Source organism: Hypanus sabinus, chromosome 12 (genome assembly GCF_030144855.1).
Source record: "Hypanus sabinus isolate sHypSab1 chromosome 12, sHypSab1.hap1, whole genome shotgun sequence".
Lineage (NCBI taxonomy): Eukaryota > Metazoa > Chordata > Chondrichthyes > Myliobatiformes > Dasyatidae > Hypanus > Hypanus sabinus.
This window is the reverse complement of record NC_082717.1, coordinates 77,039,843-77,111,931: the sequence shown is the minus strand read 5'-3', so window position 1 is coordinate 77,111,931 and position 72,089 is coordinate 77,039,843.

The window sequence follows — 72,089 nt, the reverse complement described above, 5'->3', positions numbered from 1 at the left end:
TGAACAATGACAATTAACTTCACTTCATCTCAAGATTGTTTATCCAGTGCAGAGAGACCAGGCCTGAACATATTACCCCAAGCACAGTCCCACCAGGTTTTACATGCCACCAACACCTCATCACTTCCTAGGAGTTACTGAAGAATTGCTCCCCAGATTACTGTATGGATTCCATCCACTTTATATAACTGACACAATACTCACTGTGCTACAATTCCAAGATATGTGCTGGGAGAGTTTAAGTCTTTCTCAACTTCATAGAAGTATTTTACGTAGTCAGCAAGAAAGGACTATGGAGCACACACATGAAATTTGACTGCTACAGAAATTTGTTTCCATCTTACCAAGATGGCATCCGGGGGGGTGGGGGGCAGAGAGAGAGGAATTTAAAACATTCCATGTCCATAAGACCATAAGACATAGAAGCAGAATTAGGCCATCTGGCCCATTGAGTCTGGCCCATTCAATCATAGCTGATCCTTTTTTTTTCTCTTCCTCAACTCCAGTTCCTGGCCTTCTCCCTGTAACCTTTGATGCCATGTCCAATCAAGAACCTATCAATCTCTGCCTTAAATACATCCAATGACCTGGCCTCTACAGCTGCACGAGGCAACAAATCCCACAAATTCACCACCCTTTGTCTGATGAAATTTCTCCGCACTCTGTTTTGAAAGGGCGCCCCTCTATCCTAAGGTTGTGTCTTCTTGTCCTAGACTCTCCCACCAAGGGAAACATCCTTTCCACATCTACTCTGTCTAGGCCTTTCAACATTCAAAAGGTTTCAATGATATCCCCCCCCCCCCAATCCTTCTGAATTCCAGCAAGTACATGAACTAATAGATACAGCAACTAATAGAAAAGGTCAATACACTATTGACCTTTATTCTGAAATGTATGAAGTAAAAAAGAGAGGAATCTTTGATTCAAAATTGCATGGCATTGGTGAGATAATTCCTGGAGAACTGTGCATAGTTTTGGACTCTATGTTTAATAAGTGTATACTTCCCTCAAGCAAGCTAATGGGCTATAGACCTGTGGGTCTTATTTCACTGACAGCCTGTATCTTTGTGCTTGAAGGAAGTGGCTGCAAGTATAGAGGATTTATTGGTTATAAGCTATTGAAACTCCTTACATCTGGAGAAGTCCCAGGGGATCAGAATTCAGCAAATGTAACATTGCCATTTCATGAAATGAGAAGGCAGAAAGAAAGAAAGTATGGATCAGTTATACAAATATCTACTATTGGAAATTAGCTGGAAACCATTGTTAAAGAGCAGAATGCTTAGAAAACCATTGGGCAATCTAGCAGAGTTATTCTGAATTTATGAAAGACAAATCAAATTTCTAGAGTTCTTTGAGGCATTTGACAAAGCAGATATGGCATATTTGGATTTCCAGAAGACATTTGTTAAGGTGCCACATAGAAGGCCTCAGGATAAAAGCATAATGCTTTGGTATGGATGGGGGAGTTACCAACAAGAAAATGAAGAGTTGAGATAAACTGGTGACCGATAACTAGTTGGGTGACATAGGAATCAAGTACTTATTTATTGAACAAACTGTCATACTATACCACAATAGGTGAAAGCGTGGACAAAGCAGCAGGTTTAGAGAAGTAACTCAAAACAGGGATGGGAGGTAGAGAGTTGGAGGAGTTTAGGCAAGGGTTACAAGATCTAAGGGCCTAGGCAGCTGCTATTGCTACCGATAGTGGAGAGATTCAATGCTGGGACACTGGGGTAATCAAATCTAGAGTAGATTACAAAGAGTGAGAAGAGTGAGGCAATCAGGAATATCACAAAAATGAGAATTTTTAAGTTTAGTTAATGATGTATATTGGCAAATATGTTTCAATTCCAATGCAGCTCTTTATCTTTATCTTTATCCTCAGGTAGATATCTACTTGGTAAATGGAACATAGCATTTGGCAGATGAACAGTGGTTGATTGAAAAGGTGCTATCAATTCCCTATTAAAGTTCCTTGGATATGTTGTGCAATTCAACATATTCTTACTTCTGTTGATAAACCAGTTTACTACAGTTTGCACAATATGTTAATTTACTATACTTAATGATATTAAAGCTCTCCCGATTTTTGGTCAGTGCCTGCTTCAATTAGACAGCATTGACAATTATAGAAAGAATCAGAACTCAAGAGCTGTGACTTACAGCTTCATTGCTTCGGCCCGATGTTTTAACACTCACTGTAATACAGTGAATTAATCACATTGGTGCTCAGAGGCCTAAATGAAAGGGGAATTACCCAGTAATGTCTACCATGGCAGGAAATACCATTATCAACATGTATAGCCTTTGACATAATGCTTCTCATGTCTTCTGAATGCTGCAAGATGCTTTCGAATTAATTAACCATTTCCCCAAGCATTTTTTCTGTCACATGAATAAAAAAGATTGCAATCTCAGATATATTAAGAAAAGAGTTAATGTTTCTCATATCCTGGGTACATCACAAAATACCTACAGCCAATAAATTGTGGTTTAAATTCAGGCATGAATATGATATAAACAAATCAATAGATAATTAGTACCTTTTTATTCATTCATATCTTAAAGAAATTTGCCAGTAATTTCCAAGGGGATTCTCTCCATTTTCTTGTGGAAATCTAGTGATCATCTGCCAAGGGTATGTGGGCAACCAGGGGATCCTATAAAGATTTTACCTCAGTGACCCCTGCTGAGGTACTCATTGCCTCGAGCGCTGCATCAGCAGTCTTGGATTTGGCTGAATGTTGGCTGGCTATTCATTTGCAGGAATGTACCGGAACTAAACTCAATCTTGCTACAAACAAGCCGCAAAAAATAAGTTCCCTTCCCCTTTAAACATTAATGACCTGCAGTCAAAATCACAGGTGTTGTAATTTTTAAAATGGTGGAGTGTATACAGAAAATACTTGAAATGCTCAGCAGGCCGGGCACCTGTGGAGAGAATGAGGTAAAATTTCTGTGCAATGACTTTACACCAGATCTGGGAATAACTTGAGACAAATAGGCTTTGAGACACAGAGAAAATCACAAATGAGGTGAGAACAAATGTTAAGGTTGGTGAAAGAGTGGAAGAGGAGAAAGCAGTCAGTCACAAGAGTTTATTTTAAGAGAAGAATTAAGGGGTGGACATGCAGGATAATTACGTATTTGAATTTACAAATGGGATTTGGAAGAAGTGTAGTGGATCTGGACTAATAATGATAAAAATGTCAATGCTGAAGTACAGGGTGATTGATAAGTTTGTGGCCTAAGGTAGAAGGAGTCAATTTTAGAAAACCTAACACATTTATTTTTCAACAAAGTCCCCTCCTACATGTACACACTTAGACCAGCAGTCATGGAGCATACAGATCCCTTCTTTGTAGAAGTGGTCCACAGCAGGGGTAATTGATAAGTTCGTGACCTAGGGTAGAAGGAAATGAGTTATACAGCTCTTGTTACATGCACGTGCAGCTCAACTCCTTGAGTGAAAATGCAGAAAGTTTGACGTTAATAACTCCTCTTTTTACCCTGGGCCACAAACTTATCAATCACCCCTGCTGTGGACCACTTCTGGAGGTCCAAGATGCCAAGTTCTACAAAGAAGGGACCTGTATGCTCCACAACCGATGGACCAAGTGTGTAAATGTAGGAAAAATAAATGTGCTAGGTTTTCTAAAATTGACTCTTTCTACCTTAGGCCACAAACTTATCAATCACCCCTTGTACTATTGAGTCTGGTAAGCTGTAATGTGCCCAAATGGCAGATGATGTACAGGTCCTCAAACTTACGTTGAACTTTGTAGTAACAGTGTGGGCAGTCGAGGCCATTGAGGTCAGAAGGGAGTGAGGCAAAGAATTAAAGTGACAGGTGACAGGAAACTCAGGGATTTATGGGGCAAAAGCAGTGTTTCCAAGAAGGTTTTTCTAATCTCAGTGAAAAAGGCAAGGTGCTAGCCAGTCACAAGTATTTGCAATAACAGGTACAAATGTGCTTTCACTGTTATACAATAACAGTGTGTATTAACACAGCTAATGATTTGGAAAATAGGTACAGAGCAAATGGCAGGGCTCACAGAAGTCTGTTTCTTGTACAGCTAAGTTACTTTACTCAGCAAAGTATCTAAACAAAGAGTAAAATAAACAAACTTGATGACTGAAAATATAGCAAATATAGCAAAATTTCCCTCTGCACTGTTGGGGGAGAGGGGGTGGGGTCATTTCTCCATAAAGGGACATTGAGTGGATGATCATTACATACAGTTAACCTCAGTTTCTTGGAGCAGCCCAGGCTTTTCAGCTTGATTGAAAGAGGAATTACCTAGTCATGTCCAACCCTGTCTGAAAGTACCATTATCAACATGTACACCAATTTACGTAATGCTACAAGATGCTCTCTAATGAATTAAAAATTGTCCCAAGGAGGCTTTTTGTGTTGCTGTCACATGGACGAGCAGAAACACAGATGGCACATCTCACAATTGACACAATTAAGTCACTATAGAATGATGTAAATAGCACTGGGTTGGTGAAGAATAAATTAAGATCTGGGCGCTTTAAGGGCTTCATAGATCTTCCATTGAATTATGCTCGGTGTCCCTACCTAAAAGGCAGTGCCTTCAATGGTGCAGAACTCCCTCCATGCTCAGGGCTCTTGAACTTGTGCCCTAATGAATCAACAGCAAATGTACTACCACTGAGCCAATGCTAACACTTAACAATAGTCTTTTAACACTTCTGAAGAGGCAATGAGCTGCCTAACCAACATAAATAATGAAAATTTTGTGCATCTAGCTGTGAACTACACAAAACTCTACAGAGAAGCTCAGTGGCAAATTCCTGAAGCCTGTTTCATGACCAGACCCTTTAGACTGCGTAATGGAGAAACTAGAAGATGTTTGTGGTCTGGGAGAGCAGCCCACAGGCATATTCCAGAGGCAAGCTGCACAGCAATATGTCACAGATGATGTGAATTCAAGGTCCATTACTGCGAGTTGTTGAAAGGAGGTTGGAAGAAGTTTCATGATCCGATATAAAGAGCAGCAAGGTAAGGAAAGCAGTCCACTGCAGTAGGAGTGAACAGCCACAGAGATGTACTTAAGAGAGCTAAAAAAAAAATGGAGAAAAACATTGAGAAAGGTGCAATGAGAATTTAAATCCAGCACAAGTAAAAGTAGGTTCCTTTTACCCCGGCATACAGCAAAGAAAATGAATGCAGAGCAGGGAAAAAAAAACTCCATGAGGTGAAGTTTCATAATTTATTCTCTGCAATGATTTAATTTAAAGGCAAAGCTGACAAGAAGTTAAATCTACAATCAAGAAGCTTTACACTGAATGGAGTGAGAATCAAGCATTAAAAGTAACGCTATTGTATTGAACGAATGCCCAGACCATAGCTATTTATCGTAAGAACTGATGTGATTTACACCTTGGATTATACTAACTTTTCCATATTCACTGAGTATGTACAGTATTGTGCACTTTTATATGGCGAGGGTGCCCAAGACGTTTGCCCAGTAATTTGTCAACATGGAGCAGAGAGCAAGTTTGTAAATCTGGCGAGAGCAAAGGATTTTGGGAATGGCAAGGGTGAAATGCCACAGGTGGGATGTGGTACAGATGCCAAAAAGGAGTGCCGGAGCAGGGGGTGGTACTGGTGCAGACACACCCAGCCCTGAGACACCAGACAAGGTCATTTCATCATTACAGAATGTCTCTCTACTGCTTCCCACCCCCTCTCCTTTCCCTTCCCTTTTTTCCAATCATGATTCCCCTCTCCCTGCCCCTTTCCACTCTCAGTCTACAATAGAGACCCATATCAGAATCAGGTTTATCATCACTCACATATGTCACAAAAATTTTTTTTGTGTGGCAGAAGTATAGTGCAATACATAAAATTACTACAGTATTGTGCAAATGTCTTAGGCACCCTAGCTAAATATACGTTCCTGAGACTCTTGCACTCAACAGTACACACAATGGTTTTGTGCCCTGGCAATGCAATACTCTGGTAGACAACTGTGCTTATGTATAAACAATATGCTGCCTGAATTTGGCATGTAACCTCAGAGGAAAAGCCAGGCGATTACCAGCCATTAACACACATATTTGCCTTAAGCAGCATCACAGATAGAGTCACTCAGCAACAATTAGTTCGCAATATGCTGGGGATCAAAGGAGTGCGAGTGGTGGAATTAATTGGAGGTCAGAACATGGAAGTTTGATGCACTACCACCTCCGCTGAAGCTAGCTGAGGTTCAGACTGTAGTGGGCTGACTCCCCCAACAGGAAATGTAACCACATGTGGCCCACGTTGAACAATTACTTAACTCCATATATTGTTCATGCAGTCATATATCATTTTAATATGGCAGTGATATCATTTTGGAAAAATACTTTAGCTGCTATTACTGACTACAGCTGAGCTAGAAACATTGCAAAATAATGTTTTAACTTAATCTTAATGCCAGCTTTCTCCTAACTGTCTCTAAAACTGCAAAGGATAGCTCACTGACAAACATCCTGTACAGCCTAAGCTTCAGCACAGACTGACTGTTTGGCATTTGCCATCCCTCCAGAAGATAGCTCTGTTATGATTCATTCACCGACTGGGATACATGCACGAGGGAGTTCAACTGCACGGCAGCGTAATGGTTAACACAACACTTCACAGTACAGGTGACCCAGGTTCGATTCCTGCCACTGCCTGTAAGGAGTTTATATGTTTTCCCTGTGACCATGTGGCTTTCCTCCCACAGTCGAAAGACCGACCAGTTGGTCGGTTAATTGGTCATTATAACTAGTCTGATGATTAAATCGGAGGATTGCCGGGCAGCGTGGCTTGTCGTATCCCAATAAGTAAATAAAAGGTGTATTGGAGTGAGGCCAAGTAGAATTACACTCAAGTGAAGAGAAGTTAGATCAAGGAGTGCATGAAAATGCCATAGATTTCTATTGGTTCTGGGCTCACATACATCTTTGTATCAATGTTAACCACTGAGGAAAATATTGCACTTAATAATTAAAGAAGTGACAAATCAGAGTAATCTTACCCTTCATTGTTAGTAGAAATACTAGTCTGTAAGCTCATGATACATGTAAAATCTAAAAGATTTATGTAATTCGGTGTAAAAATACATCAGTTTATTAGTCTGCAATTATGTCTAATCTCCCAAAGTGCTTTCAATAAGAGCAGACAAATGTGGGAACACATGTGAGATGACAGACACTACTAGCCTAGCAAGCGTTCCATGTGCTAATCTCTGAATCATGCTATTGTCTGGATGTTGGACAAAGAGTAAAATGCTTTCCAGATCTGTGCGGGAGGTAAAGTCTGCTTACGGGAATAACTACAGATCTTAAACCCAAGGGAGTATCTGGCAAATAATCCAAACATCTGTTCTGACCTTTAACAGACATTCACATTTAGAAATCTATTTTTTGCACCTAACTTCAAAAAAAAACGTCTCAGTCACACAAACGCATGGAATCCATTGCTAGTTTCTTGTTGGCTCTGCATTCCTGTCAAGGTAGAGCCATTCCATGTTGCAATTAACTCATCGAGAGGAAATTTTACACCCTGTGCAAATGAAAACCAAGGCACTCTGGATTGAAGGTGGCACACAGCTAGAAGAGCTCTGGCCTCACAGTAGCAGTGACTGGAGTTTAATTCCCACCTCTCCTTGTGATCCCATAAGTGGTTGATGACATGTGCAGACTTGGTGCATCAAAGGGCCTGTTTCTGTATGTTATCTCCCTACACTTATAATGTCCACATTTCACGTTCAGTCTCAAGGTGGTGAGGCTGGTGGACTGGATAACCTGTTCAATATAGAACGTCATTCCTCCAAATTGACGTAAATTGACAAAGATTAGCCTGATACTGAAACAGCTGGGTAATCTGCTCCACCAGGCAGTAAAGATGAAGATTGCACCCTCTTCTCTTCAAATGTCATTACTGTCCCATTTGCACAAACTATTTGATAACATATATATGTGCCTGCTTTGCATTTAACCACAGAATTTAGATTTTTGCATCTTGCTGGGTTTGAGGAAATTCCAATCGTATTGAGATTCAGTGCATTTCACCCAAGGATTGAAACAATTACAGCTAATTGCACACTTCAACAGACAGTGAGAGCCTCAGCTGTTAACATCCCTGGGAAACAGATCCTTGCAAAACTGAGATTGAACTCTGTGGTTAAAAAGAGTCCTGTCTGCTGGGAACTGAGTCAGCACCAGGCGAAAGGTCAATACACTGGAGGTAACTCTACAAACCGCATTGTGGTGCTGAAGACTTTGTCACTGGAAGATAAAATGATGATCTTCAGGATAAGAGCATCTACAGCACTCTACGGTCTCCAAAGTAAATCTAGCTGAGTATGTGTTGTGCTATTACACTCCATTTCTTTCAAAAGATTTTTTATATATATTTGCACCATTTGGAGACCAATGGAACCTAATGCATCAGACTTTTATGAGAACTAGTTTTCTTCAATTTGCTTAACAAGATGAAATTACATTTTTCTTATTTATCAGTATCTATTTGCTACCTTCAAAACATTTCTTGTCACCCCCAACATAGGTTGTGACCAGTTCATCCGCCTTGCATGCATGATAATACCACTTTCCTCGACCAAAGACTGTAAGTTTGAACCCAATGCTCATTCCCGAGTCCAAGAGGTTAACACTATGCTGCGTTGAGGAAATATTGCACTGTTAAAGACACACCCTCAGACAATGTGCTCAGTTGAATCTTTTTTAAGTATTTCTACTGGTTCAGGTACGTACGGAAAATTATAGAAAACTGCGATGCTCCAAAAAGCACTATATGAGGTCATTCTTAGCCTCGGCCCTTAGGCTCTATATACCAAGTGCTAGAGAAGCGATGACCTCCTCCCTTTAGACTGTTATTAAGCTCTGTTTACCACACCCTGCTGTTGCTGACACCCTGTGCAATATTCCCATCACTTCTTATCTGGAGGGTGTGAATGTGCACCCATTACTGTATAATATTACAGTAATTCTTGCACTACCATCTTATCAGTGTGACTTGTAAACCTTGTAATCTTTGACTTGTAAATCTTGTACATCTTATTTTTAAGGGAATTTTTTTAATTCTTTCTTACTTCTCTTCTAATAATTGTATATCTGTGCACTACAAATGCTATTGTGACACTGTAATTTCCTTTGGGATCAGTAAAGTTTCTATCTATCTATTTTAGGGCAAAACAATCAGGGTTTCCTTTTAGTGAGGTATGTTTTGGAACACTTCCATGGTCTATCATTAAAATTAATAATAAAGGGACAAAAATATAAAAAGATAACTGAAGAGGTGAGCATGTCTGAACTGGTTAATACTATTCTGGTAAAAAGTGGGAGTACCCCCACTGGATGGACTGCAGTGATTCAGTAAGGTTGTTTTGAGAACAAGAGTTGACAGAGGATATATTCCCAGTTCAGGATGGTGTGCAATCTGGAGGGACCCTAATATTACCTGGGACTTCATTTATTTTTCTCTGTCGTTTTCAACTTGTTCTAAAGCCTTTGTGTTTATTTTGTTGTGTAAGTTATGTACAATTTATATTCATTTATGTTAACTTTTGTTTGTGTTGTTTGTTATGCACTTTGCTGCCTGCTGCTGCAGAAGTTAATTTTTGACGGCATTTATACTCCGGGTATGTTATGCCTTTGACCACAACCTTCAACTTTGACACAGGGCAGCACCTTGGAAGTGTTCACTTGAAAGGAGGAAAACAGAAACGACAAATATCGAGGCAAATTTAGGATTTTTAACATGACTGCTGTATCTGAAAGTTCTTTTTTACATTTAAAAAAAAACCCTAATCCAATAACTGGTTTCAGTCACTATCTAATATCCAGCTCTTTTCCTTGCCAATGTGGCTTGGCCTCATTTCCAGAAACAGAGAATTAGTCTGTTCTCTTTATCCTGACAAGCTTATTATTGGGCTACGCTCACTAACAAGAATCCTGGCAACCTCTCAGAGGGGCTTCCTGGACTATGTGCTTCTCTCCTTTAGCATTAATGTGGAAATGTAAAGACACAAAATGCTGGAGGAGCTCAGCAGGTCAGGCATCATCTATGGAAATGAATAAGCAGTCAACATTTTGGACTGAGACCCTTCTTCAGGACTGGAAAGGAAGGGGGAAGATGCCAGAATAATAAGGTGGGGAGAGGGGAAGGAAGATAGCTAGAAGGTGATAGTGAAGCCAGGTGGGTGGGAAAGGTAAAGAGCTGGAGAAGAATGAATCTGATAAGAGGGGAGAGTGGATGATTGGAGAAAGGGAAGAAGGAGGGGTACCAGGGGGATCTGATAGGCAGGTGATGAGAAAAAGTAAGAGGCCAAAGTGGGGAATAGAAGAGAGGAAGGGGAGTGACATTTTTCCTGGAAGGAGAAATTGATGTTCGTGCCATCAGGTTGGAGACTATGTGGTGTTGCTCCTACACCCTGAAAGTGGTCTCATCATGGCAAAAGAGGAGGCCAAGGACCGCCGTATTAGAATGGGAATGAAGATGGGAATTAAAACGGTTGGCCACCAGGAAATTCCACTCTTGACAAATGGAACAGAGGTGCTTGACGGAGCTGAGATGCTTGACAAAGCGAGACTACAGTTTACCGTCAAATTTCAACACTCTAGAGGAGGCTGCATCAGGAGCACTGGACACAATAAATGACCCCATCAGATTTGCAGGTGGTGTGTTTCCTCACCTGAAAGGATTGTTTGGAGAACTGAATAAAATAAAGGCAGAAGTAGGGCAATTTAGCATTTTAGTCGCTTGCAGGGTATGTGACAGGAAGGAGGAATGAATGGACAAGGAATCATGAAGGGAGCAATTCTTGTGGAAAACAGCGAGTCAGGAAAGGGTAAAGATACATTTGGTGGTAAGATCCCATTGAACATGGTGGAAGTTGCAAAGAATGATGGGTTGGATGTGGAGGCTCATGGGGTAGTAAGCGAGGACAAGAGAAGCTCCATCCCTATTAATGTGGCAGGAAGCTGGGTGTCTGCTGGTGTCCAGGATATAGAGATGTGAGTGAGGGCAGCAACAATGGTGGAGGAAGGGAAATTCCATTCTTTGAAGAAAGAAGACATCTCTGAATGCCTCATCCTGAGAACATATGCGGCAGAGACGAAGGAACTGAGAAAAGAAAATAACATTTTTATTAGAGTTAGGATGGGAAGAGATACAGTCAAGTTAGCTATGGGAATTGCTAGGTTTATAAAAGATGTTTGAGATGGAGACAGAGAGATTGAGAAAGGGGAGGGAAGTGTCAGAAATGGACCAAAGCAAATGTAAGGTCAGGGTGAAAGTTGAAGGCGAAGTTGATGAAATTAATGAGCTCAGCATAGGTGCATGAGGCAGCAGAAGTGCAGTTGTCAGTGCAGAGCAGGAAGAGTTGGGGAGCATTACCATGAACAGCTCGGACCAAAATGACCAAATCTTTTTATACTCTCTCTACTGCCCTCGCAGTGTGTGAGATCAAAACTATGCGGGGAGTTAAACACCTTCTCATAAATCACCCAAGCCAGAATCTTTATTCAGGGTTTTAAATGAGGAAAAGCTTTGTGAAACGATATTAAGAACACTTAAAGACTTGTAGATTTGCTGTTTCAAGGACATATAAAGAGTGGATAGAGATGGATGTCGTTCTACTGTTCTTCAAGTAGAAATCCAAATTAATCCGCACAATGGTGTAAGAAACAGCTTACGAACAGGAAGTGATGTTTGTACGAAGCAAACTGCATACAAAATGAGCAATGCCCCTAGAGGCAGAACACTGTCTTTGAAAAATTAGTAACACAGAGGGAACTTTTCTGTCAACAACTAGATAACAACTGATGCCGTGTATGTATAAAACTTGGGATTTAAGAACCTGCAGTGAGATTACTTATGGAATTCTGAAATGTAAATATTTTAGAGAGAAAAAAGTACTTGGGCGTGCATCATCTCTGCCTTAGAAGAAAGTGGAGTTATTAATCTAATTGATTAATTGATAGCTTTTCTGCTATAGTCAAATTTCTGAAAATGTTTTGAAATAAGACCATTGTGGGCATAAAGCAAATGATAAATTTATGTCATTCAATGTCTTTTTTCCTAGAATTACTGCTGTTTAGGATGCTGTTTAGGAACGTTCTACTGTACGTTCACATCAGAAATATCGGATCAAATATAGTGAAGAATTCTCTGAATCACATTAAAGAGGAACTTGCAGAAGGGTATTTTACTGGGGCTTAAACTGGCCAATTGAATATCCCAAATTAATTTCATAGAGAGCTCCAAAGAGCAATGAGTTAGTTGTCATGTGTTTACCTTTATTTACTTCACCTGGCTCTACTACTGTCTGTGAATTGACTGCGAGCCAGTATTAGATTAGGCAACGAAGCACTGGGAAGACTGAAGCTATTCTCTTTGGTCTTTGTCACAAACTTTATCCCCCAGACACTAATTCTACAAAGGTATTTTCAAGCTGGTACATCTCTGAAAATGAACCCAGGTATTGGCATCATGAAATTCTGAACTGAAATTCAGACTATAGCAGGGCTACTTACATCTCTAAACATTGCACCATTGCATCCCTGCAAAATTTCAGCCAGGCCTTTATTAATGCGGACGCGATAACTCCAACCGCTTTTTACTCTGCCATGCTGGTTCAAAGTGCATACACTAGAGGTCACCTGATCTCTGGTACCTGTATGGCAGCTTGCACCATTTTCCTTCTTTGCCCCTACCTCTATGTTTTAGGATCTATATTAAGCCATGTCTCAATTTTTAAATTCTCTTCTTTGTTTTCATAACATTCCCAGAACTTGCCCATCACTACATTTCAAATCTCCTCTAATCTTGTAAATCAAAATATCCGCATTCCTTGAATTTTTACCTTTTGATTGTTTCCAAAATGAATTGCTTCTCAATTGGCGAACTTCAATTACCAAGATCCTAGGCTGCTGAATGCCTTTCCTGAACTTCTCTGCCTTGTCACTTCCCCTCTAGGCTCTAGAAGTTCCAAAAAAAACTTCCTTGTTGACCCAGATTTTGACATTTATCTTAAAATACACCTGGACTTCCATGTGTGAAATAGTTATTATTTTGCTTGATGTTTGAATGTCAAAAATATAATAACATGTTTTGTAGTTAAGTCAAACTTTTATCTTCAATTGCATAACTATCCATTCATTCAAAAAGGAATGTAAACTAAGGATTAAATGCAGCTCAAACGACAAACATAGGGAAAGGCTACACATGGAGATTACCCTCTATGTCAGCTTAGAGCAGCAAAGTGCTTTAACTGTAACACAAATACATAGACCCAGTGAGTAAGACTAGATTGGACCATGCAATATAAAACAGAACAATGTCAGCCAAATGCCTCCTATATGTGAGGGAAGTATCAATAACAGAAAGTCAAGTAGTGGACTCGAGCTCAATAAATCCTATTGCCTTTGCTTTACACATATTAACAATGATTGCAAAGAACTGCAGCCACATTGGGAATCATGTCTGAGATCACAAGGGTCCAGTAGTTTTTACTTGGCAGACCATTCATGTTTGTCACTGACCACAAATCCCTTTCAGCCAAGTCTTGACCCAAACCCGCAATTCTTACCATAACAGCTCCAAGAATGCTGTGGTGGAACAACCTCCTATCCTGATATAATTAAGGCAGTGGATATCGTTTCAAACAATCTCCAAGATTAACACATTAAAATGTTGACACAAATATGTGAAATGCAATCTATACCCTACAGACAGCAGAGGATGATTCTTCTATAAGAACAGCAACTGATACAGAAAAGTCAATATTAAAGCAAATAGGAAATATGCTTGAGTGGCTGCACTGATGTAACTTCATGTTTAGATGAGAATATAAATTCTTCCGATCAGAGATGTTACATTTTCTCCATAAGTCACACTACTTCAAATAAAGTCATGGGATAGTTTTTTTTCCCCCCCCCAAAGAACTGCAGAACAGAATCATGGAAGAATTCCAGTCAGAACATTGGTGCATTGTTCAGAAGTCAAAGAGACCTGTAGATTTTTCTGTAAGGCTAATGACAGGGCTCTGGAAGAGTTAGCCAGAAAATACATGGTCTCCCAAGACTGCAGATCACAGACACAGAAGGAAACATTCCAAGTGATGAAATAATCCTTGAGAACATTCTAGTGCATCCATATGGACTCTATAAGAAAAGTACAAACAATATTTTCGATGCTGGTGGCCAGGAATCTATATTGTGTTGATGTAAATCATAATGATTCATGCACAATTCATGAAGGTATTATAGAATAACAACTTACACAAAAGTGCTGGAGGAACTCAGCAGGCCAAGCAGCATCTATGGAAAAGAGTAAACAGTCAACGTTTCAAGCTGAGACCCTTCTTTAATACTTCATTTTCACCCTGGACAGCCTTCCCATTTGACAATTACTGGTCTCAAGTTATACAGATGCTTGGTTGAAGAAAGGTTAATGACCAGTGAATCAATTAACCTCATAACTTCATAAATACTGTTTCACTCTTCTTTCAAAAGAGGGAGCAATGTAATGGTTGCAATGTAATGCATTATCGTTCACAGTCTAACAATCTCAAATAAACTTGATACATTTAGAGATCTTTATGTTTCCTGCCTATGTCTCTGCATATTTCATAAGCCCAAAAGACATTGGAGCAGAATCAGGCCATTTGGCCCATCGAGTCTGCTCCACAATTTCATCATGGCTGAACCATTTTCCTCTCAACGCCAATCCCTTGCATTCCTCCCTTATCCCTTTATACCCTGACTAATCGAGAATCTATTACATCCATCTTAAACATACATAAAGACTTGGCCTCCACAGCTGCCTGTAGCAAAGAATTCCACAGATTCACCACTCGCTGGCTAAAGAAATTCCTCCTCATCTTCATTCTAAAACAACAGCCCTCTATTTTGCGGCTGTGTCCTCTAGTCATAGACACTCCCACCATAGGAATCATCCTCATTCTATCAAGGTCTTTCATCATTTGATAGTTTGCAATTAGATCACCCCTCATTCTTCTAAATTCCAGTGAACACAGGCTCAGAACCATCAGATGCTCTTCATATGACAAGCTGTTTAATCCTGGAATCATTTTCATGAACCTCCTTTGAACCGTCTCCAGTTTCAGCACATCCTTTCTAAGATAAGCTCAGAACTGCTCACAATATTCCAAGCGAGGCCTCACTAGTGCTTTATAAAATCTCAACAATACATCCTTGCTTTTATATTCCAGCACTCTTGAAGTGAACGCTAACATTGCATTTGCCTTCCTCACCATAGATTCATCCATTAGGTAGTCCTGCACAAAGACTCCCAAGTCACTTTGCACCTCTGATTTTTGTATTTTCTCTCTATTTAGAAAATAGTCAGCCCTTTCAGTTCTTTCACCAAAGTGCATGACCAGACACTTCCCAATACTCGTCGTCGTGGCTGTCCCTCGAGGTCGAGGATGATGGTCTTCATTCTGTTGATCACAGAGCAAAAACGCCTGTGCATGTATTTGTTTAATGTGATGTTGCACTTCAAGAAGCACACGATACTTCACAAATCAACCAACTGATTCCAATGGCATGGAAACCATGACAATTGGAGCTGATGGATTTGTTGCAGCCTTCATCCGCCTTCACTGCCGTTGAGTTCGAAATAACTTCATCCGCCTGTTTCACCGTTGAGGTCTTGGTTGGATTGTTCTTTGTCAGGGATCTCACCCTCGACCTTCCCGCCATAGGTGACCCTACCAGGAGCATAGCTCTGCATACTGAAGTCCCCCATGACTATTGTAACATTGCCCTTTTGGCATGCATTTTCTATCTCCTGTTGTAACGTGTTGACTGCATCTTTACAATTGTTTGCAGGTCTATATATACCTCCCATCAGGGTCTTTTTACCCTTGCAGTTCCTTAGCTCCATCTACAATGATTCAACACCTTCCAATCTTATGTCACTTTTTCAAATGGTTTAATTTTATATTTTTACCAACAGAGCCATGCCATCCCCTCTGCCTTCCTGCCTATCCTTTTGATACAATGTGTATTCTTGGATATCAAGCTCCCCGCTATAATCTTTTCTCCGCGATGCCTATAACATCGTAATTGACAATCTATAACTATGCTCCAAGTTCATCAACCTTATTCCATATACTGTGCGCATTCAATTATAGCACCTTTAGTCCAGTATTCACCTCTTTCAATTTTGTTTGCCTTTTATGTTGCAACTCATCCTGTTAACTGAAATTTTGCCCTATTATCAGCTTCTCCTTGCTAGGAGTCTCACTACACACTGCCTGTTCATAAACCAACTACCTCATCTTCGGCTCTATCACTCTAGTTCCCTTCCCCTGCTACATTAGTTTAAACCGACCTGAACATCTCTAGCCAACTTGCCCACAAGGATATTGGACCCCCTCGGGTTCAGGTGTAACCTGTCCTTTTTGTACAGGTCATACCTTCCGTAAAAGGGATCCCAATAATCCATAAATCTGAACCCTTTCTCCCCGCACCAGTTCCTTAGCTATGCATTCACCTGTGAAATCATCCTATTCTTACTCTCTTAGGCACATGACACGGGCAGCAACCCAGAGATTACCATCCTGGAGGTCCTGTTTTTCAGCTTTGTACCAACCTCCCTAATATCTCTCTTCAGAACCTCCTCACCTTGTCTACCTATGCCGTTGGTGCCAGTATGTACCAAGACTTCTGGCTGCTCACCCTCACCTTTTAAAATACTAGAACCCACACAGATAGACATTACAACACATGTATATTAAACTGGATCTTTCATCTTTCTGCTCATTCTATTAATTTGTTAATGTCTTCACAATGATTCTTATAGTTTTGCCTATTATGCTGCGCTGCTGGCAAGTACACCCTACCCCCCGCCCCCAATCTCTTACCTCAGTCACTGCAATACACTTTAAACCACTTTTTATAATGCTGCTTACACTGTAAGTACATGCTGGTCCTTTCGTACTTATGCACATTTTATTCCAAATCCACACTTCAACCACAAATTTAATTTTATATAACTCTTAATTCTTTATAATTGCTGAATGCTTTGTCACATATCCCACCAACACAGCACAGAAAATTCCAAATACATGTAGATGCATATGGTGATTAATGCTGACGCTTGATCTTTGTGCTCTTTTTGTCCAAAAAACAAGTCGTCTGTGAATACCGAAGAGAAATACAAACCCCTCAGCAGCAACTCTTCGAATACATGACACATTCAATATGCCTGTTCAGTGAAGCAGCAGTATGTAGTGAAACACTGGAATACGTACACAACGCTGGAAGAACTCAGCAGGTCAGGCAGCATCAGTGAGAAAAGTGTAGCCAACCCTTCATCAGGAGTCTTGGGCATGAGTCTGAGGTTTCCTGATGAAGGGTCTCGGCCCGAAACGTTGGCTACTCTTTTCTCACAGATGCTGCCTGACCTGCTGAGTTCTTCCAGCGTTGTGTATGTATTCTTTGATCCACAGCATCTGCAGTTGTATTTTTGCGTAGTGAAATACTGCAGGTTTGGCCTTTTCCTTTCTGCATTTACTGGGGTGTGACAGCAGGTGCACCTTAATAACATGAACTTCTTTCCTTTCGATCCTGAGTTATTAATAGGAGCTGTTAATGGCTATGTTGGGGCCCTTACAATTGGTGCATTTGGTGTAAATGTACTCCAAATTCCATTTTCCACTTCCAAAGGGAAATGGGTATAAAATACCTCTCCATCCCTTCCTGGATGCACCTATAGAATAAAATCCAATTCATTGCTAAGATTCAGTCATGTATTGTGGTGACATTAGCCCCAATATTCAAGGCAGTTCCTATACTTGATCCTGTTGGCAAGTGAAGTTTCTTTTTTTGTATTTTTTTTTATTGAAGTTCATCATCAAACAAACATTTCCATAAGATGTATTTCAGACATTGTACGTATATATCATATAATCATATATATCACAAATCTCCACAAAATATTTACCTGAGGTATACACTTATAGAAAAGAGTGGAAAGAAAAAACAAGCAAAAGGAAAGAACTATGTACAAGTAGGGAGTGATTTTTTTTTTCATTGATTTGTGAGAATAAAATCAGGCCTATGAGGCATCATGTAGTTAAACCATTTTTTCCAGTATTAATCAAATTGTTCCAGTTTATGATTAATGGATGCTGTTATCTTCTCCATTTTGTAAATGTCCATTGTAATTTCCATCCATGTATTTAAAGTTGGGCTCTCCTGTGATAACCATTTCCTAGTAAGAGTCTTTACCAGCCACCAACAGTATATTCATTAAATATTTATCTCTTTTCAACCATTCTTGAGGTATATATCCAAAATATATGGTCTTTCTCTCCAAGGGTATTTCACATTTAAAGATGTCTTGTAGGGCATTGTGTATCCCACTCCAATAGTTTTTGATAACAGGGCAGTCCCAAAAAATATGATAATGATTTGCATTTTGATTTCCACAATTTCTCCAGCAAACAGGGAGGTTACTATCATAATGGGATTTCTGAGAGGGTGTAATAAAATATCTTATCAAGTTTTTCCATCTAAACTCCCTCCATTTCTGTGAATTGGTACACTTCCATTGATATCTCCATATTGTTGTCCATTCTTCCTCAGATATAATTATCCCTCCTTCCTTCTCCCATTTTGTTTTAATGTATGAAGTGGAAAACATAAGTCATTCACATGGTCATGATCAGGGCAGGAAATCACCTGCCCAGTGTGAAAATAGCTTAATAATCATCATTCTTAAAACTGGAATTGTCACCCCGTGCTGGGATTATGTATTGAATTTTGATCTGTGTTTTGCTGGGGATAGAAATGCATCTAAAGTAATCTTTAACTGAATCATGTTTTCCCTCAGAACAAAACAGATGATGGAAATTGTGCTGAAAGTTTGAATACCTTGCTGGGATGCAATTGTACACATGCCATCATCCCTTCAGTCAGTCTCAGGGGTATTAAACTGAAAGTAGCCCACCAGTCCCAGCTGCAGTAAGTAGATGATGCCTGCATACATGCACATTTGGAAGCTAAGTTCCAAGTCATTATCAGTTCATTTGTTGAAGTGAACAGAAAAATGGGCCTTGTGCACAAGACCTAACAAACAAACATCCTCTGTGTCAGCATGGTAGCATTGTGGCTAGCAAGACGCTGTTAGCACCAACAACCCAGGTTTAATTCCACTGTATGTTCTCCCTATGACCATGTGGGTTTCATTCACCTGCTTCAGTTTTCTCCCACAGACCTACGGATTAGTAAATGAAATGGGCAGTGTGGGGTCATTGGGCCAGAAGGGCTTTTTACCATGCTGTATCTTTAAATAAACACTCTGTGTATCCACCCTTCAATAATGAAGGTCCGCGGTAAGATCATACAAACTGTAATGAACTTGTGAACCTACTGTTCTACCACTCATTTACACATTAGGGAGCAGCCACAGCAGTCAATCAGCCTACCAGTGATTCTTGTCTTCCTGTACACGTCTGAGACATGGACCATCTTCAGCAGACAGCTCAGAGCACTGGAGATGTCATACCACTGTTGCCTTTGCAAAGTCCTCCAACCGAACGACCGGCCTCAGTATTCTCTCCGAGGTCAATATCCACAACACTGAGGCACTAATTACACAGAGTCAGATTTAATCGACAGATCATCTCATTCGCAGGCCTGTCTCCAGTCTCTCAAAACATATGTTCTACCTGGGCTCTGTCACATCACGAGAGCATCAGGTGAACAGAGGAAACATTTCGAGGATGCTCTCAGTACGTCTTTGAACAGGTGTAACACCCCATTGACTTACAGATTCCCTGGCCCATAACTGTTCAAAATTGAGACGAATTAAAATCAAATGGTGACAATGAGTGCCTTTCTGTGGGAATGCACGTCAGCCACCTCAGATCCCTCTGAACTTGAGTAGGTTATCCCTGCCAAAGATTAACTATGCCATCAACAACATTGCTGACAAATACCGTCACTTCCTGAGACCTATTCAATAGCATCACCCAAAATTGTGATGTCTACAAAGAGAGAAAAGAAACACCTCCAAGTTTCACACAAACTAATGCTGGAATTAGCTGCTGCTTTTAAATCACCGTTCAATGTTCCATCCAGCATTATATTCAGAGGAAGGATTGTCATGGTTCAGAAAAGTGGCTGAGGACTACCACTCAAAGGCAATCAGGAACAGACAAATAATTCTGGCCAGCAAAGCCCACAACGTATAAATGAAGTTGTGATCCACACAGACTTAATGGGAAAACAGAAAAGTTAATTTATGCATAGCCAATTCCAATAAAGTAGCTATGTCACAATGAACTGTTAAACTGCCTTTTAGTGACATTGGCCATTGGTTAATATTAGCCTGGATCCAGGGAATTGTATTTCCTAATCTTCATTTTGGTGTTTTAAGATCATTGTTTCTTCCTTTTTAGGGAGGTCATGCAACTTTGGTTTGAGGTCTCAGATAAAAGCTGGTGCCTCTAAAACTACAGTTTGTTAGTAGATTATTAGCCTGGATTATGCCAAACATCACTCTCGAGTGAGATGCAGACACACAACCACTTGACACAGTAACTAACATATTACTGACTAAGCCATATTTTCCAGTAGATGCTTTGAAAAAGTAATAACGTTAGACACTGTCCGAAGAACCGGATCCAAAAATAATTGCTTTCTTGAGAGAGGGGAGTAATAGGAGAGATCTTCCTTTAATAATTTCAGTTTAAATACAAAATTTGTTTCTCATTGCTCTGAAATGCATTACTTTCAAACTCATTCCAAATCTTTGAGTAGATTGAACTAAAACTGGAGACATGCAACTGTTACAGATTATTCCAGGAATGTGTTAAGGTGTTCAGAACAAACCTGTCCCTGTCCAGGCATTCACCAATTTGCTAAATTACCCTCTTATTACTTTCAGTTTCGGAGGCCACCCATCATCATCTGAAACATGAAAACAAAGGAAGCTTTTCTTTTTTGCTGGCCACTTCACTGATAAAATAGGATATACTCCAGGATAAGGCTCGACAATGGCCTGGAGCATTTATGTCAAAAATACCACCCAAAACTGCAGTTCAGAAAAAAATGTCAAGTTAATTTCCTTTACACAAAGGTTTAGTAGGTGATGGCTGGCCTCCTGCTTGGGCTTTTGTCTTTGTAATGTTAGAAAGACTGGACTTGGAAGAATAACCTCACTTTTTCCTTTGCTTTGGCTCTGAGTGGTAGCACAGAGGGAGTATATGTGAAACCAATATGCATTACAGTATCACTGGCATTTATTTATGACCCAGAGTTGGAATTTTGCTTTCTTCATGTTCTCTACCAAGAATGCACTATGAATAACATAATCCAACACAGGAAGCTGGGCTGGCATCACAATTAGTTCAGGACCTAAAACTGTGGTGATAGAAGAGGGAAAATACAGAGCTAAAGAGGAATTTGGTATTATAGCAACATAAGGGAACAAGAACATTACAATGCTTGAGAGTACAGCTATCGTTTTCAAGGTACAACGCTCAAATCATTTGTATACTTGCCTAATAGGTTTGATTAGAAGTCTGGAAGTTCGATCGGATGCCTGAAAGTCACGGCCCATTGGCCAAAGCCTGGAGTCGCGGGGCCCTGTTCTGGAGCTGGATGACTGTCCGTGTGCATAGGTGGGAGGGAGGAAAGGAGCTTGTTTTGCTGTTGTTACTTTGAAGTTTGTCGTGTTCTGTTTGGTTCTGCTTTGTATTGTTCTGCCAAGCATTGAGGGCATGCTACTTTGGCATCGCAACGTGTGGCTCCTCCCAGCACATTATTTTCGGTGTGATAATACAAATAATACATTATTCTGCATGTTTTGCTATACATGCAGTAAATAAATCTGAATCTGAATTTATATCTAATAGTAAAATATATACCTTGATCATGGAGTACTGATATCTCGGAGTATTGCCATTATCGTGTTCTTCAGCCTCCTTGCTTTCAACAATAAAATCAATTTCATTTCCACATACTTGCCAGGCCTGTTTTACTGCACTTCCACTTTGAGATAATTATGTTCATCCACACATACTGTTACTGATCTTATATGTTTTACAAAGCACTCATTGTGAGCAATCCATTTGCAGGGTCATTTTTAGATAAAAGGGGTTAACTTTTATCCAGAATCCTGAAACGTGAGTCCTGAAGTGTCATGTTTATGAGATTTGAGTTTGATTTAATTAATAATCTGGAATTAATAAACTGATATTAATCCTGGTTTTAAGGAATTTGAGATTTTTTTGTAAAATGCCACCTGGTTTGCTAATGTTTTCTGTGGTAAAAAGAAATCTGCTCTGGGCCTTTTAACAACTCCAAACCACAGCGATGTGGTGGGACTGCTAATTCCCCTTTAAAAAAGCCTAATAATTTGTTCAACCTAAGGGCTATCAGGAATGATCAATTAAGCCAGTGTATCAGTGATACCCACAATATGTAAAGATATAGGAGCTCATTTGGTGCACTGTGCATATGCCAGATATTTGAAACAACTGCCCAATTAGCCTCATGGCTCTTAAGGGACTCTTGTCTCATTAACCCTGTCAATATTTCCTATATGGAAATTCACTCAGTGGCCACACTATTGAGTACCGCCTGTATCTAATAAGTGGTCACTGAGAACGTACATATGGAAATCTGCTGCTGTTGCACATCCACTTCATGTTGTGCATTCAGAGATGCTCTTCTACACACTGTTGTAACATCTGGTTATTCGGGTTGCAACTGTCTTCCAGTCAGTTTGAACCACTCTGGAAATTCCCACTAACTTTTCTCATTAACAAGGCAATTTCACGCACAGAACTGCCACTCACTGTCCTGATGAAGGGTCTCAGCCCAAAACGACTGCTTATTCCTTTCCATTGATGCTGCCTGACCTGACGAGTTCCTCCAGCATTTTGTGTGTGCTGCCTTTGATTTCCAGCAACTGCAAAATTTCTCATTTTGTGCCACTCACTGGATTTTTTTTTTTGTTTATTGCACCATTCTCTGTAAACTGTAGAGACTTGTGTTTGGAAGTCCCAGGAGATTCTGTAGTTACTATGATACTCAAACTACCCCATCTGGTACCAACAATCAGTCAAAGTCACTTAGATAATGTTTCTTCCCTTTTCTGATGTTTGGTCTGAACAATAAACCACTTGACCATGTCTGCATGCTTTTATGCATTGAGTTGCTGCCACATGATTGGCTGATTAGATATTTGCATTAATGAATAGGTACACAGGTGTACCTAATAAAGTGGCCACTGAGTGTATATTAAATTACTTTTTGAAGGCATTGAACTTCCTTCTACCATCCTTTTACAAACACTTTCTGACTAAACGAAATTCTCATCGCACTCCCAAAAGAGAAAAAAAACTGCTGATGCCGGACTCCCAAGCAACACACACAAAATGCTGGAGGAGCTCAGCAGGCCAGACAGCATCTATGGGAAAGAATACAGCCACTGTTTCAGGCTGACACCCATCAGCAGGACCTTCAAGGTTTGACATGTTGTGCATTCAGAGATACTCTTCTGCACACTGCTGTAACACGCGGTTCTTTTAGCTGCTATCTCCTTCCTGTCAGTTTGAACCTGTCTGACATCTTTCCACAAAGATGTTTCATTACAAGGCATTTTCATCCACGGAACTGCTACTCACAGTTCTGACGAAGGGTCTCAGCCTGAAACGTCAACAGTATTCTTTTCCATTGATGCCGCTTGGCCTGTTGAGTTCCCCAGCATTTTGTGTGTGTTGCTCTCAGCACACTCCTGTTCTTTTGCTACTTTGCTCCTTAAAAGATATCCTTCAATGTGTATTTATTTTCATTCTTCCTGGAATGTGCTTTCTTCTTAAATTAATTTCAGGTTTCCAGTTGACAGGTTTCACACTAGATGTAAAAAGTAAAATGGCTTATTTCAATAATTCATTTGAATCCAAATCTCATTTGATTAGGTAGCTTAACTTGTTGTCTTAGTGCTGCCTGGCCTGTTGAGTTATTCCAGCATTGTACGTGTATTGGTTTGGATTTGCAGCATCTGCAGATTTTCTTGTGTTTATGATCATGCACGCTAGAGCTTGGTTTGTGTAGTTCATTGATTCCCCTCCCAGACTGATAAGTGATCAGCTACACCGAGCAGAGAAAGAAAATACCTACCTTAACTGAAATCAGAGATCAGAAGGGAGAGAGTGTCCAGCACAAGCTGACCAAGCCAAGCCATTCCGCTGAAGGCTATTTTCAACAGATTAGTCAAGGTATTCTCCTCTGCCCTCACTTTGTTCACTACAGATGGTCAAAGCGCACTGATGTACCTCAAATTCTCCACATGACTCGTCCAATCCCATGCGTTTCACTGTTCATTAAAATCACTGACAATAACCCACCCTCTTACATACTTTGCACCTTGTTGAACTACATGTTCCCTGGTCGTTAACCATGTTGCCCTATTGCACACAAGTCTTGGCTATCAAGAGGATTTTTAAACAAAAGAAAATCTGCAGATGCTGGAAATTTTAGTAACACACACAAAATGCCGAAGGGCTAAAGGAACTCAGCAGGACTGCCAAAGGGTTTTGGCCCAAAATGTCTACTGTGTATTCATGTCCGTAGATGCTACCTGGCCTGCTGAGTACTTCCAGCATTTTGTGTGTGTTACATAAGAGAATTTTCAAAGTCATTTGCTAGGTGTTGCTAACCTATTAACAATAAAATCAGATTTAAACTTTAAATACACATATAGCTGTGAACTACATCACAATGTCACATCTTTTTCTCTCTTGGTAGCTGCTTTAAGCCCATGTTTCACTCACCTGATTAACATAGCCAGAGGCAAATTAAAATTCTGACTGGACAATGCACCCAGGTTGAACCTCAGAAGAATATCCACTGTTACACTAGTGCAAAACTCCTTTCATTTCACATAGCAATCTTTTTGTGTGAAATAGCCAATTTATGATAGTTTTCATCATAGGTCCTTGACCGACAATGAAACAGATTGAGGATGTCCAGTTTTTCAGCCAAAACATTAAGACTTTCATCTGATTAATTGGCAGGGACTTGAACCTAAAACAGTGCCTAAATAACAACACCATTCAATTCCCCATAGCTAGCCATCAGATATGAATTCATATTTTTACATTACCAAACTGCCAGTGGCAGAGAGAGCAGAGGGGAGTAATAACTGAAGGAATTTTTAAAGATTTTGTATCTTATTTTTCTCAGATGGAAAATCTTCCAAACGGAATTTGCTGATGTGTTGTTAACTTAGCATGTTGGCTTAAAGCACCGAAGAATGTGAAATTTTGCAATGGCTTCATGCTGTTACCTCAACTAGCCTTTACATTTTTAAATTGCTTGAAAAATCTAGAAATTCCAGTGAGAAATACTTCAGCAGCAATCATCAGCAAAAGCAAGTATTCTCCAATTACTTAAGGTCAACATATGTATAATCACTGTGAACCAGTTACTGTGCATTTCCACTAAAGGACGAGTGACAAGCCCTGATTCAGCCAGAACATATTATGCCAATTGCTGAATGTTTGGTCTAGTTTGGTCGATGCTGTCAACAACTAACATCTGTATTCCTCATAAGCATTTCCGCTCTGTAGATATTTATTGTTTTTGCTGAGAACCTGTTCCAAAATTCTTATTTTGTGGTGATGCAGACTTACGATAAGAAGATTACTATCTCCTTGATGCGTGCTATCTGCTGTTATCGGCTGATCTTAGCAACAACTCCCTACCCCAACAGTGTGTGTTGGAAAAGGAAATGGATTAACTGTCGCGTAGATGTTTCTAGAAAATAAATTACAAGTAGATTACAAATTGCTCTCCCAATATGGATGCTATTTCCAAGATCACACAACAGAGATTCATATATGGAAATCTTGTTATAGGATCTGTGCGATTTCCTTTCCTTTCATTTGCAGAAGGAGAACCCTATGCAATGCTCCTTCGTGGATAATTAGAGAGGAATTAAGAACTCAACACTGGAATCAAGACATTTTTAAAGAATATTAAAGCAAACATGGACCAAACACTCAACTCTGATGTAAATTATCAATAGCTTAATTGAATGAAGAACTATACAGAGAGGCTGTCTGGTTCAGTTCTGTCCCTAAGCCTTGTTGAACATTCCATGTGAGATCTACATGGAATGTACACATACATGTACATATGAAAAGGGAACAGCATTTATATAGTTCTTTTGACAGCTTCAATTGTCCCAAATTATATTAAAGAGAATAGTATAATGAAGAAAGTACAGTGGATTTTTTTTTCTACTTTTCTGGTCAACTGCAACCACAGGAAGAATTGCAGAGTAAGGTGAGTATGCCTTCACTTCTATGTTCCTGTGTTGATATGTATGGCATCACTCCATGAACGTACAGCCATATTTGGCCATGAACAGGCAGTCATGTTGCTGAATGTTCATTATCCTGGCAGTAGTCATGACTTCCTCATTCACACAATGCACCATGTTACCATTATCTGACTAGACAGTTGGTGCCCGAGGGACTAAAAGTATCTCATTAACTGCATATTTAGCTAAGTAATTAAACACAGTCCCAACCACATATGGGTCTAGTGAATCACATCCCTGTACCTTAACACATTAGCCACACAAGCTCATAAATTCTACCTTCTCTTACATTCTCTCACTCATCTTGTGGTTATTCATCTCATTGATGCTTGTGGGACATGAATGACTCTGGAGCAATAGGAACTCATTAAGTATGAAGGGCTTATGGACATCTAAAGTCATAGTACACCAGCCAACCAATCAAGTTCCTCTTCCCTTCTTTCATACTTTGAAGTAGTCACATGGGATAGATTCCTACTCAGTGAGTCGTAGAGTAATACTGTATGCAAAAGGGCTTTCAGCCTAACCCACCCATGGCCACCAAGATGCCCATCTCAGCTAGTCCTATTAACCTGCATTTGACTCATATCCCTCTAAACTTTTCTGATCCATGTACCTGTTCAAGTGCCTTTTAAATATTGTTGTTGTATCTGCCTTAACCACTTCTTCAGCATTTGGATCCACCAACCTCTGCAGGAAGAAGTTGCCCCTCAGGTACCTTTTAAACCCTTTCTCCACTCACCTTACACCCATGTTTTCTAGCTTTTGGTTTCCTTTCCCTGAGAATAAGACTGTGTGCATTCATCCTATCTATGCCCTCATGACTTTATACACCCCTATAAGGTGACCTCTCAGTCTCCTGTGGTCCAAAACATAAAATCCAGGACTACAGTATTTACCACCCTTGACCCCGTGTCCAATATCATAGTGTCCACCACTTTTATTGCTACTGTTTGATTATAACAACTTGATGGATAGAATCAAAGAATGCACAGATATATAGCAAGCATTACCATTACAGCTGAATGTCTGACCATGCAGTATTAACCATATCCTTGAGAGCACCACAGCTACATGACCGTATCCTGTAGTCTTCATCTACGCATTTATTATTCTCAGGCCAAGTGTTTCAAAGCTCCCCAAGCTGACTATGCGTCTTCCATCATTTGTAACCCTTCTGCCATCAGGTAGATAATACAAGTGCCTTAGGGCTCACACCACTAAGAACAGTTAATACCCCTCAACTTTCAGGCTCTTGAACAGAAGGGGATAACTACACTCATCTATTGAGATGTTCCGACAACCAATGATTTCACTTTAAGGCTCATTATCTTATTATTTCCTGCTCTTGTTATTTATTGCTATTTATTTATATTTGTATTTGCATAATTTGTTGTCTTCTATGATCTACTTGATCTTTCATTGATCCTGTTATAATTATTATTCTAGAGGTTGACTGAGTAAGCCCAAAGGAACAAGAATCTCAGAGTTGCATGTGGTGACATATACATAATCTGAAAATAAAAGTTCCATTGATATTTAAACTTTATTGTTCTAACCTCCTCCAGAACCCCTGCCCCCTCAATTCTCCTCCAGTGCTCCTTCCACCATCTGCCTTTTCTGCATACGATATTCCCTTTTACCAATCCTGTACACCCTAACTTCACATATCCTCTCCCTGCCTGCTTCCATCACTTCATTCATCACTTCCTTGAAACATAACTCTTCAACCAAACTTTTGGTTATCAGTCATACTGACTCATGTCAAACAAGACAAGGTTCAAAATACTCAGCATTTCAGGTGGTATTTGTGGAGAGAGAAACAGCTAACATCTAAACCTGATGCATTCTCCCCAGAGCATTTTCAGTGTTTTCAATTCTTATTGAAGTGCTTTTGCTGCTTGTCTACATTTTCTTCCTTTGGCTTAATGATAATTTTGTCCTGCCTAACTTCCTGTTGTGTGCCTTGAGTTGCTTTATTATGTAAAGGAAATAATTAGTTCCTGTTTTCAGGAACTATGAATCTCAAGATAATGAACACTCAATATATTACATATTAAGGCACAACCACTGATATCAGCAGTGCCTGTGTACACGTCTGCCAATGGCAACGAGAATCTGTTTTCACAGGGACTAGGTCATCCAAGAGCTGTTCTATTCTTCACCAACGACACACACGGCTTATGGCAAGGTCTGCACACCATCGCAGACTTCAAAGCTATATGCAGTGGTGTTTCCAACATCGCCGCCTGTCTCCTGGATGAGCTAAATCTTGATTGGATGTTGCCAACACTAAGCTCCTGAGGAGATCTGCATGTTGGTCATCTGAGGCTGAAGTCCTCCAACACCCTTTAATTGTACTTGAACACATGCCTGGAAATAGCTCAACACCGTTTTCTGGCATTCAGTCAGCATTATGAGTCACCCTAACACTGTCTGGGGAAGTCCCATAAGACATTATGTGCTGTGTCATATGATGTGGGCAATCACAGTCCTGACCATGATTGTTCTTGGCAAATACTTCTACAGAAGTGGTTTGCCATTGCCACCTTCTGGGCAGTGTCTTTACAAGATGGATGACCCCAGCCATTATCAATACTCTTCAGGGATCGCCTGCCTGGCATCAGTGGTCACATGACCAGGACTTCTGACATGCACCATCTGCTCCTACAACCAGTCACACCTGTTCCCATGGATTGATGTGACCCTGATCGGTGGGGGCGGGGGGGGGGAGCTAAGCAGATGCTACACTTTGCCCAAGGTTGACCTGCAGGCTTGCGGAAGAAAGGAGTGCCTTACACCTCCTTTGGTAAAGATGCATCTCCACCCTGACGTCCAGAAAGAGCAAGAACTTGAATTGTAAGCATTGCCATTTGGTTTCTCTATCATTACACCATACTGAAACTGGTATTGTCAATGTCAGCACGGGGCTCTCTATTGTCATGTTTTCAGTGCTTATTGTTGGCTAAATCAGCCTCTGAAGAGACATGCCACTATCCAAGTAGCAGTATTCAAGCCACAGAAGATTGTTTCTACTGAATGAAGGGATGCTACAATAATGGGAGTGGGATGAATGGGGAAAATCAGATAGACATGGATGTGTTGATGAGGTATGCCTGCAAGAAGTGCAGACTATTTTGTGCACAAGGGGCCATAGAAGTACTCAAAGCCTACAGACTTTACCACGAAGGCCTTTGTAAGTACGTGGTTGTCGTCTCTGAATTCCTGCACAGTGGGCAAGCTTGCAGTTCAGACAGAAGCCCATGCCCACTCTACCTACCTAGTGGACTAAAGGAAAAGTTAATAAGTCTTCCATGAAGTATAGGGTTTGAGTAATCAGTGTAAAGTGGCATATCCCATTATATCAACGCCTGGGGTCTATTGGCTTTATGATAACAGCACCAGTAATTTTAATAGAAGCACATTCATTTGCAAGAAATAAATTCAATAGCACCACATCATCTTTAAAGTATTTCAAATTGCACTATCAACTGACAATGCAGCAGATAACCTGTAAGGAAAGATTTAGATTATGAAACACCTAATTAGTGTTTAAACTTATTCTATCTGCAATCTAGATATTGATACTAAGGTAATTAGTGCTCTGTGCTGTATTAATCAGTCAATAAAAATTCTACAGATTTTTTGTTGGAAATTCAGTTTGAGTGTGAATCATCTGGCATTGAATTTATGTTCTTGAAACCATGAATGCATAACCGCAACAAATCTAGTTATTTATAACCCTTACTAAGACAGCATTAATACAACTGGAACCCTCATTGTCGCAGTACAAATTGGCATACTAAACTCAGTTTCCCTCACCATCAGGTACAATTTCTCAGAAGCTAGTCATGCATGAAGCACTTCCAGCTACTCACAGTACATACTGAACCTTCTCAAGGCTAAAGATTCCCACCAGCCACAATCATTCATTCATATATCCTCCTCCAACACCAATCACACAAAAAAATTCATTCATATATCCCACATTTTCACATAATTGCACTCCTAGGACATTATAGGTTGGATGGCATTCATATGATCCCAGTGCTGACTTCTCATGACATTTGTCCCTTGTGAATTGGAGCTAGAATGTTGCAGCGAAGGGAGTTGATATTTCCCAACATCTCATTCTGTTACCCCTCAGTGTGGAAGAATTTTTCATGTGAATCATATCCTTGCTATAAACACCAAGATCTTTCTGATAGTGTTGAATGAAAGATATTGTACATTCCATTCACTGAGATTGTTTCCAAGAAGGGAAAGTGAAAATAATGGATTGGAGTTTAGATTAAATAAAACACAAATACTTAATACACTTTAATATCCTGCCTATCAATCATTTCCACAGACACTCAGAGGCCACTTTATTAGGTAGAGGAGTAAAATCCAGTGTGTTTTTTATTCTGGTGACCCATCCACTTCAAGGTTTGACATGCTGAACATTTAAGGATATGCTTCTGCATGCTACTGTGTAACCTGTGGTTACTTGAGTTACTGTCGCCTTCCTATCAACTTGAACCAATCTGGCCGTTCTCCTCTGACTTCTCTCATTAACAAGGCATTTTTGCCCACAGAACTGCCACACACTGAAATGTTTTTTTGTTTCTTACACCATTCTCTGGAAACTCTAGAAACTCTAGAATATCCCAGGGGATCAGCAATTTCGAGATACTCAGACCATCCCATCTGGCACCAACAATAATTCCATGCTCAAAGTCACTTAGATCACATTCCTTCCCCGTTCTGATATTTGATCTGAACAACAACTGAACTTCCTGATCATGTCTGCATGCTTTTGTGCATTGAGTTGCTGCCACATGATTAGCTAGTCAAATACTGTATTTGCAATTATGAGCAGGTGTACAGGTGCACTTAATAAAGTGGCCACTGAGTGTATATTGATAGAACTATCAAAGCATCACATGAAGAATTTGTAAACACAGCAAGTCAGGCAGCATCTGAGGAGAGGAAAAGACCGGTCATTACAAAGGGTCTCGGCCAGAATTGCCGACTGTTTATTCCCCTCAATAGATATTGACTGACTTGCTGAGTCCCTCCAGAATCTTGTGCATGTAGAATTTGATATTAGTTTAATTTTTAACCAGCAACACCAGTTTCAACTCAGTGAGAGGACTTGACTACCCTTGGGACCATGGGATGGATTAAAGATAAACCGTCTAGTCTATTTGTTTTTAGATTTAAATGTTAGAATGTTTCTGTAAAATATTGTATTGTTAAATAGAACAAGGTTCTTATATTGAAGTATAGGCAGGAAACCCATTTCTTCTCAGTGTGGGATGCACAATTTGCTTGTTTGATTTTTTACATGCCAAACTATCTGAAGCAAACTCAGCACCATAGCAGGACCAACAGCATCTGAGTAGTAGATCCAGAATATGTAACAAATAATCATAACAATAACATTAATACAACCAATGGAAAACAATTTGAAAATTCCGAGAATTAAATCTGTCTAGATTAAAGGATAAACTCACATTACCTGATTGATTCTGAGAGGTAGTGTTCCACTCACTCAGGGGAGCCCACTCAATATTTGAATCCCATTCCTTTGGGCACATCATTGCATAAAACAAGACAGGCTAAGTGGTCAGGATAGATACAATTTGGCACCTTTCTTCAGTCTTGCTAATTATTATTCTGATTCTAACTTTGGACAGGTATCCTATTTTCAGGCAACCTTTTTTTTCCCAGAAGTAGTCAACTCTGTGTGCTAAGTAATATTTCCTAGTTGCTCGACAAAATGACCCTTCATAACCCTGAACCTTTTATCCTCTTGCTTGGCATATTAAGCGGTATTGTTGAGTCATTGTTAAAAGACTCAAAATAACATAATATTCCAAAATTTAACCTCTCTCTGGTAATGGTGCTGCCTTGTAAAGGCACATCCTCCACATGAATTGTCCATTCTCCTCCCCATTCTTTATATATGAGCTTGGATAATGAATCTATTCAAACGGGTCAGGACAGATCTTCTTCTTCCACCATTCGCATGTGCCGAATGGAAATTTGGGTCTGGTACTTGAGAGAAGAGTAGCTAACACAGACAGTGCCTCCTGCTTTTGCAAGTACCTCTAGATGTAAATGACAGGATTCTCCAGCATCAAAGGCTCATGAAACACAGGGATGAATCTGCTTTTGGATTAAAACTCCTCATTCCAGCTGACGTAAACATATGGTACCTTTTAATCTTCTGGAATAGCAACAGGTACTCCAACGAAATGTACCTACAGAATAATCTCGAGTTAATCCAAAGATTTTGTGAAGTCACGTGCCTCAGTGGGAACTTCTGTTAATAATCTCCTCCTCAATACCCCAGAAATTTCCTGAGAGGATTATGGAGCTTCGCTGAAACTCCAGCTCTCTTCTAGAATAAACATTTTCTGCTTAGACAAACTCCAAAGGAAAATATCTTGGCTGAGACATCATGTTATTTTCATGGATTAAGTTGCAAACCATGTTTAGTGTGTATTTGGCTAGAAACAGTTGTAATGTTATAGTGCAGTAAGGAACACACGAGTTCTCACGGTGAGGAGAGTACAATATCAGATTTCAAAATACCGATTTAAAGCTGTGATGCCCTTCAGCAGTTGTTAGTAACAGATGGAGTTAAAATAGCCTACTCACCCAAAATTGCACTCAGAATACATTTTCAAGATATTTATTTTTCAGCTTCTTAAGCCAATAGCATGCACGCTCATATAGTTCTCCAACGTTTGGCCTCTGATTCACACCCATTATTCCTGAGGAAGTTCCATTCTTCCACCGTAACATGGAACAACACAGCACTGGAGTGGCAGTTAGTGGTGTCTGCACTGAACATAGTACCGAATTAAACCATTTCTCTTCCACCTATACTTGATTCATACCCTTCAATCCCCTGCATACTCATGCATCTATCTATCAGCATCATGAACACCACTGTCAAATCTGCTTTCCCTATTCTCCCTGGCAGCCCACTTCAGGTATCCATCACCCTCTTGTGCAAGTTACTTGCCCAGCACCATCTCCTATAAACGTTCCCCCTTTCACCTTAAATATATGTCATCTAGTACTTGACATCCCTTCCCTGGAAAAACAGTGATTGTCCAACCTAGCTATCATTCTCGTAATCTTATAAGGTGTCAGGTTTTTCCTCACTCTTTGTTACTCCATCTCTGTCCAAAATGAGACATGCTGTCCAACACGGTAAGGCTCAACGTTGAATTCTTCAACCCAAAGTTGTTTATTTGTTCTTTTTCTATCAGGACAGCACACTTGTGCATACCATTCCTTTTGATTTTTTCTGTTCCTTTCCTATTTTGTTATTTTCTGTCCTGCTCAGCATATCCTTGTCAAAATGTACCCAGTCTTCACAACATTGGAATAACTGGGCTGCTCAATTGCTGACAGCAACTTTTCACATCAACTACGTTAACCAGTACAAGGAAATGCATGTGTTTCATGAGTGATTCATACATCTCATTATATGCTTGGTGACCACTTTATTACACACATCTGCTTGAAAGTTCAAATATCTAATCAGCCAATCATGTGACAGTAACTCAATGCATATTAGCATGCTGGCCTGGTCCAGAGGTTCGTTTGTTGTTCAGGGCAAACATCATAATGGGCAGAAAATGTGATCTAAATGACTTTGACTGAGAAATGATCATTTGTGCCAGATGGGGTAATTTGAGTATCTCAGAAACTGCTGATTTCCTGGGATTTTCACACTCAGCAGTCCTAAAGCAGGGGTCCCCAACCTTTTTTTATGTCATGGGTCCCTACCATTAACCAAGAGATCCATGGACCCCAGGTTGGGAACTCCTGCTCCAGAGTTTACAGAGAATGATGTGATAAACAAGAAACATCGGGTAAGCATCAATTCTGTGGGCAAATCCCCTTGTTAATGAAAGAGGTCAGAGGAGAACAGTTGGACTGGTTTAAGCTGGCAGGAAGGCAACAGTAAGTCAAATAACCACACAAGGCATCAATGGTGTGCAGAAGAGCATCTCCAAATGCACAACACATCAAACCTTCAAGTGGATGGGCTACAGCAGCAGAAGACCACACCGGGTTCCACTCCTATACTGAATGAAGTAACCACTGAGTGTACGGTTCACTAACTAAAAAGAACATTTGAGTTGTTTTACATGTGTATTTAACACCTATTTAGATTTCCATCTTTACATAATAGAAAGTTGTAGTTCAGATATTAGCATTCTTCCTTTGATTCAGAAGCTTCTGAGATCAAGCCTCAGAGGTTCCTAGTTTATCTGGAGACATGAGAGACTGCAGATGCTGGAATCCAGAGTCACAAACAAAAACTCAGCAGACTGAGCAGTATCTGCGAGGGGAAAGGAATTACTTTCTCTGTCCTGGTGCAGTGGTTTGATGAAGTATAGTCTCTTCCTCCCTCCTCCGCAGATGTTCGACCTGCTGAGTTCCTCCAGCAGATTGCTCGTTATTACAAAAGTATCTGGAATTATCCTGCTGGCCTAGCATTGTGCAGGCGCACTTGGGAGATCATCTCATATGATCATTGAGGTCCTAGTCAACATTGACCTAGAATGCCCAGAACAGATTACCTGATCATGATCACACTGCTAGTTGTGGGTTGCTGGCTGCTTACGAATTGGCTGCCATTGTATCTCCAACTGAAACTCATTCCAAAAGTACTTTGTTGGCTGTAAAATGCTGTGGGCTATCCTGAGATCATGAGCAGTGCTATGCAAATGCACCTTGTTCTTTTGCAAGTGTCTTCTTTGTGCTATGTTTGCACTGTTCTTTTGTTCTCCTTTTCCATTTAGATAGAACCATTTAGCTCATTGGAAAACTATCGCATTACAGATGAAGTTGACTCAAAGGGAACACCCATAATTAAATTTAAATTGTGATTTGTCAGTGCTTTTTTAGTAATTTCAGAGCTTACTATTGTAATACTAAAGCATTAAAGTGTAAGTGTGTCCCTACTGACTATATAATTATTAATACTGATTGTTTAGTTCTAGCCCATGGGATAATTACCATAGATTGCTCTATATATACTTGAACAATGGTCATCAAGAAAATAAAGTAAGAAATAATATATATGGTATCAAATAAAACTCAAACCACAGAGCTAACATGAGCTGCCAAGGGCCCGAAGTTGAATTCCCGTCTTTCTACCCCTTTTGCAGCTGACTTCTTCTTAAAGCCGATGTCTCTTAGCAATCTTTTTGTCACCTGCCCTAATAAATTTTAAATCTATGTGACACATAAGGTGGCTTGACATGAAATTTTGTTCGAAATTCTTGCTTTGAAATGACTTGGCGCACATCATTACAGTGAGCATACTTTAGTTGGGGGTGAGGTTGAGGCTGCGGTTGTACTTTGTGCTTTCAGTTCCCCTGTTGCAATCACAAAACCCATCAGAATGACAATGTCTTTGTAATAACGTTAAATTGATAATCAACAATTTCCATTCAATAATTCAACATATCAATTATACTGAAGGTGCACAGATCTTTTGCATGTGCCTTCTTTTTGTCTGATGTCTTCCTCTTAAGGACATGAAAGAGGGGAAATCGGGCTGTTTAAAGAGAGCTAGAAACAATGATAATTAATTTATTTTACTGCACAAAACATCCACATAAGTTACTCCAGCATGTATTCCTTCCGCACCAGCCATGTTTAAAAGGTGGCAGTGATCTGCACACAAAAAGGTCTCCATTGCTGTTCCGGTCCCTTTTATTTTAAACTTTAATCTCAGGTTGAGTTGAATAACCTATGTCATTGTCCTGACCTGCCATGAAGTTTCTCAGCTTAATGCAACACTTGAATGACTTTCTGTCATTATACTATATTTAGGTAATGAAAGGTGTAATTAGCTTTGTTCGCCTGCAAGCTGATCCCCCCTCTTCATGCATTATAAAAGGTAATAAAATAGGGGTGCACATATAAAAACCTGAATAAGCATATTATTCCGTGTCATTTCATGAGCCAAAACTGATGAAAGAACTCAGGTAAGAGAGATTCAAATGGTTCAAAGCTCAACAACAGGACTTGTCAGTAGCCACTATGTTAAGGGTTGCATTAAAGTGCATCAAGTCTAAACAGAGTCGATATTTAATCAATCCCCTACTGTGGTGCCTTTTGAATAATTGATGGCATTTTTCGATGATTGCTTTCCTATTCCAGTATCTTATCACTCTTTGGGGATATTGCAAGGGAGAGGTTTTGTCTCAGTGTCATCAATGCTTTGTGGCTGACATTATCCAGGTTTATCTCCTTTATGAAGCTGTCATCTTCTTGTTAATTGTTCTCCCTGGCTATTGTTTCCTGTCCAAGCCATCTGCTCGATCACACCCCATCAGTTGTCTCTCAGAATGAATGCAAGTGGCAGTAAAGACAGAAAGCAGAAGATTTTAACATAGACCTACTTTACTGCAGTGTCATTATTGTTTGCTGGTGTCCAGTCCAGAGATTCAGGGAATGAATGTATCGATTGTATCATGGCTTTTTTAAAAAATATACATTCACCTCAAATTTAAGAATAATTTCCTCAGTGAGATGTTTGCATTGGGGACGTTGCTTACAGAATAAATTATCTGATTTGTTTTCGTATGTTTAATGCTTATTATTTTGTCACACGTTGTAAAGGAGGTGCAGAGTTCAGTTGTTGGTAGCAGACATCCAACACTTTGTAGAGTAGACAATAATATTATTGTTAGTCTGCCACGTTGTTAATGGCAAACTTCCTTTCTGCAGAGCTGTGGTTTCAAGGCCAGCTCCAGGACATCTGCATGTTAACAAGGCTTACAAAGCTATGCAGTACCTTGGGAGTGCAGCTATTCGAAAGACACTGTCTTGCTGAGGCACAGTACAGAGTTCGAGGCCTCCTTCACCATGCCTTATCTTCTCTACTCTCTCCATCAGTCCATCACCCACACACTCCTCCCACTGATTCCAACCACATGACTCTCCTCTGCCTACCCCACTTCTTCCCCTTTGTTCTGTGCTCCGCCTTCCTATCCTAGCAGATTCCATCATCGTTAGCCCTTCATCACTTCCAGCTTGATATAGTTCCCACTCTTCCCCCTCTCACCCCTATCTACCTATCATGCCCCCTCACTTGAACCTATCTATCTCCAGCCAGCTCTAGGTGCACCTTGTCCCCTGCACCTTTTTTATACTGGCTATCTCCCCTCTTTCAGTCCCATCGAAGAGTCTTGAGCTGAAATGTGGACTTCCCATTTCCCTCCACATATGCTGCCTAAACCACTGTTACTCCAGACTCCATCATCAGCAGTCTCTTGTTTCTCCACTGTTCAAATAAATTCAGATTCATGATAGAGACAGCAAACATTGGATGATTTCCTTACCATTTCAGCTATACTATCAGGACCACTAGATCATTCTTCCATTTGTGCAAAGCAGCAGGAGAGTTTCACATTAGATGTGCCTTTCTTTAGAAGTCAAGTGCATTTTGATATGTTAAGTTATGTAAGATATCGTACAAGTTCTTCATCACATACAATTATTTGCTTGTTAATTAAAGATTCCCCTTGCCAAATTGAAGTATGAAGAGGCCAAAATACTTAACAAAATTAAGAAGTTAATCTTTTTGTAAACTTCTATCATAACTTAAATTGTTCCAGTTCTCTAGGTGTATTTAATAAACCTCTTAATCTAGTTTACTGTGTCTCTCTTGAGCAAAGTGGAAGTTAGCTAATTTAGTTGGAAGAGCATTACACTGCTGAGAAAACGGCAATCAAGAAGTCTGCCAACCACATCCAGAGGTCAATTTAGTTCAGGTGATTTGTAATCCCCAGGGATCATTTGTTAAACTAAATGTTGTGAGTGTGTTTTCCCATGAGGTTGTTTGAGAATTAGGGGGAGAATCAGGAGTTATCCATTTAAGATGGTGATATGAAGAAATTTCTTCTCATAGAGAGTCATGAATCTTTGCAATTGTCTACCCCATAGATTTGTGGAGGTGGAATTCTTGAATATATTCCAGGCTGAGGTAGGCAGCTTTTGATTTTTATGGCAGCCAAGGGTTAGAGGGAATAGGGAGTAGGGTGGAACTGAAGCCAGAACTGGATCAGTCACCACAAATGCAAAAGATTCTGCTGGTACTGGAAATACAAAGCAACACACACAAAGTGCTGGAGGAACTCAGCAAACCAGATAGCTTCTATGGAGAGGAATAAACAGTCAACATTTCAGAGATCCTCATCAGTGTTGGGGTGGGGGGGGGGGGAGGGAGGGGGTCAAGTGGCTTGCTCAGTTCATGTATTCTTCACCTCTTTATAACTTAAGTTTCTCTGTGATGTGCACAGAGGCCAACATAACTACCTTCACATTTCACAACATCCATCTGGAATTACTGAAATGCTAATCAGAAACAATTGCATTTTGCATTACGATTATCCATTCTTTGAACCAAAACATTCCTAGTTTTTTCCTCGGAAGCAATTACCAAACGAGATTTGGCACCAAATTGTATGAAGTGACAGAACAAGTGACCAGAAAGTTTGGCCAGAGATAGAATTTCAAGGCTTGTAGCTCAGTAGCAGAAGGTGCTTAAAGAGACATTAATCAGAGAGGATGTACAAAATGCCAAAATGGAAGCTGAGTTGAGATTTCTTGGAGCCCAGAGAGGGATGGGACCTTAGCAGAATTTGAAAACTAAAGAATTTTAAAGGCGGATCGCTGATCCAGGAGGCAACATGAGGCAAATCATCAAGATCTCCATTCTCCAAAACAAGTATTCATTAACAGAGAACAAGTAATGCTGCAAGACAGCAGTGATTTTCTATTCAGTAGCAACTCCCTTCCCGAACCCCAACCCCAGATTTCAAAGTAAGTTTGACAATAGATGAACAGTCAGACTATCCTAGCTGTGCCTCCACGTATCACCAGCTACTTGGCCCAAAGAGTGCAATATGAGGTCATCCTTACCCTCAGACATTAGGCTCTATAATGAGTCAACCTATCGCTGGGGAAATGATGTCACCCCCCCCCCCCCACCACCATTAGACTATCTGAGGCAACTTATTTTTTTATTCTTTCTTACTTCCCTTCTAATATTTGTATATTTGTGTATCTGTACATTTGTAATGCCACCGTGACATTGTAATTTCCTTTGGGATCAATGAAGTGTCTATCTGTTTATTTGACTGCAGCACTGCAGCTCAAACATTACAGTGAAAACCATAGACACATGAGGTATTGCAGACGCTGGAGCAATACACACAATGGTGGAGAAGTTCAGCAGGTCAGACAGCATGGGGATAAACAGTCAATGTTTCAGGCCAAGTCCTCTCCCTAGTGGTCCTCTCTCTTCCCTTTCTTCTGTGGTCTTCTGTCCTCAGCGATCAGATTCCCCCTTCTCCAGCCTTTTTATCTCTTCCACCAATCAACTTCCCAGCTCTTTACTTCTCCACTCCCCCTCTCCAGCTTTCACCTATCACCAATCACCTTGTACTTTCTCCCCACCTTCTTACTCTTAATTCTTCCCCCGCCTTATCCAGTCTTGATGAAGGGTCTCGGCCTAAACTATTGACTGTAGATACTGCCTGACCTGCTGAGCTCCTCCAGCACATTCACTAACTGCTACCGTGACAACTGGTTATTGGAGGATAACCTAAGTCCTGGACCATCTTGGTCAAACTTGTTCATGGTGTACACTGTTAAGTTGACTTTGGATGAATATATCTACAGACAAATGTAATTGGCTGCATTGTACAAGGCTAGAAAAGCCACTAAAGGCATTGAATAGTTGAGTGCCTTGGTTATTGTTACTGCATAGGAAAGGGTTGTCATTGGGGTTAACAGTCGCCTTGATAGGAAAATGCTTCATTGTTTAGTCACTGAAGTGACTGAAATGATCCCGCACGAAAAAAAAGTTTGACTTGCAACTTTTACAGCCTCAAATTACTCCTATTGATGGTGCCATTTTCCCATGCTCAGTAATTACTGCCGCTCAACCCCATTACACATTACCACTCCACAAACAGATTGGCAACACAACACCATTCTGAGGGAATGCTGTGCTGTCAGGTGTGCCGCCTTCTGAATGAAAGGTTAAACAAAGGTCAGCCATCACAGGTGAGCATCAAAGATCCCAAGACACTAGTTCAAAGGTTGGGAGTGTTATCCTTAGTGTCTAAAGTAATACTTGGTAAATTGGTTTATTATTGACTCATGTACCAAAGTACTATGAAAGTCCTTGTCTTGCATACCATTCATAAAGATCAATTAATTACAACAGTGCATTAAGATCGTACCAGGTAAAACAATAACAGAGTGCAGAATAACATGTTACAATTACCAGAGAAAGTGCAGTGCAGTTGGACAACAAGATTCAAGGCCATAACAAAGTAGAATTTGAGATTGAGAGTCCATCTTATGCTAGAGAACCATGCAATAATCTTATAACAGCAGGATAAAAGCTCTCCTTCAGCTTGGTGGAATGTGCTTTCCAGTTTTTCCACCTTCTGCCCAGTGGGAGACGAGAGGGAGACGAGAGAATGTCGGGTGGCTGGGGAAATTGATTATGCTGGTTGCTTTACCAAGGTAGTGAGAAATGCAGAGAGTCAATGGAGAGGGGATTGGCTCTCAAAAGACATTTTCAAGTAAATGATCTGATGATTATCCCCATGTTGGATAGGTATATGGATAGGAAAGGAATGGAGGGTTATGGGCTGAGTGCAGGTCGGTGGGACGAGGTGAGAGTAAGCGTTCGGCACGGACTAGAAGGGCCAAGATGGCCTGTTTTCATGTTGTAATTGTTATATGGTTATACGTTGCTTGCAGGAGCTTTCTTTACAATTACTGGCAGCCACACTCCCTGCATTTCAGCAGAGAATGTGTTTGGTAAACTCTTCCGGCATCTTCTGCTGTTCTGAAAGGTGTTATGCAAATACAAGGCTTTGTTTCCTTTCACTTTCACAGTACTGTTCCACATTTCGCACAGTTGCGACATGCAGTTGGGACAAGGAGGGGCTGAGGTTGCAGACCTTGAGGTCCCAAGTTCTCAACAAAAAGCTTTATCGTAAAGGGCTAATAATTTCACCCGTTTCCAACGTCCAGGAGGAGCTGGGATATCAGTCAGATGGTTTCCCCAGCTGCCCTGTTTCAACATCTTCATGCTCCTGTAGCAAGCATGCTGTTTGAACTCGTAGCTGAATCTTCAGATCCAGCACAAGTCTGAGCAGCCAGTCGTGCATCTATCTCATCGGTTCAGGATTACATTGGCTGTTACTGAGTTAATGATTCATGTCAACTATCTTGGCCGATAACCATAAGGTCTCACTTTGAGTCAAAATTAAGTCCATATGAACAGATGCAGTTCAGTAATAATATCAATGTTGTAAAAATGATTTGTCATGTTTAATCAAAAATACAAAGTGGAAGAGCCAAAACACACAAAACTAGACAACAGCAAACTGAAAAAAAAATGCTTGGAAGAGAAGAAAGGCATTGAAGTCCTTGGGCTGCCAGAAATGACATAAATCAAACCATGCAAAGTTTCATTTGTAACTTTCTGAAGTAATGCAGGCTTGCAGGGCTACTTGGAGGGGCTCATCTCCTTGATCAGCCTTCATCACATCCTATGATGTAGGGTGCGAGATTTGTGTTGAGCAGAGTTTTACCAGGATTTTTCCAGGGAATACTGTCTCTTCACAAATATAAACAGCTCCATAACTTAAGATTTTCAGAAATCACTGCAATTTTTTGTACAAATTAGCTATTTAAAAATAAGATCTGCCTTCTGATTGACTCTTCCAGAAGGTTATAATTTGAAATTGTTTCTTAGCTAAGAATTTGCATATATTTTGCAACTACTTACGGATAGCTACTCTCACTGCCAGACATTGTTCCTGGCTGACATTCTTCATTCATTTATGGGAATTGGGCATTTTTGGCAAGGCCAGACATTTTTGGTTAAACGTTATTGCTTTTGTGAAGGTGATAATGGGCCACTTCCTGAACCACTGCAGTCCCTCTGGTGAAGGCATCCCAGTGGATCTGACTTGCCATTGAAGTGCTTCCCACAGTACACTATTTCCGGTCCTCCTTGTCTCAAACTCATCTACTTGAATGTGTGGACTGCAGAACGCTCTCTTCCAAGCCAACACGGGCCATCGTGTTTTAAGAGGCTTAACTTTCTTCTTCTTAAGCAGACACTATTTTGGCTGAAGTCAACAGTGGCTGTGTTTGCAGATGTGCACTCTGCAGGTATGAGGACAATGAATATACTTCCCAAAGAATGGAACTCAATCCCTGTCATTTCATATTAGGATATGATGTACTGGCAATGAGGAAAATTGTTCCTGGAGCCAGGTAGAATGGAAAGTTAAACAAAATGTTGGAGGAGCTCAGAGGGTCAGGTAGCATGGGTGAACAGAAATCAACAGCCAATGTTATGCATCAAGATCCTTCATCTCTATTGGAACCAGATGAACCAGCGCAGATGAAGAATCTTGGCCTGAAATGTCAATTGTTCATTTCCCTCCACAGATGTTGGTTTCCTCCAACATTTTGTTTGTTGCTCTTGGATCCAGCTTCTGCAGTCATTTGTGTCTCCATGGGGCTGTGAACTAAATCCCCTCCTTTATTTCCTATATACCCATGACCATGTTGCCACCAATATCTATAATCTGCTAATTAAATTTCCGGACGGTACTACATTGATTGGCTTTATCTCGAACAATAATGAGGTGGCCTACAGGGAAGAAGTCATCTCTCTAACACAGTGGTGTCAAGAAAACAACCTCTCCCTCACTGCCATAAAAACAAAGGAGCTGGTTGTGGATTACAGGATGAATGGAGATGGGCTAACCCCTATTGACATCAATGGATCTGGGGTTGAGAGGGTAAACAGCTTCAAGTTCCTCAGCATCCATATTACCAAGGACCTCACGTGGTCTGTACACTCCAGATGTGTGGTGAAAAAGGCATAACAGTGCCTCTTTCACCTCAGATGGCTGAGGAAGTTTGATATGGGCCCCCAAATCCTAAGAACTTTCTACAGCAGGGGTGTCAAACTCATTTTAGGTCACGGGCCAGATTGGGCAAAATGCAGCTTCATGTGGGCCGGATCAGTCGGGCGCATGCGAACGCAGCTTTCATTGCCTCCGTTTTTTCAGCCTGTTCTCATGTGTCTTAGTCTCTGCTATAACTACAAAGTGTTTCACTTCACAAATTCCGTTTCTTATGAAGAAGACTGCTGAGCAAGCATTATTTTTATGATTGGTATTAACTTACAATCATAGGCTTCATATCGCCGGGCCGTTAATAATTAAAATAATAGATCTATCTAAAATGATCTCGCGGGCCGGATATAATTGTACGCCGGGCCGGATATGGCCCGCGGGCCTTGAGTTTGACATCACTGTTCCACAGGGACACGATTGAGAACATCCTGACTGGCTACATCACTGCCTGGTATGGGAACTGAACTGCCTTTAACTGCAGGATTCTGCAGAGGGTGGTGCGGACAGCCCAGCGTATCCGTAGTTGTGAACTCCCCACTATTCAGAATATTTACAAAGACAGGTGTGTAAAAAGGGCCCATAGGATCATTGGGGACCCATTAAGGAGTCGCTCCAACTACAATCTATTCCAGCTGCTACCATCCAGGAAATGGTGCCGCTGCATAAAAGCCAGGATCAACAGGCTCCGGGACAGCTTCTTCCACCAGGCCATCAGACTGATTAAATCACACTAATCTGAGTGTACTCTATGTTACATTGACTGCTCTATTTGTTATAGGTGCAGCATTTAACTCTCAAAATTAGACAGAAGGAATGCTGCAAGACTGTGGCATTTTTTGCTGCAGAATACACCAGGTGTGGTGAGTTCTCTTCATTTAATGAGAAACATGCTGAGACGGTAAGAATTTAACGAAGTGGATTTGTTAAAGAATTATTTCAAACCAAAGTCAAACAAGATTGTTGTGAGGTTTAAAGTTTGATTCACAGATAAGAAGACCTAACTAAGGAGTCGTAGTTTATCACAAACTGAGGGAATTATTAAAAGCCTGTAAGTGTACGCAATGCACTCTTGCAGAAGCTAAGGGACAAGTAAGTGTGCAGAACCAATGATGACCCAACTCAGAAGTGAAGGTGAAACTGAACTCTAAGAACTCACTGAACATGGGACTGGCTATAACATCACAAAGGACTTGTGAGTGAGTGATCCATGCAACGATAGTTACACAGGACAAGCAGCAAAATTCACAACTCCAAAGCACTCTGAACAGAGTTGAACATTATTAAACAGGCCCACACCAATTTTGACTGCTATACCTATTTTAAAAAGATAATTAAGGATTGTGACTGCTGCGGAGGGAAACGTGTGAATGATGAGAGAGGGGGAAAAAGCATCACATATGTGGTTCAAAAAGCCACATAACCAGAGAGAACAAATGAAAGTAAGACATCAAAGCATGATGATCAAAATGCCTGAAGTTTCTCACCATGCAAAGGAAGCCTGTAATATTAGTGTTCGCGATGTTTAACAAATAAAGGGCTGTGTCAACAAACACAAAACTGACCTGCTATCAGGAAAGTGATTGACAGTGATAGGACATGTGAGTTTGATAGCGGCTGCAGCAATACAGCAGTAGACCTGACAGATCGTGCAACTGAGTAGCCAGAAGTTTCCACACGAGAAATTAAAAAAGCACAGCTATATCTGAACAACACACACAAAATGCTGGTGGTGTGTGTTGTTTGAATTTCCAGCATCTGCAGATTTCCTCGTGTTTGCAGCTATATCTGAAAACCTGTGCAGGGGAAAACACCGTTGCAGTTGACGTCAGAATGAAGTACCAGAGAACAGTTAAGAAATCTCACTAATAGTAGTTGCAAACTTCAGGCCATGCCAAGCCTATTGTGAAGAGGCTGAAATATTACATGTGGAACTGGGCACTTTAAAGGGCAGTCAAACCAAAATTCACATTGATCATGATACTCTCTGTGCTTCTTCAAACTAATCTGAGTGCATTATTTAATGAAATAAAAAAATGACAGGCATCTCAGAAAGGAAGTAATTACCTCATAAAATACTTTGAATGGGCAGTGCCCATTGTGCCACAGTTAAAGCATGGTCGAGCTATCAGGGCAAATGGAGATTACAAACTGACTATAAATTGAGTCTCATCCCCAGAACAATATCCTATGCCAGAAGAGACTTATTTGCAGCTTCACCTGGAGGGCAGCATTTCAATGAGCTGAATATGAGTCATCCACTATCACAGACTATGATAGTAGTTCAGCCTAAGAAGCTTTCAATTGTCAACACTCACAATGGCTTGTTCAAATATAACCAAATGTCCTTCTTCAGATTTTTATCTGCACCTGCTGTCTTTCAGAGAACCATGGAAGGGTTGCTGTAGGGCATTCCCAGGATCGTTCTGTACTTGGTTACAGTGGCCTCAAGTGATGAATACCCGAGGAATCTGGAAGAAGTGTTGAGCAGACTTGAAAAGTAGGCCTATGTTTAAAGAGAAGTAACAGTGTTTGCTTAGTGAATTACGTACAATGCTTGTAAAGCTATTTGGAAATAAAAAGACTACACCCAGTTCAAGAGAAGGTAAAACTCTTTACCAATGCTCATGCCTCAACTAATTAACTGAGATAACTGGGATTATTGAATTATTGCAATAAATTCTCAGGATTCAGACAACCAGGAGTGTTAGAGAATAGAGAAATAGGTGAAAAAACTTGATTGCTCAAAGAGCCTGCATTAAATCAATGAACCGAATGGCCTCTTATGTTGTGAAGAAGTATGAAATATGAAATTACAAGTGGTCTAAAATGGCCAAGAAAACAGAAATATACTTGCTTTGGTTCCTTACCTCCCTTTGGGTACTTACCCAAGCAGCCATGGAGTAGTATCCATGGTGATTATGTTGGTCCTTTCTAAGATAAGATGCTCCTGCTGTTAATTGATGCTTATTTGGTAGATGGACTTGCATCCAAAGTATACTTCAAGGTCAAGTGCTCTGGTTAAACACCTCAGATAAAACTTCATGGATTTCCTGCTGATATTAGTCAATGAACATTGCTTCACAAGTGAAGAATATGAGAATTTCTTAAATCTAATTTACATAAATCACTTGACATTTGTCCTGAAGTGAGATGTCAAGACATTCAAACAAGAGGCAAGGAAATAGAAAAATTGAAGCCAAAAGGTCTCTGTTCTTGTTCACTTACCATATTATATTACAGTCAAAAATTTGACGTTCTCCTGCAGAACTACTCGTGACAAGATAATTGAGATCAATTTTGGATCTCATCATTTCCAACTTGAAAATCAAAACAGAAAACAATTTTAAAAAATGAAGGACAAAATAGAAAAAAAATGGGGTTTTCTTCCTGAAGACAAAGCATTTGCTTTTAACTTCACCTCTGGACCAAAGTGGGTTCCCACTGTGTCTGGAAAGAGTAAAGGACCATTGCCATAATGGTTCTTTCTGGAAAATCAACGAGTCATCAACCAGCATGTAGACTGAACATAATCAAGGCAAGCTGATTTATGCAGACTTCAAAGGATGATAAGACCCATGAAGTGTCTTTGGATAGGTATAAACAATTGAAAATTATTCTGAGATGTTGCAAAGGTCAAGCCATCTCCTGAGATAGCTGGAGCAGAGGAAGCCTCCACAACAGATAAGGAAATTGAGAAATAACCTGTTCTACCTCAAAGGGTCTACCAGAGAGAGGAGATCTCTCTGATCTTTGAAAGATATTGCTAAATAATGCTGAATTAGATTAGGAAATGCTGCAGGCTGATGTTGTAACATGCATAATTAATGTTGTAATATATATAGAATTAAGTGTGTTTAGTTGATAGATGTTCTTCTCCAAGCTAGCAAAGGTAAACTCTTGGGGTCTTACGTCACCTCTTTGTTAATTAGCAGACTCCTTCTGGGTGGTCTCTGTAAGACACATGTTCTCGGCATGGTTGATGATAATAAATAAGTTTCCCAACAAAATGAAACTCAGCCTCCACTTTTACAAAAACTGGAAGCCTCTACAATCTTATCAACACTCTCAAGTATTCCCAGCTCATCAAAGTTCATTTCCTTATTGTACAGGCATCCATTCACCTGCTCAGCAAATACCTTTGTTTTAAAAACCTTTCTTACCAACAAATTTGAAACTGTGTAGCAGGGAGGTGGCTGAGATGGCAGACGTGAGCAGTTGGTCTGTGATCCAACAGCACATTTAGCTGTAATACATCAACGGATACCGCACCTTTCTGTTAAATCCTCTTATTAATTCTGGTTCATTTTCATCGTATTCTCATTTGACCCCATCCTTTATTCCCACCTCTGAGATGACACAGCAGGTAGAGCTGATGTCTCGTAACTCGAGTGATCAGGTTTGATCCTGACCTTGAGTACTGACTGTGCTGATTTTCCATGCTCTCTCTGCGATCGTGCATATGTTCTCAGGGTGCTCTGGATTCCATCTCCGTTCCAAACTCTGCTGGTAAATTAACTGGCTACTCTAAATGACCCCATCCTGTAGAGTGACATTAAAATTGGTCACTTGTGAGAAGCGATGCCGTGCATAGTAAATATAGAGAGTGGAAGTGGGATTGATGGGATTGTTTCTCTTGCAGTTGACACATAGAGGCAAAAGGGCTGAATGTACAACGAGATCTAGGTGTTCTTGTACATCAGTCAATGAAAGCAAGCATGGAGGTACAGCAGGCAGTGAAGAAAGCTAATGGCATGCTGGCTTTTATAACAAGAGGAATTGAGTATAGGAGTAAAGAGGTCCTTCTGTAGTTGTACAGGGCCCTGGTGAGACCCCACCTGGAATACTGTGTGCAGTTTTGATCTCCAAATTTGAGGAAGGACATTCTTGCTATTGAGGGAGTGCAGCGTAGGTTCACCAGGTTGATTCCCAGAATGGCAGGACTGTCATATGTTGAAAGATTGGAGTGACTGGGCTTGTATACACTGGAATTTAGAAGGATGAGAGGGGATCTGATTGAAACATATAAGATTATTAAGGGATTGGACATGCTGGAGGCAGGAAGCATGTTCCTTCTGATGGGTGAGTCCAGAACTAGAGGCCACAGTTTAAGAATAAGGGGTAGGCCATTTAGAAAAGAGATGCGGAAAAACTTTTTCACCCATAGAGTGGTGGATATGTGGAATGCCCTGTCCCAGAAGGCAGTGGAGGCCAAGTCTCCGGATGCATTCAAGAGAGAGTTAGATAGAGCTCTTATAGATAGTGGGGTCAAGGGATATGGGGAGAGGGCAGGAACGGGGTACTGATTGTGTATGATCAGCCATGATCACAGTGAATGATGGTGCTGGCTAGAAGGGCCAAATGGCCTACTCCTGCACCTACTGTCTATTGACTTGCTTGGGTATCTTTAAGAGATGAAGTAGTAGGTGCGTGGAGTTTGTCAGCCTCTCTCATGCAAGATTTTCAGATGCTTAACGGATTTTGCCACTTCCTTTCACACCTCCCATCTTTCAGAGTCCCTCAGATATCCTTTACCACCACAGTCCTATCTCATCTAACCTTCACAGTTCCTGTACAATTTCCTTGCTGTCTATCAAAGGTTCCATTTTCTCCACAATGCTTTCCACAATCTCCTTTGCCCCTCTTTCTGACCCACCACTTGTCTACCCAACTTTCCTAATTTAGCAACCACCAGACATTGATTCTTGTCTCAAAACACAGTTCATCCGAGAGAGAGAGAGAGAGAGAGAGAGAGAGAGAGAGAGAGGGAGAGAGAGACACACACACACCCCTTTACTAAATATTTCTGTATATTGACCCCACCAATCATCTCAAAGATCTTTCTTTTGCAGTCTAGTTCTATTCCCTCTTACTGCTGGAGGCACTCAGAAGCAGATCAAAGTCTCTGGTCTAAGTTCACAGTTGTCACATGTGTGCATGGTTTGCTGTCACTCGCCGTCTCTTTGAGTCTCAGTTCCTTTGGGACTTGTTGGTGATTCTTCCTCATGACTATAGACCACTTTCATGTGAACCCACATCAGGATTCTCTGGCAATCCCACACTTGCTTATCCTTGCATATCCTTCTGCTCCAGTCAGTATTCTGTTCCCATCCTGTTATTTCTACACTTTGTTCATGCCTGTCTGACATCAAGCCCAACATAAGTTGTTGCGACGTGAACCTTTTGTCAGCATAGTGGAGTAGCTGGTAGAGCTGTTGCTTCACAGCTCGAACAACCCCGGCTCCATCTGAATTGTTTAAATAATACTTAAAAGATATTTGAAAAGGTACGTGGATAGGAGAGATTTAGAGGGATATGGGCCGCGCAGGCAAATAGGATTTGAATAACTCAGGCAACTTAGTTGGCATGACTAGGTTAGGCCAAAGGCTCTGTTTCTGTGCTGAACAATTCTGTGATCTCTGGTGCTATGTGCATGGAGTTTGTTCTCACTTCAGGCAAATGAGGTACATCTGAGAAGAAAGAATGGAAAGAAAAAAGGAAGATAAATCCTCATTTATACATGACCTTCCTCATCCATTTTTATAAGGCAGTATCCATCATTAAAGACCCTGGGCCTCCAGGAGATGACCTCTGCATGTTGCTGATATCTGGCAGGAACTACAGGAGCCTAAAGATCTACATTCAAAACTTTAATAACAGCTTCTTCCTCTCAGCAATCAGATTTCTGAATGGTCAATGAATCCATGAACCCCATTATTTAATTTTTTGCACTATTTATTTATTTTGTAACTTAGAGTAATTTTTATCTCTTGCTCTGCAGTGCTGCCACAGAACAACACATCTCAGAACATATACTAGAACATAAACATGAGTAAAAGGCATTCCGAGTGGTTTATAGACAATGAAATGAAATTTATATTTTGATCTCTTACAGTAGCTAAGTTGCACACTGCCAGTTTTCACAACACCAGTATGATCATTTGCTGGGATAAGTATGGCCTGGATACCAGGAAGGAGAGGTTGGGTAAATACATACCAGTATTGTTCATGTTGAAATGTTGATGTATTTGTAAAGAAGGCTCGTCAGCAGCTATACTTCATTAGAAGTTTGACTCTTACATGCTTCCATGGAATTACGTGGAGGGCATTCATTCTGGTTGCATTATAGCCTGATATGGAGACTCCAATGCTCAGGGTTGTAATTGGCTGCAGAGGATTATAGGTATAGCCAGCTCCATCACAGACACAACCCACTAGACTATTAACAGCATTTTCAAGTGCTACTACCTCAAGAAGGTGACATCCATCACTAAAGACCCCCACCAACTGGGATATGCCCTCTTCTTGCTACTACTATCAGGGAAGATCTATAGGAGCCTGAAGACTCATTCTCAATCATTTAGGAGCAGCTTCTTCCCTTCCACCAACAGATTTTAGAACAGTTCATGAACACTACCTTGTCTTTTTTTTTTGCACTACTTATTTATTTTGTAATTTATAGCAATCTTTTGTCCTTGCCAGTCCTCATCAGAGGATTAGAGATAGAGCAAATCAGCAACTTTAAATTCCTTGCTGTTATCATTTCAGAGGATCTGCCCTGAGTTCAGCACCTAAGTGCCATTACAAAGAAAGCACAGTGGTGCCTGTTCTTTCTTGTAAGTTTGCGAAGATTTGGCACATCATCTAAAACTTTGGCAAACTTCTATAAATGTGCAATGGAGAGTATATTGACTGGTTGTTTCATGGCCTGGTATAAAAATTCCAATGCCCTGAATGGGAAAAACTGCAAAAAGTAATGGATACAGCAGAGTACATCATGGGCAAAGCCCCCAACATTGAGCACAGCTACATGGAGCCCTGTTGCAGGAAAGCAGCATCCATCATCGTGAGCCCCCACCATCCAGGGCATGCACTCTTCTCACTGCTGCCATCGGGTAGGAGATACAGGAGCCTCAGGATCCACACCAGCAGGTTCCAGAACACTTATTACCCCTCAACCATCAGGCTTGAGAACCAGAGGGGATAACATCACTCAACGACACTCATTCCATCACTGAACCGTTCTCACAACCTGTGGACTAACTCTTCATCTCATGTTCCCAATATTTATTGCTTATTTCTTTTTATTATTAGTATTATTTATTTTTCTCTTTCATTTAGTATTTACAGTCTGTTGTCTTTTGCCCATTGTTTGTCCATGCAGTTGGGATGCAGTATTTCATTGATCCTGCTGTGTTTCTTGTACTTACTGTGAATGCCTGCAAGAAAAAGAATCTGAGGGGTTGTATATAGTGGCATATACAGTATGTACTTTGATAATAAATTTACTTTGAACTGCATTACTGCTACAAACAATAAATTTCATGCCATAGAAGACAGTGAAAATAAACCTTATTCTGGTTCTAGTTCTGAATAATCCCCCTGCACTTCTTCAATAAATTATCATTGGATCTCTTGTGTCAAATGTGAAAACAAAACTCCAAGTGCTGAAAGACACTGAAAGAATTGAATATAGGACCTTTTCTCCAGAACATTAAAAGAAGTTTTGCCTGACCCTTTTTTCTTGAAGACAAAGGCTCTTTAATAACTTGAGTTTGCCTTAGCCACCTGTATGTACATGATTTACTTTAACCCTCAATTAAACTATTTTCCACCCAAGGCATCTTAAAAAAAAGGCTTTTCTGGATCCTTGTCAAAAATAACACAAATTCCTGGTTAGAAAGAATTATCCAGACTTAATTAATAGAACCACATCGTCTTTTCTTGTGGCTGCTAAAAGACAACAGTAATTAAATGAATAGTTGCCACTTATCCAGGGGAGAAAAAAAAGTCAAGAGAAATCAATGTTAGTTTTCTCTCTGGTTACTTAATGATGAACGGTGAAGAATGCTAACTTTAGTTTACATGCAAGTTTCATCACTCCTGGGAAATCACTGATTTACAAGTCAAATTCCCAGCTTGCATGTGAACATTGTAATTAACAATGCCCAGTTCAAAGCAGTCACAAACATCCCTGGTTAATCAAATAGTGATGTCTGAAAGTGATAACATCTGATAACATCTATGTTTTTATCCTCGCTATACTTCAGAGTCCAGGAAGACCTTCATATCCAATTGGCTACTGGTTGGGGTTGTTCAGGCCTTCTGCTTTGAAGACTTATCCAGTACAAAGAGTCAAACGTTTCTTTTTTTTTGTGTGTCCCTTTAGGAAGGATTAATTGCCAGAAAGTCATTGAGTCATTTCAAATAAACACAGCAATTATAGAAAACAAATGTGCAAGGGGAGAAACAGTTTATCTCAGGAACTGTTTGCTCTGACAAGCAAAGTGAAGGCACGTACGAAGAATATCTCAGCTGATTCCAGATTTCCTCACTTTTCTCAGTATAATTCTTATATCGAACAAGCTGGATTCCATACATTTGCTTCAAAGAACAGTTCTGATCCTGCTGTTCTAATGCAGCTTTGTTGCAACACCGTGAGCTGGCGATCCCTTCATAGTTTTGCAAGCTGAAAAGCAGAAATGGAAAACTAAAGTTTTCCTTCAAATTTCCTGTCCTGGATCCTGGATCCTGTTTATCTTCTTTGCAGGCATTAAAACGTTGATAAAACTGAACTCCCATTTTCACAGGGCTGCCACTGGCCTTCTAAGCTTTTTCCTTGGTATTCGATCTTGGCATATTAAACCATGTTTACATTGGCAGATTCATGTGCCAAAAACTTCACTCAGGACTCAGACTTGACAGCCCCATGCTCTTCCACTCTCCCCAGTCCATATATGAAAGGTGAGCCATCTAACTGCAACTTCCATATTGACACAATGTGCAGAAGAGCTCAACATTTGTTTAAAATGGACTTAAGATGGAATACACCTCACTGCATTGCCTTTGTTCTCCATTCCATTTCCTCTCAGTTCCCTTCTCATCTGAGGAGACTGACTTGGAAGAGAACAGTGGCAAGTTGATATTTCTGGGAGGAAGAGAGAGGTCCACAGGTACAAGGTGGAGAATGCATAAAGACTCATTTGAACCACTGTTCCTTAGCTTAGCAGGTTTATTCTGAACCATTCGAGGCACAAGTTTCCTCAGACATTCTGTCTCCACTGCTACTATCCAAACACTTCTACTTCCTGAGTTCATAGGCAGGTCATGATTACTTCTTAAAGTGCCAGCTAACAACATTGAGACAACACACACAGGCAGGTCCAGGATGGATAATTGTAAGTCAGTAGGTCGAGGACAGAAAGGTAGCAGTGGATCAATCCGGAGATCAGAATTTAACGAGTGGTGCATTAGGGATTTTGGATCAATTGGGAAATAAATCAGAAGGAAGAAGAAAGGAAACAAATTATATTTGTATTTCTACCACAGAGTCAAAGCCTCAGAATATTCCAAAGTTCTTTTGCAGCCAACTGTACTTTTGAAAGGCAGTGATGTGAAGAAACAGCAGAACACATGGGCAAGAATCAACTGACGGCAACGTGGAAGCACAAGAGAATGCAAATGATGAAATCTGGAAGAAAAGGACAAGTTGCTGGAGGAACTCAGCAGGTCAGGCAGCATCTGTGGAGGGAAGTGGAGAGCTGATGCTTCAGATCCTTCATTAGGACAGAGAATTGGACAAGGGATTGAGACATTTCAGCTGGATCCAGGACAGGAACATGGCTTTGTTCTGGGTTTTTCTTGTGACGCTGTTTGAGGTAAAATATGACTTCACCAAAGGAGAGCAACTCAGCCAATGCAGCATTTTCTTATCAATGCATTTAAAAGTCTGACTAGAATAGGTGCTCAGCTCACTTCAGTGGATCTTGAACCCATAATCTTCACATATTGAGGTGAAAGTATAACCATCTGAGCCACAGCTAATACCGAAAGATTAAGGAGGCTAGTGGAGAGAAAAAATGAATTAATTGGCTCTACCATGAGGAATGTAATGAAAAAGAAAGCTGGCAGTGTTTGAAGTTAAAAGTTAAAGCTGAGTTGAATAGCTAATGAAGAGATACTAAGAAAAAATATCATAAGAGTGACCATGGACAGAGGTATGAAGCAATACGGTGAAATCTGATGATAATTTCACTCAGATCATTCTCCACAGGTCACAGTGGAATATACACCATATTAACAGTGCAAATTATCCCCTTAATCATACAGATAATATAAAATAGAGTCAATGCAAAGCTTATTGTCAAACTGCAGCACTATACACTTAAAGCATGGTTAGTCAGCTAATGATAGCGTAATGTAAATTATTTATTGAGATCAGTGTCTGTGCCGTGTCATATGACATCAGTGGTCATGGTCTATGACCGTGATTATTCTTGGCAAATTTTTCTACAGAAGTGGTTTGCCACTGCCTTCTTCTGGGCAGTGTCTTTACAAGATGGGTGACCCCAGACTTTATCAATACTCTTTAGAGATTGTCTGCCTGGCATCGTGGTCACATAACCAGGACGTGTGATATGCATCAGCTGCTCATACGACTATACACCACTTGCTCCCATGACTTCAAGTGACCCTGAATGGGGGGGGGGGGGGGGGAGGGTTAAACAGGTGCTACATCTTGCCCAAGGGTGACCTGGCAGAGTGAAGGAGCATCTCATACTTCCTTTGGTAGAGATGTATCTCCACCCCATCTCCCAATATAGATATAGCACAGAATAGGCCCTTTCAGCCCTTCCAGCTGCACCACCCAGTAATCCCCTGATTTAATCACAGGACAATTTACAATGACCAATTAACCTACTGCCTCTCAATGTCCAACCCTACGTCCCCGTTGTGAGAAGTAGAAGTGGATAAGGCTGACCAGCAGGGCTCTGATGAAGCTGTATAGCCAATCCCCTGTACAATGAATGCAATGGATTGCAGAAGTGTTGATGAACACCAATCATGCCATCAACTTCAGAAGACAATGGAGATGGGAGATCATCGATGCCCTGTGGTCCAAATAGGAGCTAAGGGCCCAAGTAAGTAAGAATAACATACCAACCAGTGCATCTTTGGACTATGGGAGGAAACCAGAAAACCTGGAGGAAGCTCACGTGTTCATCAGGAGAACGTACAAACTTCTTACCGGTAGCTGGTGTTCACATACAGGCGTACCTCAACAATATGTACTTAGCTCACTGCTCCACTCTCTGTACACGCATGACTGCGTAGCTAAACACAGCTTCAATGAAGGCAACGAGGAGTCATACAGGGGTGAGGTAGATCAGTTGGTTGAGTGGTGTTGCAACAATGACCTCACATTCAACGTTAGCAAGACCAAGGAACTGATCTTGTGGTTCAGGAGGTGGAAGTTGGGAGAATATACACCAGTCATCATAGAAGAGTCAGCAGTGAAAGAGTAAGCAGTTTTAAGTTCCTGCATATCAGCATCTCAAATGACCTATCCTGGAGCCTGCAGATTAATGCATCACAAAGAAGGCATACTGGCGTGGCTCTACTTTATCAGGAATTTGATGAGATTTGGTATGTCACCAAAGACTCTTGCAAGTTTCCACAGCGATATGGTGGAGAGCATTCTGACAGGCTGCACCACAGCCCGGTATGAAGATTCCAATATGCTGGATGGCAAGAGACTGAGCCAGCTCTGTCATGGGCACAGTCCTCCCCACCAGAAAGGACATCTTCAAGCGAAAGTGCCTCAAGAAGTTTTCATCCATCACTAAAGACCCTCGCCATCCCAGACATGACCTCTTCTCAGTACTACTGTCAGGAAGGAGGTGCAAGAGCCTGAAGACTCACATTCAATAGTTAAGTGAAGCTTCTTACCTCCCCCAGCAGATCTCTGAATGGCCCATGAGTCCATCAACACTACCTCATGTTTCCATTTTTTGCACAATTTATGTATTTTGTAATTTACGGCAATTTTATGTCTTTGTACTATACTACTGTACAAAGGATAAAATATAAAGTCAAATAAGACAATGATAATAAACCTGACTCTGATTCTGAGGAGGTTACAGGAGAGTTATTATCACATGTCAAGTACACTGCAGGCTGGGATGAGGTCAGTAATGCTCACATATATACTTCCATGAAGTAAGTGAAAATAAAAGATTTGAAATTATTCTCATGCTTGTTATCCGACTACCAAATCAGAGGGAGAACAAGAACTCAGACCCATTCCTCAGAACCCACCAGCAGCACCACCAGGGCTCACAATGCTTCTCTGCTGTGACCTCATAACAGTGGTTTTGATCCTTATTGAATTACTGTTGCCAAATCAAGCTGTCGGATGTGGCTTTCCTCAACACAATACAGTTCAAAGCAGACTTAACCATGTGCGAAGCACTAAAATAATCATTAGTGGATTGTTTGCAGTGGTCAGAAAATTTGCCAGCATTTTGTTTTATATTTCCTTATGACATATTAAGAACCCATTTAGCCCTTCGAGTCTATGCCAGCTCTCAGAACAATCCCATTAATTCTATTCCGCCGTAACCTACTCAAGTCATCCACGCTCATTAACAACCACAGGAACCCTGCCCGATTCTCCCAGTTGCCACCTACACATGGGTAATTAAGTAGTCCTTCAGCTAAAAGTACACGTCTTTGTGAGGAAGGCAGAGCACCCGAAGGAAATCCACACTGCCACAGGGAGAATGTGTAAATTCCACACAGACTGCACCGGAAGTCACAATCAAACCCAGGTCTCTGGAGCTGTCAGACAACTGCACTACCCGCAGCAACATTTTATGAGTCATCCTTGTGACCCAAATATGATTTCCATGCCACAAAGCTCTGCCAGACACTGGCTGAGCACTTTAGCGCAGCCTCAAGACTTGCAGATGGAATAGCACGTCTTCCAGTGCAATAATTTGTAATGTCTGAGATTCTCAGTCTCAATTGAACCTGGAGGAGGGACACGAAATCCAGAATGTTTGTAGTCCCTCTACATCTATGACAATCTAGCAACCTTCTACAATGCATCAGGATTTGCGAGAGTATGTTTCTTAAAGCAGGAATGCTCTGTCATGCTCAATAAAACCGACAGTGATTTTGCAGTAATTAGATTTAAAACTTGACTCTTCAGAAATTCTGTTAACAAGATTGCATTGTCCTTGATACAAGCCACCAGGCTAGGTCTGTGCTTGGCCCACCTTTGGATTTGTAGAACATATTGTTCAACAAAAGCCATTTTTCAGCATGCTGCTACTTATTAATTCTTGTCTACAAATATTATCATGCAATTTCAGGAAATGGATTGAATTTAACAAAGAAGAAATAATAAAAATCAAAAGAGCTCCTTTACACCATAATGATACAGCTTGTATCTCTGTCATAAGTTTAGATTTCCAGTTCACTGGAGGAAGTCTTCCTGATGCAATAATTTTGCAACTCTACTTTTCTCAAATAAAAAAAAATACGCTTACATATACAGTATACCTTGGTCTCAATAACTCCACGTGCATTTGTATCCTCGATTTAGAGTCAGAAAGTCATAGAAAACTTCAGCCCAGGAGGCCCTTCAGCCCATCTAGTCTGTGCTGAACCATTAGAACTGCTTACTCCCATTGAACTACACCAGGACCATAAGCCCCTATACCCCTCCCATTCATGTACCTATCCAAACTTCTCTTAATGCTGAAATCAAAGTCTCATCCACCACTTGTGTTTGCAGCTCATTACACACACTCATTATTCTGAGTGAAGTTTCCCATTATGTCCCCCTTAAGCATTTCACTTTTCACCCTTAATCCATGACCTCTACTTGTAGTCCCACCCTAGCTCAGTGGAAAAAGCCTGTTTGGATTTACCCTATCTTTACCCTATCCCTCAATATTTTGTATACCTCTATCAAATCTCCGCTCAATTGTCTACGTTCCAGGGAATAAAGTTCTAAGCTATTCAATCTTTCCTTACAACTCAGGTCCTGCAGTCCCAGCAACATCTTTGTAAATTTTCTCTGTACTTTTCCAATCTTATTTACATCTTTCCTGTAGGAAGGAGACCAAAACTGCACACAATACTCCAAGTTAGGCCTCACCAACATCTTATACAACTTCAACATAACATCCCAATTGCTGAACTCAATACTTATATTTATGAAGTCCAACATGTCAAAAGCTTTCTTTATACCCCTACCCGCCTGTGATACCACTTTCAATGAATTATGGACCTGTTTTTCCAGATCCCCTTTTTTGTACCGCACTCCACAGTGCCTTACTGCTCACTGTGTAAGACCTACTCTGATTGAACCTCCTAAAATGTAGCACCTCACACTTGTCAGTATTAAATTCCACCTGTCATTTTCCAGCCCATTTTTCCAGCTGGTCCAGATCCCACTGCAAGCTTTGAGAGTTTTCCTCACTGTCCATTGCACCCTCCAATCTTGAAGTTGTTGTTGTGAGATAGACACTGGTAAATACAAAGCAGCCTCTTTATTCGACTAAACAAGAAACAGCAGGCATCATATTGAGATACTTTCAGTCGAAGGGTCTGGCTGTCCCTCGCTATCCGATATTTTAAGTGCTAAGCATCAAAGGATGACTCCATATTTACAATGCATCCATAATGCATTCTTTGAAACTACACACAAACTTTACACCTCCCAATTGGCACCCACCCCACAGACATCTAAATTAATTATGATTAGCATTGTCTGGTCCAAAATTCAAGGCTTTTAGGAATCTGTTGTCAGAGCTGCACTTTAAATTAAATCAACAATCGATATTCAGATTTGAAGATTGGTGGCTGAAGTAATTTGCTAGATGTGCTAAACCGAAAAATTGCTCTAACAGTATAATCCACAAATTTGCTGATCCAGTTCACTACATTATCATTCAGATCATTGATATAGATGATAAGCAACATCAGACCCAGAACCAGTCACTGTAACATTCCACTAGACACAGGCCTCCATAAAAGAAGCAACCACCTACTTACTACCACTCTTTGGCTTCTCCCACAAAGGAAATGTCTAATACAATTTATTTCCTCATCTTGAATGTCAAGTGTCTAAACCCTCTTGACCAACCTCCCACATGGGACCTTGTCAAATGCCTTGCTAAATTCCATGTAGACAACTTTCACTGCCTTGCCTTCATCAACTATCCTGGTAACTTTCTCGAAGAATTCTATAAGATAGGTTAGACACAACCTATACACACAAAGCCATGTTGACCATCCCTAATCAGTTCCTGTCTATCCAAATACTTATATATCCAATCCTTTAGAATACCTTCCAATTACTTTCCCATTACTGATTCACCAGCCTGTAATTTCCTGGTGTATTCTTAGTGCCTTTTTTAAACAGCAGAACAACATTAACTGTACCAATCCTCTGGGACCTCATCTAAGGATGAATTTAATATCTCTGTCTAGGACCCCAGCAATTTCTGCATTGGCCTCTCACAGGATCCAATGGAACACCGTGTTAGACCCTGGGGAATTGCTCGCCTTAATTTGCCTCAAGACAACAAAGTCGTCCTCCTCTCTAATCCATTTTGGGTCCATGACCTCGCTGCACCTTTGCCTCACTTTTATAGACTCTATCTCCGTCTCTTGAGTAAAGATCGAAGCAAAAAACTTAGCAAAGGTCCCCATAGTCTTCCTCGGCTCGACACATAGCCAAACACTCTGAGCTTCCAGAGGACCAGTTTTGTTCTTTGCTATCCTTTTGCTCTTATTATATCTGTAAGAGACCTTAGGGTTCTCCTTCATCTTGTCTGACAGAGTAAACTCATGCTTTCTTTAAGCCTCCTGATTTCCTTCTTAAGTGTTCTCTTACATTTCTTATACTCCTCAAATATCTCATTTGTTCCTATCTGCCTATACTTGCCATAATCTTTTATTTCAAGGTTTTTGAAACCTATTATCCTTGCCTTTTATTCTGAGAGGCATGTACAAGCTCCGTACTCTCTAAATTTCACTTTTGAAGGTCTCCCATTTACAAAGTACACCTTTGCCAGAAAGCAGATGGTCCTAATCCACATCTGCTTGTTTCTTTCTGATACCATTAAAACTGGCCTTTCTCCAATTTAGAATCTCAACCTGAGGACCAGCAGACCTATCCATTTCCATAATTACCTTGAAACTAATGGCATTATAATCACTCGATGCAAAGTGTTCCCCATCATAACTTCTGTCACCTGTCTCATTCCCCAATAGGAGATCAAGTATTGCACACTCTCTTGTTGGACTTCTATGTACTGATTAAGGAAACTTTCACGAACACATTTGAAATAACTTGCCCACCTAGTCCTTGTATAGTATGGGAGTTCCGGTCAATAAGTGGAAAGATAAACTCATGTACTATCACAACCTTATGTTTCTTGCAACATTCTGCATTTTAGCTCCTCTAAATTCCTCGCATTGTTGAGTGGTATACAATATAGCCCCATTAACATGATCATACCTTCTTTCTTCCTCTGTTCCACCCATAAACCCTCACTAGACGAGTTCTCCAGTCTGCCCAGACTGAGCACTGCAATGACATTTTCCCTGACTAGTAATGCCACCTCTCCTCTTTTAATCCCTCAGACTCTATCACGTCTAAAACAACAGAACCCTGGAATATTGAGCTGCCAGTCCTGTCCCTTCTGAAATCAAGTCCTAGTAATGGCTACAATATCATAATTCCATATGTCGATCCATGCTGTGAGCTCAACTGCCTTTCCTACAACTTGCATTGAAATATATGCAATGCAGAACATAAGTTCCACCATGTTCAACTTTTTGCTTCCTGATTCCGTCTGAGGTCTTAACAACATCTGTCTACACAGCCACTCTGTTCAGGCACTTTGGTTCCCATCCCCTTGCGACTCTAGATTAAACCCTCCCATGCAATACTAGCAAACCATCCTGCCAGGATATTTCTTCTCTTGTAGACCCCAGTCAGTTCAGATTGGTAACAACATTCCCTCCACAATCTCCATCAACACAAATGCACCAAAAAACTCTGTGCTTACTCCCCTGCTCTGCTCACTTTACACCTATGACTGTGCGGCTAAGCACAGCCATATTCAAGTTTGCTGATGACACCACTGGCGTTGGCCGAATCAAAGTTGGTGACAAATCAGTATACAGGAGGGAGGTTGAAAATTTAGCTGAGTGGTGTCATAGCAACAACCCCTTATTCAATGTCAGCAAGATCAAGGAGCTGATTATAGACTTCAGTAGAGGAAAACCAGAGGCTCATGAGCCAGTCCTTAATGAAGGATCAGAGTTGGAGAGGGTTAGTAACTTTAAATTCCAGGGGGGGTCACTATTTCAGAGGACCTGCCCTAAACCCAGCACATAAGTGCAATTTTGAAGAAAGCACAACTGCACCTCTACTTTCTTAGGAGCCTGTGGAAAGTTGACATGACGTCTAAAACTTTGACAAACTTCTATAGATGTGTAGTGGAGAGTGTATTGGCTGGCTGCATCACAGCCTGGTGTGGAAAGACCAATGCCTTTGAATGGAAAATCCTACAAAAGATAACGGATTTGGCTCCGTACATCATGGGTAAATCGCTCCCAAACATTGAGCACATCTACATGAAACACTGTCACATGAAAGCAACATCTGTCGTCAGAGATCCCCACCACCCAGGCTATGCTCTCTTCCCACTGCTGCCACCAGATAGAAGCTAAGGAGCCTCAGGACTCACACTACCAGGTTCAAGAACAGTAACTACTACTCAACCATCAAGCTCTTGAATAGAAGGGAGTAACTACACTCACGTGCCTCATCATTGAAATGTCTCATAGCCAATTATCTCACTTTAAGGACTCTACCTCATGTTCTCATTTATTTATATTTGCAAAGTTTGGTGTCTTGGCATTCTGGTTGAGCTTTCATTGATCCTACTATAGTAGCTATTATATAGATTGCTGAGAATGCCCACAGGAGAATCAGTTTCAGGAATGCATATGGTGCCATATATGCACTTTGATAATAAAATTTACTTAGAACTTTGAAACCTACAGATATATGGAGGAGAGTATATTGACTGGCTGCATCACAGCCTGGTATGGAAACATCAATATCCTTGAACGGAAAATCCTACAAAAAGTATTGGACATGGCCCAGTCCATCACAGATATAGCCCTCCCCACCATTGAGCAAATCTACATGGAGCAGTGTTGCAGGAAAGCAGCATCCCCCACCATCAGGGACCCCAACAACTAGGTCATGCTTTCTTCTCACTGCTGTCGTCAGGCTCCTGAACCAGAGTGTATAACTTCACTCATCTTCACATGCCCTATCACTGAACCGTTCCCACATCCTATTGACTCACTTTCAAGGACACTTCATCTCATGTTCTCAAAATTTATTGGTTATTTATTTACTATTCTTATTTCTTTTTTTTTCTTCTGTATTTGCATTGTTTGCTGTCTTTTGCACACTGGTTGTCCACCCTATTAGGAGTGGTCTTCAATTGATATTATTATGATTATTGGACTTACTGAGTAAGAAAACAAATCTCCGAGTTATGTATGGTGACATATATGTACTTTGATAGTAAACTTATTTACTAAATTTACTTTATTCATATTTTTTTGATTAGCTTAAATAACCCCTACCAAGATTACACAAATTTCTAAAAGGATTTCATTGTGTGTGATTTAAACAACACTTCAGACAGCATCTGTAGAGAGAAAAACCAAGTTAACAAACAGATGAATACCTTTAATCAAATCAGATTGTACATGATCTACTGGTCCTACCCAACCCGCTGAAGATTCCCAAATTTTCTTCTTTTTTCAGACTTCCAATCTGTTTCGCATCGTGACATCATGAGATTCTGAAAAACATTATTTATTTTGCTCCAATTTCATTTAATCTTTCTTCCTTTATTTCTTTTATTCTTCCAACTTAGGACATAGAACAATACAGTTAAGGAACAGGCCTTTGGCCCACGATGTTGTGTCGAACTAATTAAACTAGCAGTAAATGCCAAACTGAATTAACCTCTTCTACCTACACAATATCCAGCTCCCCCCATTCTGTGCATTTATAAATGCCTCTATCGGAGTATTTGGCTCCATGCCCACCCCTGGTAACACATTCCAGGCAATCATCACCCTTTGTGCAAAATATTACTCCACACATCTCCTTTTAATATTCCTCTTCTCACCCTAAACACATAATCTTATAAACTCCCATCGGGTCTCCCTTCAGCCTTTGCCAGTCCAGGGGAACATAAGAACATGAGAAATAGGAGCAGGAGTATGTCATCCGACCCATCGAGCCTGCCCTGCCATTCAATAAGATCATGGCTGATCTGTCTGTAAACTCAGCTCCATCTACCTGCCTTTTTCCCCATAACCGTTAATTCCCCGACCATGTAAGACAATCCAAGTTTGTCTATCTCCCCTCATCACACGTCCTTTAATCCAGGCATCATCCTGATAAACCTCTTCTGTGCCTTCTTCAAAACCTCCATATCCTTTCCATAATGGAGTTATGGAGCAGAATTCAATACTCTGTATACAGCTTAACTAGAGTTTTAGAAAACTACATCGCTTCCTGAATTTTGAACTCAGTGCTTCAATTAATAAGTGCAAGCATGGCATACGCCTTCTTTACCATCCTATCAGCCCGTGGAGCCACTTTCAGGGAGCTAAGGACTTGGACCCCAGGTTTAATCTGTACATCAACACTGTTAAGGATCTTGCCATTAACTTGAGGAGACCCGTTACATTTGATTTCCCGAATTTCAGCACCGCACACTTGGCCAGACAGAACTCAGTCTCTTATTTCTCCGCACATATCTTTATCTATAGATATCTATGATATATGGTCCTTGGTATCCTTTGGTAATCCTCTGCACTATCCACTATACCCTCAGTCTTTGAAATCCCAGTGAACTTGCTAACTCATTCATCCACATTTTCATTCAAGTCATTTAAATATATATATACAACACAAACAATAGAGGTCCCATAATGGATCTCTGCAGAACACCACTAGTCATGGGCCTCCAGTCAAAATAATTTCCATCCACCACTATCCTCTGACTTCTATGGACAACCCAATTCTGAATCCAAATGGCCAAGTCACCATGAAAACAAAGTATCTTAATCTTCTGGATGAGCTTACCATGAAAGACCTTGTCAAAGACTTTACTAAAATCCATGTTAACAACATACACAGCTCTACCTTCATCAACTTCTCTCATCACCTCCTCAAAAAATTCAACCTAGTTTATAAGGAGTGACTTGCCACTCGTGAAGCCATGCTGACTGTCTCTAATTGGGCTCAGGTTTTCCAAATGCTATACAATTGTCAGTGCTCCACTATCAAGAAGAAGGCCTAATCATAACCTTCCTAGAGCAGACAGCAAATGTGTCCTATCCAGAGGTGCACACAAGTTACACACCCCAAGGGAACATTTTCTCTCAGGCCAATATCATCTGACCTGAAGCCATCTTTGAAGTTAATTTTTCTCATCTGGGCAACCCATATCCATTACATGCCTGACAGCAGACTCCAAAAATACACCCTCTATTCCAAGTTATGACATGCTAAGGGATTGTCAGATGGATAGAACGTCAGAAGGACATGCCCAGAGCCTCCTTGAAAAACACTGAAACATTCCCAGTGACTCCTAGGGATCTTTTACCCATGATCATTCCATGTAGAGAAGGAGAATTGGGCTGGCATTGACATCCTTGAGTCCATGCGTCAAGAACACACAGAAGCTCTGCATAAATGGTAAAGGAGGAGCACTTTCCCACAAAGAAACCTGCCCATTAACCTCATCAGTTTCCTCGTAACTTATTTGCGGAAAAGTCCACAGCCCCAACACTGCTGCCTTTAGTCATTTCAGACTAAAGAGTGACAGCCAGTCTTTATCTGCCCTGAGGAATGGGTGAGAGAGAAGAATAATCTGTACAGAGAGTATTAATGGAAGATTTATTTAATAGCATGCTTTCTAACACCTTCATTGCAATCTATTGCATTTTCTTACCTCAAGATCTTGAGATGTTCTCAGAAAATTGTCTAGTAATATCTCTAATTAGAGAGAATCTGCAGATGCTGGAAATCCGAGCAACACACACAAAGTGCTGGAGGAACTCAGTAGGCCAGGCAGCATCGAAGGAAGAAGTACAGTCAAAGAAACCATTCGGCCCAAAACGTCAACTGTACTTTTTTCCATAGATGTTGCAGAATTGCCGTGCAGAGTTCCTCCAGCAATGCGTATGTGTTTCTCTAACAAGCTATAATTTTTGTTGTTTCATGGATATATGAAGTTGACAATGATGTGATAAACCTACAAACTTAGGTGAGAAAGTTTAACAAAAACTATAAAAGCTTGTGGACCTTTTGGTGGTAAGGAAGCATCCAGGAGTGAGACAGATCAGTTGGTTGAGTGGTCTCAACTCAATGTCAGCAAGACCAAGGAATTGATTGTCAGCTTCAGGAAGGGAAAGTGGCTCTGCATTGTTAGGAGTCTATCAACCTCTGCCTTCAATACACATAAAGACTTGGCCTCCACAGCTGCCTGTGGCAAAGAACTCCACAGGTTCACCCCTCACTGACTAAAGAAATTCCTCCTCATTTCCGTTCTAAAAGGATACCCCTCTACTCTTAGACTCTCTCACCAAAGGAAGAAACCTCTCCACATTCACTGTATCAAGGCCTTTCTCCATTTGATATGTTTCAATGATGTCACACCTCATTCTTCTGAATTCTAGTGAATACAGACCAAGAGCCATCAAACTCTCTTCATATGATAAGCTATTCAATCCTGGAATAATTCTTGTGAATGTCCCTTGAACCCTCTCCAGTTTCAGCATATCCTTTCTAAGAAAAGGGAGAAAACTGCTCACCATTCTCCATGTGAGGACTCAAAAGTGGTTTATAAAGTCTCAATATTACATCATTGCTTTTATATTCTAGTCCTCTTGAAATGAATGCTAACATTGCATTTGCCTTCCTCACCGCAGACCCAACCTACAAATTAACCTTGAGTGAATCATGCACAAGATTCCCAAGCCACTTTGCACCTCAGTTTTTGTATTTTCTCTCCATTTAGAAAAATGTCAACCCCTTCATTACTTCTACCAAAGTGCATAACCATACATTTCCCTACACTGTATTCCATCTGCCATTTCTTTGTCCATTCTCCTAATCTGTTTGTCTTTCTGTAGCCTGTCCATCCACCCATCTTCATATCGTCTGCAAACTTTGCAACAAAGCCATCAATTCCATCATCCAAATCATTGACATATAACATTAAAAAAATTGGTTCTAACAAAGATCCCTATGGAACACCACTGGTTACTGGCAGCCATCCAGAAAATGCTCCCTTCATTACCTCCTGCCAATCAACCACTGCTTTATCCATTCCAGAATGTTTCCTGTAATATCATGGGCCCATAGCTTGTTAAGTAGCCTCATGTGTGGCACTTTGTCAAAGGTCTTCTGAAAATCCAAGTACAACTGATTCTCTTATCCAGTTTGTTATTTCTTCAAAGAATTCCAACAGATTTGTTAGCCAAGATATTCCCTTGAGGATACCATGTGGACTATGGCCTATTTTATCATGCACTTCCAAGTACCCTGAGACCTCATGATAATAACAGACTATAATATCTTCCCAACCAGACTAACCAGCCTGTTTCCCTTCTTCTGTCTCTCTCCCTTCTTGAAAAGTGGGGTGATACTTGTAAATTTCCAGTTTTCCAGAATCATTACAGAATCCAGTGATTCTTGAAAGATCATTACTAATTCCTCTACAATCTCTTCAGTCATCTTTCCCGGAACGTTGAGGTATACACCATCTGGTCCAGGTGACTTATCTATCTTCAGAGCTTTCAGTTTCCCAAGAAACTGTATTGAGACCTATTCTTTTTAGATTATATGTTAATGATTTGGATAATAGAGTTGACGGCTTTGTTGCATGGTTTGCAGACAATACAAAGATAGGTGGATGCCTTACCAACATCAGCCTCCACAACCTCTCTGCTATCTGTTCTGGAGCTCTGGTTCCTATACCCCTGAAACTCTAGTTTAAACCCCACCGTGAAGCATTAACAAAACTTCCCGCTTGGATATTATTCCCCCTCTAGTTCAGGTGCACACTGTTCCTTCTGTACAAGTCCCACCTTCCATGAAAGAGAGCTCAATGATCTAAAAAGCTTGTGCTCTCTCTCCTATACTAACTTTTTAGCTGCATGTTAAACTGTATAATCTTCCTAGCTCTGGCCTCACTAGCACGTGGCACAGGTAGAAATCCTGAAATCACAACCCTGGAGGTCAAGCCCTTTAACTTAGCACCTAACTCCTTCTGCAGAACCTCAACACTCATCCTACAAATGTCATTGGTACCTACATGGACCATGACTACTGGCTGTCCACCCTCCCACTTGAAAATGCTGACAACTCGATCTGAGATATCCTGGACCCCGGCACACGGGAGGCAACATACCATCTGGGAATCTCGTTCTCGCCCACTGAACCTACTGTCCATTCCCCTAACTAACAAATCCCCTATCACCACACCATGCCTTTACTCACCCCTTCCCTTCTGAATCCCAGGGGCAGACTTGGTGCCAGAGATCCGACTACTGTGACTTTCCTCTGTTAGGTTATCAACCCTGCACCCTCCCCCCAACAGTATCCAAAGAGTTAGTCCTGTTGTTGAGGGGGATGGACACAGTGACACTCTGCACTGGCTCCTTAATCCCTTTCCCCTTCCTGACTGCCATCCCGTCTCCTGCATCCTACACCTTGGGTGAAACTACCTCTCTATGGGTTGTGTCTATCACCTCTCCAGCCTATCAAATGAACTGGAGTTCATCCAGTTCCAGCTCCAACTCCATAACATGGATTGTCAGAAGCTACAGCTGGGTACACTTTTTGCCATTGTAGTCGTCAGAGACACCGGAGGTCTCCCTGCCTTCCCATATTGCGCAAGAGGAGCATTCAACTAACCTGCCTGATATTTCTACTATCCTAGCTAAGCAGTTATAAAGAAGGGAAGGAAGAAAAAACTTAGACCTACTCTTTTGCTTTCTCTGTCTGAAGTCTCTCTTCACAGAAGCTTCAAGCTCACCACTCTGACTCTGTCCACTCAGACGATGGCCAGTGCGACAATGTCACCAAAGATTCTTACAAATTTCTTTAGCTGCATGGCGGAGAGCATCATCCTAACTGGTTGCATCAGAGCCTGGAATGGAGGCTCCAGTACACTGAACACAAAAGGCTGCTGAGGGTTATAGACTCCATCAGCTCTACAACGGACATGACCCTCCTTACCAATAGGAGAAAGGTGGCATCTTTCTCTAAGATGCATCTGGGAGGAGGCACAGGAGCCTGAAGACTAACACTCGGTCATTCAGAAACAGTACCTTCCCCTCCACCATCAAATTTTTGAGTAGTCTATAAATCCATTAATGTTACCTAATTGGTCCTTTTTTTGGTTCTATTTATTTATTTTGTGATTTATTGTCATTTTATACATTTTTTTGCTGTACTGCTGTCACAAGACCATGCATTTCAGTTGATATAAGACAGTGATAATAAACCTGATTATGATTCTAATTCTGAACAGCTAAATGTGAAGCTCCTACTAACGGGGACTGTGTCATAAAAACCAGCTGCCAACATCGATCGGTGGCCGGGCTTTACAGCTGTGTGGTTGGCACTTCCATGGGCAATGGATGCTGTTCTGCTCGTCAGCAGATCCCGGGAAAACAAGTTCCACTTGTGCACAGGTGTGTTCCATCACTGAACACTACGTGGAGACATGAGGTTTAGATTCCCCAACAATAAACAGGCGGAAAACAAATCCCTAATGGGGATAACTCTGCTATGTCTCTGAGCCATCTCTTCATTTCAACCTGTAAATTGGGAGGAAATTGTCCATTATTATCTGTTTATTTTATTTCAATTTTTTTAAAAACTATTCCTTGGTGTCTTAATGTAATTTTGAAGGCTAACCTGTGGTATGGAGTGCTATGGTACGGGTGTAGGTCAGTGGGACTAGGCAGAATAGTAACTCAGCATGGACTAGATAGGCTGAAGGGCCTGCTTCTGTGCTACGACTGTATGACCCCCTAAATATAATAAATAAAAAAGCTTTTTTGAATATCAGAATAATTTAAAACTATAAAAAAACATCACAGACTTCACAGAAGGCAAGTCTCTGCTCACCGCCTTCCCTCCTGGCAACATCTGTCTAGACCCTCCAGGAGAAGGACCTCAGTAGTTCACCACTGTAAGGGCCCTCAATGATAGGATCCCAGATGCCTGCTTGTCACCGATAGGTCCCAACAGATGCTCTCATTTCTGGAGGGTGAGTCTGACTGAGCCTTTGCTTCAGTTCTATTAAATACCCAGGGCTAAGAGTCACAAATAGTAGGTAGGACACATTAGATTTGACCCTGGTAGTAAACCACAGTTGATTTGGTCCTGGTGACAGGCCACAGTCAATTTGGTCCTGATAGTAGATAGGCCACAGCAGATCTGGTCTTGGCAATAAGACACTGTAGATTTCATCCTTCTTCAATGCATTGGTTAATATTGGTGCTGTAAATAGGATCACCCATAGTTTGTTGTTTACTTAAATATGGCCCCTTGAGTTTGGTTAATCCTCTTAGACGACTGACGGATAATTGTTAGATTTGGAAAGTAATTACAAATTCCACTATAACATGGCAATGAACTTGCTGTCCCTGGCACACAGTATCCAGTTAAAACCATTGCTGGAAGCAAACATTTAGACAAAGTAAGATACCTTTCCAAAGCAAAGAGCATGAGCAAGGTGCGAGTAATAATATTTTATCACCATTATATCACATTTGAGATTCTTGAAGTTAGTAATAAAATTGCAACTGTTGAAATTAGAATTAAAACCGTAAGCATTGATTTCCAATAATAAATAATATACCCAGAGAACAGTGTTTGGTGCTCATCTATAGTTTATGACATAATCCATAAACATTCCCCAATGAACCTGTGAGATAAAGCAGGTTAATCTGGTTCTGACTTGGGAGCTCAGGAATGAATTCTGACCTGCTCTACTTTGACTGTTGCTGTGGAGTCTTTTATACTTGTCTATACAGTTCCTCTGTCACTTGATCACAGACAGGCATGGAATATAAATTCTCTCTCTCACCCAAGGAAAGACCAAGTTTAACCCATTTTTATCATGAAACTTTGAGGAGTTATTCTTTGGGCAGCAGAGTAGCATAGTGGTTAGCAAAATACTTTACAGTGCCAGTTCTGAGACCAGGATTCAATTCCTGCCATTGTTGGTAAAGAGTTTGTACTTTCTCCCTCAACTGCTTGGGATTCCTCAGGTGCTCCTGATTCCTCACACATTCCAAAGATGTATAAATTAGAGATAGTAAATTGTGAGCATGCTATTCTGTCACCGGAAGTGTAGCAACACTTGCAGTCTTCCCCCAGCATATCTTGGATTGTGTTGGTCGTTGAAGCAAACAATGCATTTCACTGTAAGGTTTGATGTTTAGATGTACATGTGACAAATAACGCTAATCTTTAATCTTTTATCTTTGAGTCACTGTGCAAAAAATTGAAATTGCTCCCAATTTTTCATTCCTCCCCAACTTTCATTTCAACGCACTTCACTATATTTAATGTTAGATCTGATACTTTGAGTAAATGAAGTCCACCACGTCCATTCCCATCCCCATTCCACCCCCACCACTTCGACCACCCAAATATATTTTTTGAACTACATGGTGTAGTTCGGGTCAAATGATGAATTTACAGGTTTACAAATATGTATTATTTTATTATACAGTCACTATGTACTAATAAGACGAGAAAACCTTCAGATCCCGGACATCCAAGCAACTCAGCAGGCCAGGCAGCATCCATGGAAGGAGTGAACAGTTGACATTTCAGGCCGAGGCCCTTCATCGGGCTGATGAAGGGTTTTGGCCCGAAACATCGACTGTTCGTTCATTTCCATAGATGCTGCCTGGCCTGCTGAGTTCCTTCAGCATCTTGTGTGTGTTACTGTGAAATATTACTGTTTCCAGCAATGAATTATTAATGGAAAACTGTACTACTAGTCCTCTGGAATCAAATTGTTTGGATTAACTGAGTGTTCATTGTAATTTTAGGCTGATATTGATACATGAAGGCTATCCTCTTTTTAAGAGTGAATTCATATTATCCACAATAGGCCCTCTGGGCCCCTTTGTAATGGTTTAGTGTGACCTAGTCAGACATGGCTGATAAAGTTAAATACAGGGGCGGAGGGAGAATAAAAGGGACTGTGATTGCTCAGGGGAACTGGTATTACATGCCATACACATACCATGAAAAAAATAGCTACACTGACCTCTTCATCAAGCTTTTGTAGTTTATCAAGCTTACGTAGCGCATTGTGCAAGTCAATTACCAAGATTTTCTTTAAAACTTAGAGAAAAATTTAAACACAAGAGATTCTGCAGATGCTGGAAATCTAGAGCAAAACACACAAAACCTGCAAGTAACTCAGCAGGTCAGGCAGCATCTATGGAGGGATATAGAACATTTTAAGAAAGAGATACTTCACAGTGATGAATTAACACTATAGTATCTGTATTAAAAGATGCCTGAAGTGGAAAACACATTACGTTGTTTATTGAAGCATTTTAATCATATTTTTGATTAGGATTTCATGAGCCAAGTTAGAAGTTGAAGCAAATCTTGGGCTTCTCTTATACGATCCATACCGTATTAACAAGAGACAGATAAGAAAAGTTAAAATCAAAGTTTCAAAGTCAAGCTTACTTTCATATGCACAAGTATGTTGGCAATGATAACAGGCACATTGTATCATTTTACAGGTTAAGTC